This window comes from Triticum urartu, chromosome 2A (genome assembly GCF_056163025.1).
Source record: "Triticum urartu cultivar PI428250 chromosome 2A, HENAU_Tu73, whole genome shotgun sequence".
Lineage (NCBI taxonomy): Eukaryota > Viridiplantae > Streptophyta > Magnoliopsida > Poales > Poaceae > Triticum > Triticum urartu.
Window position 1 is genome coordinate 675,473,516 of NC_141874.1, and position 72,089 is coordinate 675,545,604.

The 72,089-nt window shown below is 46.3% G+C and overlaps 3 protein-coding genes, 1 long non-coding RNA gene and 1 pseudogene across 23 annotated transcripts in view; 2 read left to right on the top strand and 3 right to left on the bottom strand.

Moving 5' to 3' along the window:
* Positions 1-2,435, bottom strand: part of LOC125534015 (transcription factor bHLH94) — a 3,284-nt gene extending 849 nt beyond the window's left edge. Inside the window, exons 1-2 of the mRNA XM_048697322.2 lie at positions 1,555-2,435; positions 626-1,126 (exon numbers count right to left, since the gene is read on the bottom strand). Coding sequence (XP_048553279.1) covers positions 626-1,126; positions 1,555-1,917 — 864 coding nt within the window. The 5' untranslated portion in view covers positions 1,918-2,435. The remainder of the gene's footprint in view (positions 1-625; positions 1,127-1,554) is intronic.
* A 10,565-nt stretch (positions 2,436-13,000) lies between these two features.
* Positions 13,001-14,163, top strand: LOC147986643 (uncharacterized). The gene is made up of 3 exons (XM_087540110.1): positions 13,001-13,057; positions 13,195-13,344; positions 13,615-14,163. Exons 1-3 carry the CDS (start codon positions 13,001-13,003, stop codon positions 14,161-14,163), a joined length of 756 nt encoding a protein of 251 aa, XP_087396236.1.
* A 14,426-nt stretch (positions 14,164-28,589) lies between these two features.
* LOC147986644 (uncharacterized) lies at positions 28,590-31,487 on the top strand. Its single transcript, XM_087540111.1, has 4 exons — positions 28,590-29,743; positions 29,831-30,025; positions 30,161-30,440; positions 31,060-31,487. Exons 1-4 carry the CDS (start codon positions 29,000-29,002, stop codon positions 31,095-31,097), a joined length of 1,257 nt encoding a protein of 418 aa, XP_087396237.1. The 5' UTR covers positions 28,590-28,999; the 3' UTR covers positions 31,098-31,487.
* A 163-nt stretch (positions 31,488-31,650) lies between these two features.
* Positions 31,651-48,564, bottom strand: LOC125534018 (uncharacterized; annotated as a pseudogene). Its single transcript, XR_015617342.1, has 19 exons — positions 48,412-48,564; positions 48,032-48,342; positions 47,809-47,953; positions 47,367-47,456; positions 47,248-47,273; positions 47,118-47,159; positions 46,910-46,981; positions 37,347-37,433; positions 37,254-37,271; positions 36,997-37,053; positions 36,519-36,605; positions 36,385-36,447; positions 36,173-36,235; positions 35,635-35,721; positions 35,501-35,563; positions 34,708-34,787; positions 33,587-33,709; positions 32,747-33,476; positions 31,651-32,223 (listed from the first exon to the last, which is right to left on the bottom strand). The product of XR_015617342.1 is annotated as an uncharacterized LOC125534018 (transcript).
* A 1,815-nt stretch (positions 48,565-50,379) lies between these two features.
* LOC147986645 (uncharacterized) lies at positions 50,380-54,724 on the bottom strand. Of its 19 annotated transcripts, none has more exons than XR_015617359.1 (5): positions 54,228-54,724; positions 53,764-53,919; positions 52,820-52,914; positions 52,137-52,318; positions 50,380-52,011 (listed from the first exon to the last, which is right to left on the bottom strand). It is a non-coding gene; the product is annotated as an uncharacterized LOC147986645 (long non-coding RNA). The 19 variants fall into 19 exon arrangements; XR_015617358.1 differs by having other exon boundaries at positions 53,764-53,956; XR_015617354.1 differs by lacking the exon at positions 54,228-54,724 and having other exon boundaries at positions 50,380-50,840; positions 51,475-51,573; positions 51,678-52,011; positions 52,820-54,221.
* Between the last annotated feature and the right edge of the window lie 17,365 nt (positions 54,725-72,089).

Here is a 72,089-nt window from a genome sequence, read left to right on the forward strand (position 1 = left end):
GATCGATTCCGGAATCTCAATCTGGTCAAAAAGCAAATGACCCATGGCTCGAGCCAGCCAGCTTTCTGATCTTCCCGGCCATGGCCAGCGGCGGATGCACCATCAAGCAGCACTGGGTAGTGGCTACTGGTTCTAGCTATCACAAGCAATGCACGCTACCTCTGCAGCAGAGCTGATGCAATGCAGTAGATGCCTAGCCGGAATGATTTTGTTCACCTCAAGCAACAAGAGATGTGAAATGATTTTTGAGTTGCCGATCACACTCACAAAATGCCCAAGCCTCATTGTTTTAGCGCAACAAACAATTTGTAGATAATTTTCTACAGTGTTTAGCTATTTGGATGCTGTGCTAGAACCAACATGTTTTTGGTCCTTCTGATAGAGAAGCCGCATGCAACAAAGAGACTTAAAAATTACTCTAGATGCTTCGATTGCAAACGGGCCCAGCATCATTCTCACAGGCTTTATAGCTAGAGTTGTTGTCATTTTCCGGCGCTAACTCTTTTACACCATGATATGATAGGAGAAAAATGAACATGTAGATTTTGGCGATGGCTTAGGTTTTCATCGGAAGAGAAGGTAACAAGAGAGTGAATAGTTTGCAGGCAACGGCATGGAAATGTACCTTGACGCTGAGGGAGTAGAGCGCGAGCGAGCCGAGCGTGGTGACGTTGAGGTGCAGCACGGTGAGCCTGAGCGCCTCCATCCCGGCGACCATCCTGAGCAGCTGCCCCGGCCGCCGCGGCGCCATCACCCGGACGCTGGCGTGCGTCTCCACCAGCGTCACCTCGATGTCCGCCGCCCCGGCGCGGTCGTCGGCGTCGTCCCGCGGCGGGAGGCGACACACGTACTGTGGGTACGTGAAGAACCCCGCGAACGGCGGACCCATCCCCTCGCGCATCGCCGCCGCCTGCTTGCCCTCGCCGCTGCCGCTGCTCGTCGTAGTTGTCGCCGCGGCCGTGACCGTGGTGCTCGACGATGGCATCGCGTCACGGATGGGCAGCGGCTTGTGCTCCTGCTGCGGCTGGGCGAGGAGCGTGCGCTTCTGCGCCTCCAGGGACTGCAGCAGCTGCTCGAGCTCCTTGACGAAATCGATGGCGCCGCCGACAATGGATGCCTGGTCGCCCTACACATCCATCGAATTGAAAGCCAGCGACAGTCAAGTACAGGTACATTCATCCATACAGAAGTCTGTTGCATGTGATCGAAGAAGTACAACTTAAAAGAACAGGGTAGTAGGTAGCAGTAACACTCTGCTTCCCCAAGTAAAAAAACAGTGTAGAACATTCACTACAACTATGAGTGAAGTGATGATAGAGAGAGGAGGCGCATTAATGGCGCAATGTGGCCGAGGAATGTGTGTCTCGCGGAGGAGGGATACGCGCCATTATTGGCGTGCATTGGCTCTGGTAGTAGTTAAGAACAGGGGCCGGAATGGAGGAGACAAGAACTCAATCATAATGGCGCTGGATGTACAGATTTTCATCCCAAGAACTCGACACAGGAGTGCAGAACGTATCAGGAATTCAGCGAGACGCGAGAGTGTGTGCTTACCCGGTGGGCGTAGGACTCCGGCATGAGGGAGCGGAGCACGGCGAGGTACTCGTTCATCTGGCGGCGGCGGTTGCGCTCGACGGCAATGTGGGTCATCCGCTGGCTCTCGGCGTCCTCGCGATTCTTGCAGCTCCTCGCCCGCCGCCGCCGCTTCCTCCTCCCCTGCGCCTTCTCCCCTTCTTCCACCGGCACTATGGTCACAGCCGGCGCCTCAGCGGCAGCAGACCCCGCCATCCATGCCGCTCCGGCGACGTCGCAGAAGAGGAGGCTGCTCTCGGCCGGCGCGGCACTCACGGCCGCCGCCGCGTTGAAGGTGTCGTAGACGAGGACGTCGCCGGCCGCGCACAGGGCATCCAGCGTCATGCCGATCCGATCGATCGGACTCGAAGGAGCTAGCTAGTGCCCGACTGCCCGTTGGTGCTACACTGCTACTATACGCGTGTGCGTGCGTTTCTAGCGAGACGTGGAGGGGGGAGGAAAGCTAGGACATGCACGAGACGGTGTAAAATAGTGGTGGCGGGCACCGCGCGGAGTGGGACGCGGCAGGCGCCAACTCCGTGTGTGGACTCCGTGCCCGGGCGATGTGCTCGAAGCGCCGCAGCGAGCGCAGGCAGGCAAAGGCAACAGCGGTGCCGCAGACGCGTGGGCTGCGGCAGAGGCGTACGTAGGCTCTCCGTTCGTGGTCACCACGCCACGCTCCAAGGGATCGGCACCAAAATCCCGCTTTCCCTCGGCATTGCGGCGAGATCTCTGGAGCTGATCGGCTGCTGCTACACGTGACGGACGGGCGAGCGAGCTAGCTAGCTAGCTTCCTCGCCGGGCCCTGCGGCTAGAGAAAAGTGAGCGCGAGACGGGTGTGTGGTCACGCTCCTGCACTGTGAATTTTCTCTCGCTGCTTCGCTCGATATGTGGGAGTGTGTGTGTGGGGTGGTGTCCCTTCTCGGAATGCCAAATGACACCCTGCGGATGCTGGCCAGGCCGGGGCAGGGGGGCCCCGCGTACGGCGGCATCTTGCGCGAGAGGGGCCGATAATTGGGAATCGGCGTCGTGGCGGTACGTGGATTGCCGATGCATGCATGTGCCCGATGGCCGGCCCAAAGTCTATCTTCTTCCACCTCCTGACATTTCACCCCACCACACCACACCACCATGGATCCGCATGAAGGGGAAGGCTCCGACTCATCTCTCTTGACCAAAATGGAAATTAGGGCATCTAAACCTTCTGCTGTTGACCACAAATTTCCTCGGCTCTCAGGGGTTGCTTAGGCTGAACAGTGAAAGTGGCGCTGTCACGTGCATGCATGCATGCGTCCGTTCATGGAATGCATAGTGCATGAACGAGATGGAATTGCCTGGGTAGGCACATGGACTAACAGTGGTCGGGACGGCGTGACAAGGGGAGGCGATCGATGGATGGACCGATGTCATGTGTACAACCGCACTTTCGATCCTGGGTTTGAGAGATGCTCACTTATCGGAATAAACTCCAAGGCAATGGATCCAAGCCGCCCAGATCCAGCAGGCTGCAACTTTTGGTACGCCGGTCGGTCGGCATATTCGTCCAATCTTTGTAGCGTACCTTGCTAGCTATGCCCACAGGTAAAACCCACACGATAGATGCAGCCGGCCATGAATATATTCACTATGCAGTATGCACAAACCTGGTTAAATTTTATATGGCGTATCTATACCTACTAATAAAAGGAATAGCTATTTTATGGCCACGAATATATTCCTAGGTATTCTTAGTCCGTCGTGCTATTTTATGAAAAAAAAAACCCCTAAGGTATCTGACATTAACTCCATAGTACATATCAAATATTTTTTAAATACTCATAGCTTCTAAACCGTAACTCCAAATTTAACATGTTATGTATGGACTTTGATTAAAAATATATAGAATCTGAATATGATGTTATTTTACCTGTTAACCATTAAAAAAAAATACTATCTAGGGTGCAATCTTAATCAATAGCGCATTATCTGTCTTTCTTTCATATCGGTACTGATCCGGATTGGGGATGAACATCTCAACAAAATCAGGATTGGAGATGAAATTAAAGATCACTTGCCCGTTTCTTTGTACGTATTAAATCTACATGCAAGCCGTGTTTAAATAGAAGACATGTGAAATCTTGAATTTGCGCTTTTGTAGGCAAAGACCATCTTTGTTTGGGCCGTAGCTACAAATATTCAGATTATAGACCATTTTTTGTAAATTAAAAGCGTGTGGTATTCTTTTCTCCCGTTGCAACGCACGGACCTTTTTGCTAGTATTAGTAATAAAAATATGAAGGATGAACTAGGTAGGTTGCAATCGCCTACCACATATAATGCCAATAGAAAATCTAATGTAAAAGAGCTTATGATTAACATGCACTAATTGATGATGTGACAGTGCTACATGCATATATTAGTGCAAAAAATTAATTCATGACTTACTCTACATGCATGGTTTGCTTAGAACATTTACAGCCACGCAGCATACCAAATTCAGCCTCTCAAACGTCCCGTGGATGCGACCGGGCGTGTCCATGGACAGTGACCGGTCACACCTTAAATGTTCGTTTTCACATCCGGATACCTCAATGAGCTAATATACATCATGCATGTAGAACATTTACAGCCACACATCATACCAAATTAGGCCTCTCAAACGTCTCGGGGATGTGACCGGGCGTGTCCACGGACAGTGACCGGCCACGCCTCAAATATTGGTTTTCACATTCGGATATCTCAATTAGCTAACCCCAAATTCATATTACACATGCATTGTAAACTTTCGATGCAGCCGAACATCCAGCTACTACATCAATGCATGCCATCAGACTACCAAAATTTGGCATGTTCTATGTACGGCCTAAGCTATGGACAAAAATCAAGCACGGTTGCCATTGCCCGTTCCTGGCGGAGAGGGCTGGCTATCGCCAGAAGGGGGCTTGGGGGCGGTGCGGAGCGGAGTGGCTAGGGTTTGGTCCAGAAAGCGTATGGGGATGAATATATGTGGGGTCAAGGTGGGCCAGCCTGGGTCGGATCCAATGTGGCGGACACGCACGAGCGCAACTAGGCCTCCCCACATCCGCCTCAGACTTGGGCTGGATATGAGTGGTGTCGGTCAGCCCGGATGTTTGGGGCCGGTATCAAACGTCTGTCTGCTTCGGGTTTTTTACTGGTTCGTGACCAGGCCGTGACCCGGGCGTATAGGGGGGTGGGGGGTTGGAGAGCCCGGTTGTAAATGCTCTTGTGTGGCATGAGAAGAAATAATAGACAGTGAATTGTGGCTATTTAGAAAGAAGGGATACATGTGACATTGTTGCATGACTAGAAACAACAAGTAGTGAATTATAGCTTAGAGGTGCTTACATCATCTACAACCAATCCTCGCTCATATCCTCCCTATAATCTATAAGCCTGGGAGGACAATCTGGTTACTGCCCGGACAGGAGAGAGAAAGAAAATTTTAACACAACCAGACCCGCACTTTGTCCCTGTATGTCTGAGTTGTCCACAAATCCTCATATCTAGCCCAAATATGGGAGGATATAAGGGTTCGCGGACGCGCCCTATCAGTTTGACATGTAGGACGCGACCCAGCCTAGACCATTTATTTTCTTTATTCCTTTTCTTTTCTCCATATTCGCCGATCACATGGATGCAACCGAACAATTTAGGGCAAAGTGGGGTACATGCTTGCATCCATACACAAATGAAGGCTTAGAACGGACATGTCCGGACATTGATCAGACGCACCAGCCAACATTTGAGGAGCCAAATCTGAGGAGACCGGTTGTATATGCTCTTACAGGGTAGGGTGTGTGTACATGCATCTATAGAGGTGTGTGCATGTGCGTACATGTAAATATATGTGTTTGTACTGTGTTAAAAAATGTTTACAGGTACAATATCGAAACAGAAAATAGGGCACACGACAATTTGAAATTGTGTGCACAAGTGAAAACTCCAAGAAGAAGACTTCAGCCTTGAATATTCCCTATGGTCGTAGAGACAGTAGCACCGGCCACACAACGCCTAGCACTCTTTTGTTAACTACCACATGCACGCCCTGATTGTCACCTTTTGACGAATGGTCTAGATGTTAATCGATTTCACGTGGCTAGTACCGAGACATAAGAATGTCTTTTTTGGACGCAACCGTACGCGTAGTAAACGGATCCATGCATGACGCGGCTACATGACACGTACGGAAATGCCCAGAGCACTAGGAGAGACCGGATCAGACCATCAGATTTGTATATAACTTCGAAAGAATCTGGCGAGCTTTTAGGGCATATTATATCATAATCATCACACAAACTCAAAGCTAGTGGCCGTACGTGTAGCACAAAATGCATCAACCAATCTTTTGCATGGTCGAGTGGTTGACAGTACGCGGACCCATGCATGAATTATAGCACGCGAAAGCATGGATGCATGCATGGGTTCACTCTCGGCGGCGTTCAAGCCGTGTAGACCTTAGAAAGAAGAAGGCCATCCCAGAAAGCTTCGGCGATACCGAGACGTTCCAAAAGCGACGCCTGCATGGCACACTCTGAGATCCAGATTTCCAGCTACAGTACCATGGCTGTTGGCGACGCGGTTTTCGAGGCGGGTAGGACAGGGCTGCTGCCTGTTGATCACATGTTGGATTCCCTGACAGTTGGACCATCCATGCATGCCTCCATGGTCCAAGCTGAGCAGCCATGGCGGTATACGGGCACGATGTGGCTGCGTGGCAGCATGGAAGCTACACGAGCTGGCCATCGGCCTGTTCGTGTACAGGCGTATTTCGTATGTATGGCCTTCGGCCTGGGACCGGAAGGTACGGCCGGACAACAGTTTGTCCCCTCCGCCGTATGCTGCCCGTCCAAAACCAAACATGTTTCCAACTTGTCGTATACTTGTATGAAATTTTGTACGCTCGCGGCTCGCCAACTCGCTATCACATGAGCAGGATCGGTCGTCCGGCGTTGTCGTCGGCTTCTTCAAGCAGCTATGGTCATCGTACGTACGAAAATAATTGAGATAACTATTTGTAAGTCACTGTTCAAGAGCCGTCTCATCTACCCACCACCTCCTCGTTTAGAGTGAATCATAAGAAACTACCACATTCACGTCAATAGGTCAATTCTGCCACCACTTTACATTATAGTTTTAAAATTCTAGTAAAAATGGTAGAATTTTAGTAGCCATAACGTAAAGTGGTGGCAAAATAGAACCTATGATTCGAATGTGGTAACTTTTTTGTAAGTTACTACCTTGTCTTATTATGAGATTATTGCAACTATGAACAAAATGAGGGCATCTTCACTGGACGAGATCAGCTAACTGCCAAGAAAGGCTTCGCGATGGTGAATCTTTTTATGCATTATTAGCGAAAGATTATTTGAGTTATTATGCTTTCATATAGTAAAAATGCATTTACGTTGATAATCGTGCCTACGAGGCAAAACGTTAAGATGGTGCAACTAAATTAAAAGGCATGTCTAGTTTTAGAGCATTATTCCCTAGATTTAGTTTTGGTTCACGTTCCCGGCCTCTCGACTTTAACTGAGTTTGGCAATTAGATGCATTATTAAAATCAGGTTTACTCAATCCGCTTGTGTTCAGTTTGTGGCTAAGAGCAACTCTAACAGACCCCGCAAAAATTTAACCTGCAAAACACGTTTGCGATTTTACGAAGATCGCGTTTGCGAGTCGAAAACATGCGCGGACCCGTATCAAAGCCTGCATAATTTGAAAAAACACTTTCACGGGAGAAATTGCACTAATAGTTCATCACATACTACATAGTTCATCACATGATCAACAAAACTACAAGCATAGTTTATACTACAAACTACGTTAAACTACTAGCATAGGGGTTGGATTTGACGGCGGCGAGGTCGCGGCAACTGGACAACGCCGTGGAGGAGCCGGACACTCAATCCTCCTCGCCAGAGTTGCACAGGTCGACGTACTTCGCCGCCTGCTCCGCGCGGATGCGGCGCCACTCCTCAGCCTTCTCGTTGGCGGCGCGGTTGCCGGCGACCGCCTGCCGCCACTCGAGGGCCTCGAGCTCCTCGGCGTGGCGCCGGCGCTCCTCCTCCTTGCGCACGCTCCGCTCGGCGATGGCGGCGGCGACAGCGTCGAAGTCCGCGACGTAGTCCTCGGGGCCGACGACTCCGCGGCGGCCCAGCGGAGCGGGCTCCTCGGGCTCCTTCTTCACCGGGACGAAGGCGAACGGCGCCCGCGGCTCCGACTCCTCCTCGTCGTCCGACCACTCCCTCTTCACGGGAAGGAAGCCCGCGCCGGAGGACGAGGAGGATCCGGCGTAGGACTTCGCGGAGGAGAAGGACGCGCGCCGGTCGTACTCCTCCGTCTCGCGGCGGTTGAAGCTCGCCGGCGGTGACATCCCGTGGTTAGTCCATCTCCGGGCGCCGCGCTTCCTCGCGCTGTCCGACCGGACGAGCCGCTCGCGCTCCGGGTCGCGCTCACGGCCGGATCTGCTACCGGAGCCCCGTCCCACATGGCGGCTGGAGGCAGGGCAGGTGGTCGCCGCCGGCGAGAAATTGGGAGAGAGGAAAGGGGAATCAGGTGGCTCGCGGCAGCGGAGGGATAGGGTTTGGACCCGCAAAAGGGTCGCGGAATCGCAGTTATACTGCTCGGGCGTGCGGTTTGCAGGCTGCCGCAAAAAAAGTTGCGGGCCGGATGACTACGCGGGCTCTGTTCTGGCTGGAAAATTAGGCCGAGCCCGCATATTTACCGGAATTTTTGCGGGCCGGGCGTTTTGCGGGGTCTGGTAGAGTTGCTCTAACTTTCTACAAGAAATTCTAAAATAGGTATATCACAACACAGTTTAGGAATCACAAACTGAGACTTCAAGCAAAGTTAGCATAGTTCTAGATTTTTTTAAAAAAAATGCATGACATAACTATTCTAAGGAAATTTTGAATGTTGCTAGAATTCAAAAGTTGTTTGTACATTTATTTACCATTGGGAATTCACCAGATTGACTTCAGGGTCATGGGTGGATCGTAGCATACCTTGGGCCTCGGTGTGATACTTTGCGGTGATTTTCATGGAAATAAAGCTCTGTGATATATGGTTTGCCCAGGTTTCAAAATGTTTCTAGGTCTGCCAATGTTCAGGCTATTCATATTTTATTTTCTCTATTTGAATTCATGGATATTTCCTCCATTTTACTTCAATTTATCTAGGTCCGCCACTACTCTGGGTTAATCCTATTTTCCTATTTTTCTACATTTAACTTTGTGAATATTTCCTTCATTTTACTTCCATTTTGTTGAAATTTTACAAAATCAAAAGCTTTAAATATACCCATGTTTTTCGATATGCCTTTTGCCGACCTGACCGTACTGTAGACAAACTAAACCAGGTCTATGGGGATTTGCGGATTGAGAGGGGCAAACGACCATATCGGACAGTTTTGAGACTTGAGAGACCAAACTACCGAGTATAGAATCGGGTGAACAACATTCCCCCTGATTTTATTTCTTCGATCACTTATCAGATCAAATTTGTAGGCAGTTGCCTTTCAAAAAATATTTGTTCCCTATTGCCTAAGAAACAGAGATGCTACATCTATGGGCTGATTCATATGAACTTAAGTTACAAGATGATGTGTTAAATTTTGGTTACAAGTCAGGGGCAAGAGCCAAGAGGGAGAGTGATCCGGAGAATATTATCCGTGAGTTTAGCATTTTTGCATAAGAAAATCAGGTGCAGCATCATCTTATGCAAAAATCCGTGAGTCCTCAAAATTTAACACATCCGTGAGTTTAGCATTTGTGCCCATGGATCCAAGTCCTCAAACTTGTCTACCTAGCCTGCATGCACGTACTACTTAGTACTCCCTCCGTTCCTAAATATAAGTATTTGAAGAGATTTCACTATGAACCACATATAAAGCAAAATGAATAAATCTATACTCTAAAATGCACCTAGATACATTCATATGTGGTTTATAATGAAATTTCTATTTAAATTTAAGAAAAAGGGTTTTCCCCGCTTTATAGATAAAGCACCATCACCAACACAAACGAGTAAGATACAAACGCAATCCACCACCACACTCAACGCACGCACCCAAGGCGAGATACAAAGGTGCCGAGCACCGAACACATCACCCCAACGACGACTAAGCACCCTAATGACACCATGAAGATGAACAATCAACCGAGGAGCGATGAGCCGGACACGACCAAAGCGGGGACTCCAAGACCACGCCCTCAAGAAGGATACGACCGTAGAAATCCGTCATCGTCTGATCCAGAAGATCAAGTTTTCACCCGGAATGACGCGAAGGAGGTGGGAGCACCACGACGAAGCCTGCAGGGAGGGGAACAACGTCCGCGGACGCCGCCTCCGTAGGCCAGTATCGGGACTGGTCAAGTGGTGAACCCCGGTGCTCCAACCTCTCCGTCGCAACCCCGCTCCGCCAACCACCGGCAGCCATGCCGCCCAAGCGACCGTGGCTGCTCGCCCGCGCCCGAGCCGCGCGGTCAGCCCACGACCAACGCGCCTCCCGCCGCCAGAGCCGCCGCTCTGCCTCCAGACCGCCCTGGTGACCACCAAAGGCCGAGACTTTGAGCAAATCCGCACCCAAACTGCCTCCGAGACCGCCGGCCGACCACCTCCGCCTCGAGCAACGCCGGAACCGAGAACACATGAGGATGGGGAAGGGAGAAGGGGGAGGAATGGCCCACGACCATGACCGGCAGCGGGCAGCTCCGCAACGGAGCTCCCGTCCTTCCAACCAGCTCCCCGCCCCGAAACCACCGGTTTCGCCCCACCCTGCTATAGGTCTGGCCCCGCGCGAGACCACGGCAGCGGCCCGTGGCCGGAGCAGAGGAAGCAGAGCGCGCGCCGCCACGTCCATGGATGACCACCGGAAGGATCTCCCGTGTCGTACGACGCCGGCCAGCCGCAAGGGCCCGACCAGGCAGCGGCGCACGCCTCCACCAGCTGCCCCCCCCCCCGGCCCACAAGCCATGGCAGGAGAGGCCGACCGCGACCCGCGGCTCCGGAGGCGGATCTGGGCGCGCCACCGGATGCAGCCGCCGCCACCACCAACCTCCGGCCCGCACCACCTCCGCGCTGCCCGTCGCATCGCCGCCACGCCTCATCGCCGGCCCACGCCGGAGCGCCGTCGAGCTGCTGCGCCCAGCGCCAAGCGCCGCATCCGGGCTGAGGCATCCGGCCCGCGCCGTACCCCTCGAGTGAGGAGACGGGAGAGCCCCGCCGCCGCCCGCGCCCTCCGGCGACGGCGAGGGAAGAGGAAGTGGGGGAGGGAGCGACCGGCGGCGGCGCTAGGGTTAGGCCCCCCGGACGCCCAGAGAAGCGTCGCGGGAGGAAGGGGACTACTCGTTTATAGTGAAATTTTTACAAAGACTTATATTTAGAAACGGAGTGAGTAGTAGGTACAGATAGGCAATGCAAGAGCATATGCTGTGGTCGTGTCTGCATCCGCTTACGTACACAAGCGCGTACTGGACCTCCGGCATCACCTGTACGTACTTACTGTAGCCAGGTCTATTTGCATCTCATGCATGCGAGGCATGCAGATGCAGTCGCGATCAGCGAGTTCCTAGCCTACTATGCATACTACAGCTGTCCCTATATATAGCACTCTACCTGAGATGAGATGACTTCATCGATCGTTAGTTACCGCGTCTTACCGATACTGCGTCCATGCAGCTGATTTCACGCTTGTTACACCGTCGCCGTGTCCGTCCCTCAGCCGGACCTGTCTTTCTTCCTGCCCACCCTCATGCATGCAAATATGCGATGCATGCACGTCGGCCGGCCGACCTGCGTGACCGACCCGGCCGCAGTTTTAGTTTGGAGGGACTCGCCGCCGCAGCGCAGCGGCACGCACCCAGTCGCGCCCGGCGCATACGTACGTACGTTCGGTACATGAGACCCCGCCCCGTGCGCGCGTGATTGTGCTCTGCTGCCTGACGAAGCAATCGGCAGCAACGCAGCGCAGAGCAGGGCCGCGGCCGGTTCGTGCGTGCCAAAGCGGAGTGAATGCGCGTTTTGGTGCCACGCGCCGCAGCCTGTGGCCTGTGCTGTGCAGCGCTGCCGGACTCGATCGCGAGCGGCGACCTGCGGCGCGCTGAGGCGGTGGTCAATGCCTGCTCATTTGGTTTGGGCTCACACTTCCGTGTCCCGACGCGTGCTCGATCGAGCACCATGTGACTCCCTGTCGGGCTCATTCATTCGCCCGGACGCGCGCTGGTCGTCGGCTGATGACCTGCGCGCACAAGAGGCCGTACTACAGCGCATGCGATACTGGTCGGCTCACATGTTATTTCGGCCACGGGGTTTCGTTTCCTCACGTCTCGGTCGAGTCGATCGAGGGGTGCCCGGCGGCGACGGTGACCTGGATGAGATGTGCTACTGTTTCGCGGTTTTGATGGCAAAGAAGAAACATCACGCTCTACTGCACGTAGGTGCGTCAGGCTGCTGCCCTTGCCCAAAGCCGTCCCCTCTCCCGTCCCGCCTGCACTGTAGCTACCAGTTCGCTGGCCGTTCAATCGAATCAACTCGGTCGTCTGGTTGATCACTTCCAAATACGGATGCCGGTCGCGGTGCGTACGCAGGTCTCGTCTACTTTGCTCCGAGAATCCGGCTACCAGCATATGCTTACGGCTTACCGTATGATGGAGTTTCTGTTTCAGTTACATATATCCATCGTTCCTCAAAAATCAACCTCTGCGTTGCTCGGTTTTCGCACTAGTTTGTTCCAAGATATATATTCTGTAGTATATATGATTCGACCGACCAGTTTGCCTGATGTAGCGACGACGCTAATAAATCACTGCCTACGCTGTATAATTCAGGCTCACGAGACTACTACGGCGCCCACTCCTCCCTAAATAAGGTCAATTTCATAATTTGCTTCGACCTATGTGCGTGTCCAGGAAGCTTCGAGGGAGCTTATATAATTATAAGCGTAAAACAGCTCTTCCGTCCGACTCCACACGGTGTTGCAAGATGCAGCACCCGAGAAGAAACGGATCGAGATGATGCTCGTGCGCACTGCGTCCTTCCCTTCAGCGATGCAATGCAAAGAGGTAATAGCACCCCAGGTACCTTAACTTGCACCCAATGTGATGATTTAGTTTCAAAGTTGCAAAACTAGACTAACTCATACCTCAACTTGCACCCAATGTGATGTTTTAGTCCCAGGCCAATCAGAGCTCGCCATTTGGCTGCCAAGTGGCTGGGCCGGCCAGCGCCTGTAGTTTTGCACAAAACCCACTGCCGTTTCCCTGTTTCAACCCGCAGTTACCCCCACCTGAATTAAATCAGTCGGAGGAATCCACTTCACGTCCGCTCCTGCTGGTCCACTCGTTCCCCATCTGCCCCCTTGCCCCCTCGGCTCCAGCATCAGCTTATCCACGCCGCCAGCAAGCTCGCCGCCGCCGTCTAGGTCGCCCCAATGGTATCTTGGAGTGAAGGATCTAGCTCGTCCGACGGCTACTCTGTGACAAGTGAGGTTAGTCTTGGCTATGTCTCTGGCAGTTAGGGATTGAGCAAAAATGGGGAAGGGTGTATGTTCTTGAGTAGCAAAATTTCAGCCTAGATGGTGCCTGCCTCTTTGCTGACAAGAATATGTTGTAAACAATGTTGTAGGCTCCTGCTCCTGCCACCATTTTCTGCTCTGAGTGGAGAGGCCTTGCTACAGATCTTGCAGCTAGATGTGAACATGAAGATGTCTGTGAGAAGTTTGTGTCTTTTGAATCAGTTAACAGTGGGAGGAGATATCTTATTTGTGCACAAAAGGTTAGTAGATCTCCAGTTAATTTTTCAAACTTGCAATGTGTTAAGTGATCTGTATAAGAGTGTGGAGGAGTGCATCTTCAGTTAACAGCTTGTTGTTTTCTGAACTTGACTGAATTTAAATTAACTTAACTGGATTGAAATGAAGTTAAGTGAACCTAAATGAATTTAAATGAGTTAAGTGAACCTAACTTCATTTAAATAAATTTAACTGAATCAATAGTGCTCCAAGATTGTCATTTATCTAAAGTTGTTTTCTTTGTTATTTGGTAGGGATCACCTAAATGCAACTTTGTGGAGTGGATTGACCCTGAATGGCCTGCCACTCTGAAGATGAGTTTAGCCAGGGTTTGGGGCATGTATGATGATGAGAACAAGTTAAGGATCAGTGAGAATTTACATCTTGCTGAAGAAAATCTTAGGGTTGTGAGAGAGAAAGAAAAGATGGAAAAAGATCTGAGGTTTTTTAAACTAGATTTTGCTAAGATGGTGGCTGACAAGGAGCAGGCAATTACTGAGTTGGGCAATGCAAGACTTGCTGTTTCTGACCTAAAGCAAGAGCTTGAGAAGAAGAAGCTGTCTGATAAATGTAGCACTAGCATTCATCAGGTTGTGAGGGCTAAGGCAGAGAAAGATAGGGATGAGATGAAGCAACAGATGGACAACATGAAGGAAGAGTTGGACAAAGTTGTGTCACAGAGGGATGACCTGAAGAAGGAGAAGAAGAAACTGGAGTACATGATTGGTGATTTATTCAGGCACAAGGAGGAGACAAAGAGCAAGATAAGGAGGGTGAAGGAGATCTTAGATGAATTTGAGTAATTCCTTGTTGGTGTAATGCTGCCTTAAGTTGGAGCTATTAATTAGTTGTACTTCTTTAGTGAACTTTGTTGATTTGTATGCCAGTATCATCTAAGGCACTGAATTTGTATGACTGATTTTAGTTAACTGAATTTGTATGACTGCCCAAGTTATGTTGTTGCAAGGTGTTATTAGATAACTGAAATTTTGACAGTGTTACTGAAGATTCAGTTTCACTGAATTACCAGTTCACTGAATTGAGTTAACTGAATTTGTCTCTCTCTGTTTGCATGTCCAGTTAACTGAATTTGTCTCTCTCTGTTTGCATGTCCAGTTAAGTGAATTTTTAGTTAAATGGATTATGAGTTTACCTGAAGACTACTTAACTGTATCAGTTAACTATACAGTTAACTAATTGTATTTGTTTCAGTTAACATGAAGACTAGTTAGCTGACTTAGTACATTGCAGAATTGGAACTAAACAGAGAATAAGTAGTATAGATTTAGTACATTGCAGTAAGAGTTAACTGACTCATACATAGATAGAACACTGACTCATATATAGATAAAACTCTGACTCATACATAGATAAACCACACTCACTCACAGACATAGATAAAACACTCACTCATACATAGATATACTTGCATTGACATGCAGTGACCTGAAACACTCACTCACAAACATAAGAGCTCATTCATCTGGGTAGAGGATCCTACTCCACCTCATCCTAGTCACCTGAAAAGGATGGAGATTAGCCCTCCTCCTTGCCCAGTAGATGATATCATCATCACTGGGATTTGATCCAGGTGGGAATGCCTCCAGGAACTGCTGTACATCCTTGCGGTTGCGTGCTGCAAGGATCCTCTCTGCCAGCTGCCTTCTTTGCAACCTTCTTGCCTCTCTACGCCTAGCTCCACTGGATACCTCTTCTGCATCCACTACCTCTCCAGGATCCATGTCCTCCTCTTGTCATTCTTTAACTTCTTTATCTGCACTCTGTTTCTAACTGAATATGCAGTCAGTGCATGTCTTAGCTCAACAACATCAGCAAATACCATCCCTACTTTAAACACAGGGGAAATCATGTCAACCTTTGCATTGAAAGCTTTAAACTTGTACCTAAGTTCATCTGCTTGTTGAGTTGATAGGTTGAGATCTTCATCCTCAAGCAAGTATTCAGGCTCCACATCATCCTCATCCTGATCAGCTTCTTCATCAACACCAAAGTCAATGTTGTCATCATACAGATCATCATCACCATCATCTATGTCATAGTCACTGTCACTGAAATCAGAATCTGATACAACTACATCTTCAATAACTGTTTCTCCATGTTCAGTTAGCATGTTGTGCTCATCACCCTCCATAAGCAAACTCTGTGGGTCTGTTCCAATTGGTGCAATCTCTAACAAGGGATCTTCAGTTAGCATGTTCTGCTCAGCACCCTCAATAAGCAAACTCTCTGGGTCTGTTCCATTTGCTGCAATCTCTGACAAAGGATCTTCTACAAAGACTGAAACTAGGCTATGGGAAGGGGATGCACTTGCTGCTGCAAAACTTGTGCACACCAAGTCAGACCTGAAGTTGCTGATGAAATCTGTATGGTCAACCATGACTACAAGGATCTTATGCTCAGCACTGGCTCTGATCATATGCTGCACATCCTCATCACTACTAATTCTGATCAAACCATCTGAGATTGGTTTATCTGGTTTGCTGAAGTAGATGATGTGCTCACTCACAGGATATCGCAACCAAGCCAAGTGTTGTTCAAGGAATGCATAACAGAAAGTGGCACTGTCAACAAAGTCTAGCACCTCAGTAGAAGGGCCCCGGTACTCTAGGTTTCTGATTGGGCCACGGAAAATTCCACCATGCTCAAGTTCCAGTGTAAAAAATGGATTGTCCACCCTTTCTCCATTTGCTGCATCACACACTGTATTCAAAACAAATATTCAGTTAACTGCATAACATACTTGAACAACAACTTAAGGTTCAGTTAACTGAACCTTTTAGTTAACTACAGAAAAAGTTAACTACGGTTACCTATAGTTCACTGAACCTTTCAGTTAACTACAGTTAACTGAACTTTTCAGTTAACCATGATCAAGTTCCATTTTAAAACATTCAGTTCACTATATTGCTTTACAAAATTGTGATAACTACAGTAACTGAAAATATTCAGTTAACTACAGTAACTGGAAATATTCAGTTAACTACAGTAACTGAACATATTCCGTTAGCTACAGTAACTGAACATATTCACTGAACTACAGATAACTGAACATATTCAGTCAACTAAATATAAACTAACCATAAATGAAATACAACATTAGCACAACATTAACACAAACCATTCAATTCACTGAAACTTAGCTGCACATACCATTAGCATTACCAAAACTATACTAAATGGTGTAACAAAATAGCCAACTTTATACTCTGTACAAAACATCTTCAACAGCAAAAATGACTTAAATTTCACAACACGAGCAGATGCTTGAGTAGAGTACAGGCTATAACAGAACCCTACCCTAAATTCATCTAATTTGTCCGCCATAAACCCTAGCTATCGTGTCGAACCAAAACCTAAATTCATCGCCCGAAACCCTAGCTTCACTTCGCCATACATGACAATCTACTCAAAATACACCACTAGACGACCCTGATTCGAGCACAAATGGACGCGATTCGAGCTGCAAACGGCGGGGTGACGAGCTCAGAGGAGCAAAGCAGAGGAGAGGAGAGCGAGGAAAAGAAAGCAGAGAGACGGGGCGTCGGGCTCATAGTAATCAGGAGGGATTGCTCCGAACGGCCGGACGAGATGAGCAGATGCTGGCGTCTCCACGCCGCCGGCGAACGGCGGCGACGACGCCTCGGACGCTGACGTCACCATCGTCGTGCCAGCCCGTGAGCTCTGTCGCCCCGACAGCGACCAAGTGAACTCCTCGAACGGACGTGAACTCGATTCCGACAGATTTAATTCAGGTGGGGGTAACTGCGGGTTGAAACAGGGAAACGGCAGGGGGTTTTGTGCAAAACTACAGGCGCTGACCGGCCCAGCCACTTGGCAGCCAAATGGCGAGCTCTGATTGGCCTGGGACTAAAACATCACATTGGATGCAAGTTGGGGTATGAGTTAGTCTAGTTTTGCAACTTTGGGACTAGATCATCACATTGGGTGCAAGTTAGGGTACCTGGGGTGCTATTACCTCCAATGCAAAGATGAACGCACTCGGCACGCTGCCCGACGGCATGTCAACCTGATGGACCCACCGGGATGCAACTGTCCAAGCATGCATGCAACTGCAGGGTAGTCGATCAGTGAGTTCGATCGATTGGCCAGGACGTATGTCAGCCCGGACACGAGAGATTCCATGCCGATCTCACGCCTTAAGGACATGTTTGCTCGCATCAAGCCAGTCCTCAGGCCAACTCCACCGCGCGACCCTATCCTGTCCGTCCCCGTCCATTTGGGATAAAATGGACAAACGAGACGGCCCAGCGCGCGGGCGCAAATGGACTTTTGTCCGCTTTGTGTCCGTTTTTGACCCATCCCCGGCCCAAAGTTGCGCCGGTTTTGGGGTGAAACGGACAGCGCGCGGACGGACGGGACGCGCGCGCTTGTCCTCCCCTGACCCGCCTGTCGGTGGGAGAAACCAACCCCCCCACGCCCATTTGACGCCATTTCCCCCAAACCCTCCCACGTCCCTCCCGCCGCCCCCTCTCTCCCCCGTCCATGGCCGACACCCCGCCGAGTTTCGGCGGCCTGGCCGTCGACCCCACCGCAAAGGTGAAGAAGAAGGCGCCAAGGAAGCCGCGGTCGAAGTGCACGCCGGAGGAGATCGCCAAGTTGGACGCGGAATCGGCGAAAAGGAGGGAACGGAGAGCGGCCGTCAAGATCAATGCCGCCTCGGCCAAGTTCGCCGCCCAGCGCGAGGAGCTGGAGGCCGCGCGGCGCAAGGCCGCTGCCGACGAGATGAACTGGGGTCGTGAACTGGGGCTTGGCATTTGAAACGTCCCTTTTTTTAAAATAGACGCGGACAAGATGGGGCAAAAGGATGCGTCCGCGCGGTGGGCGCACGGCCACCGCATCCCAGGACAGGCCCGGACACGACCCCAAATCCCTACCCAAAGGGACAAAAACAGGACAAAACGGACGTCCGTTTGGGGTCGCGCGATGGAGTTGGCCTCACATGCTCTCGGTATCTCTATTCGCTCGTTTGTTTTGGGATAAGAGCAAAAGGGTGTATAAAGGGACGGATTCAGGGGGGACGGGGGGGACCTTAATAGCGATTAGTCTGTTGCTAATTTTTCTCGCTAGGCAACTGCCCCTGACGTGCTTCGCCCCCCCCCCCTATGCCAAAGCCCATGTACTGTTGTCACATGTGATTGCAGGCCAAAGGCCCAAATCACTGGAAGAGAGAAAAAGGAAAGTAGCCCATCATGGAAGAGTCACGCTAGGAAGCAATACGCAAGATGTTCAAGCATCCAGGGCACATCAAATATTAATCCGGTTTGGGAAATGGTTTGGAAACTGAAGATACCGAGTAAAGTGAAGATATTTATTTGGCGGGCGCTTCATGGTTTAATCCCTGGTATGGCAGTCTTAGCTCGCAAACATATTAAGGTTTCACCCCTTTGTCCCGTGTGCAAGTCTGGTCTGGAAGACATTAAGCACTTGATTTTCAGCTGCCCTAGAGCGATGTCAGTATGGCGTGCACTTGGCTTACGGTGGATCGCTCCGGTTCTGTCATTCTAGAAGAACTACTGCGAAGACCACGTGGTTCTTCGCCGGTGCTTGGCCAATTGGGACTACATGAAACATTGGCTGTGGCAGCATGGTATATCTGGTGGGAAAGGAGAGAATCATGCAAGGGGCAAATGGTCAAAACTCCAAGGAGCACAGCTTTTGCCGTTCATGCAATAACAGGCAATTCGACAGCTAAGCCAAGGGACAACATTGCTGTGAAGTTTACGTGGGAAAAACCAGGCCAAGGATCATACAAACTGAACACTGGCGCCTCGTTCTTTGAAAACGGCGTCGGAGCAATTGCTGCGATCATCAGGAACTGTCGAGGAGAAGCAGTGGCGGGAGTGGCAGAATCGTTCACATATGCTGATAGCGCGACTACAGCAGAAGCGTTGGCTCTTCACCGAGGTCTACAACTTGTCAATCAAATGGGTTGCTCCAGGGTGACGGTTGAGTCAGATTGTTTGGAGATTATTTCGGCATGTAGAGGCGAGGCTGACATTTTGGCACCATATTCTGCGATCTTAGCAGATTGCTTCCGGTATGCCCATGATATTGCTTCAATTCAGTTTCAGCATTGTCCGAGGGAGGCAAATGGCTTGGCACATTTCTTAGCAAGACATGCTTTTGATTCAAATCTGATGTTTACTTGGGACGATGATCCCCCTAGTTTCCTTTTACCGCATGTTTTGAAGAATGTAATTCTCATTAACTCATAATAAAGTGCCGAGCAGGTTTTCCCTTCAAAAAAAAATTGCTTAGTTCCAACATGCTAAAAAAACGAAACTGCTCCTGCGATGAACCTGCCGCCGGCCATCTGCTAGATCTTCTACCAAATCTCTCAGTCGAGAAGGGAAGAGGACAGTAAAGCCCCGTTGTCGATCCAACAACGTAATCTTGCCGGCCGGCCACACGGATGAGCAACCAAACGGGGAAAAAGGTTAGTCTTTATTTTTTAGAATTAGATTAGGTTGTCTTTCAAACCATAGAAGGTGTCAATTAGCTCACACGATCTGGTCTCAAATTCCTAATATCGCCACCACCGCCCCCTTGTTGCCATCAGCCACCGCCAGGAAACACTATTATTTGTGATCGTTATATCTCCTCTGCATCCAAACTCGAGCAAACGGTGATACTGTGATGGCCGTTGCTGATCTCTGTTGCCGGCTTGCCATAAGCGCGCGACATCTTCCATGGCAGCAATGGATCGTTTCTTGAGGTATAAACGCAGTATTTTTTTTACATTAACATATTATTAATTTGGTATGATACGGCAATCCCTAATGCTTTAGTTAGCAGCATATGTAGTTACATGTGTTTACTTGGTGACAGATAGAAAGAATAAAACACATTGCACTTCTCAAACTATTTCCTTGAAGTTTGAACACTTGCTAATCGTATGATTATATAGGTAATTCTAGAGCTGAATTTACACCGACAGTTGCAAGACATGTGTTACTTTCTCATTAATCAATTATTATATTTTTGCTATTACAAAATATACAATGTGATTTTATATGAGACGATATATGTACTAAAGTGTGTGCTATTTATCTCTTCCCCCCCCCCCCCCCCCCCCCCCCCCCACCACCATGTTCAAATCCTGGCTCCGTCCCTGGGTGTATTAGCCTGGTACGCGTCCTGTACTGGTTAGGATTAGGAGCTGCAATAAAACCAGGTTGGCCCACCATCCTAGTGCCGTGCCGTTAGAACCAAACGGTGGGCGCCCTGACCCCCATCATGTACCCATCGCACTGGGACGATCCTTCGTCTTGAGCCATGCTACACCGCTTCTGAATCTCAAGTAGAACCTAACTGTGGGCGCCATGACCACCCATTCTGGGTATCATACGAAATAGAGATACAATGCTACTGAAAGAGCACAGCACCAGGTGTACACTGAGCATGAGCGTGATGCAGAACAGAATGCAGAGTGACATGTTCCTTTCTGTGGATAAGCTGATCGCATTGATGAAGAGATGTATCATGGGTGCGCTGTGAAACCCTAAGTGGTTGTTTGGATATGAGGTACTACACGTTAGATCTTGAAAAACTGGTTTTTTACTTTTTAGAGGATTTTTAGGAAAATCCGTTTTTGTTTGTTTTTCTGTTAAGAATAAGATTAGTCTATATAATACCTTGTTTGAATGGAAAAAGAATATAGGAAAACACGAGCCATGACTCCCTGTGCCCATCACCTCCCGCATCCTTCTCGCATCCCCGGCTGCTGCGTGATGCACATGCAGGCTCTCCGGCTAGCTGGTTCAGGATGTTGTCCATTGGATTGTATGCACTGATACACGGGTCCAACAGACTGTAGTTGGAGCACAACAATGGTTTCCATGTCGATGTCGGGCACAAGAACAAGCATGGGCCATGCCGCCATGGTGCTGGCCTGCTGGGAGTCTTGCGAGGGTTGGACACGAGCAGCGGCAGTGACACAGGTGCACAGCGAGGCGGAGGCGCGCGGTGTCGGCCGCGGCCAAGCTTGGCATGGTGATGCCGAGCACGGCCATGGTGGAGACGGGCATGGCGAGCCCATTCTTGCCCTAGCTCGTTGTTGTCGGGTATCCAGCTAGCGTCGCCTTGTCATGCCAACGTGCTCAACATTATCATTGCCGCGGGTGTCGTCTTGCATGTTGTGGATAACATTTTCTTCCTGCGTTACATGGCGCCACCACTGTTCATTCATACACAGGGCGCAGACACCATGAAAGCCGCTGGAGTTTTGTATGACAAACTACACGTGGAGGAGCATCCGGCGTGACCGGCGTGCAGGCTGTAGACAGGCTCACGTTGTATGCCTAGACAATCGCGGACATGGTTCGTTGTGTCTATGAGCCGAAGACCTGACCCGGACGGGACTGAGATCCAGTGACTTCACTTGATGAAGTCATGTTGCAACTTTAGACTCTTCATCTCCATCCAAAACAGATTCAATGGTTCATATCACACAAAGGCAAAAGCCCTCAACACTTGGCCAGTCTTGCAGCCCAGCAGCGACAGAAGACTACGCTGGTCCAAATGGAAGGAAGCAATTGATGTGATGTAATTGATGAAATACTGAGCTATAAAATCAACACTGAACGATGGCGAGAAGGATCCCGTGCATGGCTGTCTCTTGGAGACTACGATCCATGCATATTGTTCCCCATAGCATTGCTCACCCCACTCTATTTTATAGCTCAGTATTTCATTAATTACACCACATCAATAACTCACCAGTTATGCCATACGCTGACCACTTTTTGAAGTCCAGCAACCTGAGCGAGTGAAGTGTAAAGAATGAACAGTAATCACTGATATCCATTGATTGTGATGATGTACAAATATATACCCCTGGAAGGGGCGCGTCGCACAGACGCGGCGTTTACGAGAGATGGGATTGACGGACGTGTCCGTTACAATAGGATGTGACCCATCGGGAGAGAAAACCGCATGTCGGTTTGCTAAACAGAGATTTCCATTAATTAAACTAATTAATTAATCCTAACATGAAGTACGTTATTCACACATCTCTGCTCCATCTCCCTCCCAAATAAATTAATAGACTTTATTTTATCTTTGACAATTTAAATCGCTCATATCTTTTAAAAATATAAGCTCACTATAAAATAATTTATATATTTGAACTCCGGGGGCCAAGACCTTTAGAACAAGACCAATTTTGCATACATTTCACACACGTTTAAATTTTGACGTTTCACATTTCATATGCGAAACAAACATATTTCACTATAAAAATGTGATACAATCCTATTTTCATTAGAAACATGTGAAACAACCTATTTCACTGGAACGATTTAACCAAAATATGAAACTGAAATGTCAACTTGTGAAACTGATTATTTCAAAATGTGTAACAGTTTATTTCAAAAGAGTGAAATGTGTTATTCCAATAATGTTTAATTGAAATAGATGCGATTTTTGTGAATCAGGCCGGTGAAATGTGGGTTCTGAAAATGAAAACAATATAAAACTGAAATGTCAACTTGTGAAACTCATTATTTCAAAATGTGTAACAGTTTATTTCAAAAGAGTGAAATGTGAATAATGTTTAATTGAAATAGATGCGATTTTTGTGAATCAGGCCGATGAAATGTGGGTTCTGAAAATGAAAACAATATAAAACTGAATTGTCAACTTGTGAAACTGATTATTTGAAAATATGTAATAGTTTATTCCAAAAGTGTGGAACTGAAATAAATATGTTTTTCCGTGAAAAAAGCCAGCAAAAAGTGAAATGTTGGTTCTGAAAATGAAAATAATATGAAACTGAATTGTCAACTTGTGGAACTGGTTATTTGGAAATGTGTAATAGTTTATTTCAAAAGAGTGAAATATTTTATTTAAAAATATGGAATTGAAATATATGTGATTTTTGTGAAATATGTTTCATGATATTTAAACCCATTTAAAATGTATCCAAAATCAGCCTTGTTTTAAAGGCCTGCGATATGAGTTGAAATCTTTCTTTTTTTCAAATCAGAATGTTGGTTCAAAAGATAGATTTGACCGATTTAAGTTAGCAAAGATGAAATAAATAGATGCATTTGTTTGTGAGAGAAGAGAGAATAGGCAACCCATGCATGCAACCCTACAGTACGGCCCTGCGTCGTTATACACATTCAAAAACTGCATGCAAAGGAGCCCACATCAAGTTGGTATTCTCACGTATTTAAGTGTGAGACTGTTTGGCTGGTTTATAATCAAGATGATATCGTCTGATAGCATACAACACCCATCGAGCTCGGTCCCCCGCGTTGTCTTCCCGGCGGCTCGGGGGAGAAAAAACACCATGTTGATGATATTGTCTGAGGTCCCAACCAGGACGCCTGCTGGGTATGAGGCACCCAGGTATACTGTCAAGCACCATGTTGATGAATGGTTTGAATTCCTGATGCCGAAACCCAAACCAGAAATAGTGCAACAATGTAGATGGGAGAAACCATCGAATGATATGGTCAAGATCAACATGGATGCATCCTTTTGTGAACAAACAGGAGCAGGTGGCTGGGGTATTCTCTATAGAGATGAAACACCGGATGTCCGGTTTGCAGCAGCTGGCGGGAAACATGACTGCTCGGACGCTCTTCATGCTGAAACTTATGGCCTTCTACAGGCCATCTCTCTGGTTGATCGTTTGGGTGTTGGACGTGTTGTTTTTGAAACAGACTGTTTTCTGCTCAAACAAGCTGTGACATCTACTGCCTATGACCCGGCGCCCTTAGGAATCATGTTCAGTGATATTAAGTTCAAGCTTAGCACTCTTTTTATAGAGCCCTCTGTAGTCTATATTCCAAGATCTTGTAACAAGCCAACACATGTGTTGGCTTCTATGGGTGCAGGTTTAGCTCATGATGAACACTGTGAATGGTTCATAAGCTACCCTGAAGATGTAATCAGTGCAGTGACCAGCGATTTGGCCGTGTCGTAATGGACTACAAGTGTTCCATTTCAAAAAAAGAATCGCCGCTTTCGATGGCGTTGTCACTTTGGGCGAGTGTGTCATCACAATTCACAAATTGTTTCACGGTTTGCATGAAAACATTGCTACCTTCAAGGAAGACGACAGTTCTGGACATAAAACAAAACACCCTCGCCCGTTCATGTCCGTTTGGCCACGACCGACACGATCTCTTGGCCACGTTATGTCCCATCCACCCAGGTCCTTGCCGGGTCTCATTGCCGTTGGCCGCCTTACCGTTTACCCCAAAGGCCCCACAACGTATTATCGCGAGTCCATCACCTAATCCATCGTACCGCCCTCAGACATTAAGACCACTCGAATCTCCACACATGTCCTCGCCGTACAGATAAAGTGACCAGGCGTGCTCGTCCGCTACAATGCCACGCTCGTAAATATGTGTGCTAGTTTATTGAACTCCTTGCTATGATTTGAGGTGCCATGTTGAACTAGATCACCCGTCTGTACATGTGATAGTGCTCGTTCACACTGTCTACATGTAGTGTTCGTTTATACTATCCATATTTAGTGCTAGTTCGTATTATCGATGTATAGCATGCTCCGCTATTGCTCATGCTTACGCTTGTAGGACATGAGCACGCAAGAGTTTAGTCAGACCCTTGTTGTGTCCCATAGCCGCATGCCGAGGACTCCTAGCCTCCCATCGATCAGATGTCTCCTGATTCAGATGTTTTCGAGGTGTCGGCTACGGTTCCATCATTTGTGGCTTACGCATTTGTGCCGGCTCAGCCCAATGTTGCAGCTCACGTTGCTTCTCAAAAGGTAGCCGCAAAGGATAAAAAGGAGGGTGGGTGGACTCCATTATATGGAAGTTGTTCCTGATGACATTTGTGCCTAACAAGATGTGTGAAATCATAGCCAGTAGGGTGAGGACTCGCAAGGGCTTCAAGGAGGTGCACTTGAACGCTATTGCAAAGCAGGTGTTCGAGTTTTTTGGACATGAGGTCACCTCGACCCACATCTACAACCACCTCAGGAAGTGGAGATCGAGGTGGATCACAGTGCCCAAGCTCAGACCTAAGCGACGCTTCATGGGATCATGACAGCTGATCGATCCTTTTGGAGGCAGAGCACTACCAAAGACATGATATGTCTCTGACGTATCTATATTTTTATTAAATGCAATTATATTATCACTTTTGTATGCTTTATATGCCATTTATATTATTTTTTGGACTAACCTATTAATTTAGTGTCCAGTGCCGATCCTTGTTTTTTGCATGTTTTTTGTTTCACAGAAAAACCATACCTAGGAAGGTCCAAGCGCGATGAAAATTTAAGGGATTTTTTATGAACCCGGAAGGACCCTAGAAGCTTCGGGGGCAACCAGAGGAGGGCCGAGGGGGCTACAAGTCACTAGGGTGCACCCCAGGGGGTGGGTGCGCCCCTTGACTTGTGGGTCTCCCAACACTCTTTTGACGTGGTTCGGACACTAGAAATTCTTATCAATTGATAAACCTTTAGAAAGAAACTAGAAATTTTACTCCGCCGCCGCAAACCTCTGTTCCGAAGTGATCTCATCTGAAGGCCTTCTTCGACACTCTGCCGTAGGAGGAAACCATTGGGGAGGCCATCTTCATCATTCTGGCTGCCTCATTAGGGAGGCCACCTTCATCATTCTTGCTGCCTCCATGGTGATGCGTGCGTAGTTCATCATTGGGGATAATGGTTTATACCAGTAGTTATGTGTTTGATCTCTCTCTCTCTCGTGTTCTTGATTTGACACGATCTTGATTTAACACGAGGTTTATCAATATAGTTGGATCTTATGATGTTCACCTTTCTCTCCTATTTTCATGGTGAATTGATTCTTGCTCTTTAAGGTTTCTTTATGTTGGATTGAATATTTTGGATTTGAGATCACTTGATGCATGTGTTCGCACATGAACACGTCACCGTGCACCATCATCGTCGGGGTGATACACCGCAACTCACATCAAGGAGACCCGGCCGGAGTTTTCGTATAATTCCAACTACCGTTCAACATTGCAGATGACACCTTTCATGGCTCTGTATCATCATGAACCACACCACTAGGGTATCGAAGTACCATGTACGTGCAAAATCCCAGCTCTGAGAGAGTGGCTCGAGGAAAGAAAACTTATGCATTAAGTATTCCAACAATATCTGCATCAAGCTCGCAATATCACGAAGACCCAGGCTGACAAGAAACACACAGAACGTACATTCAAAATAGGGGATGCAATATACATCAAATTGCAACCGCATTGCATACTTCGGTGGAAAGGCTTGCCAATCAGAAGCTCTCATTTAAGTATTATGGACCCTCACGGTTCTTCGTGCCACTAACCTAGTGTCCTATGAACTGTAACTCTCGTAAGGTTGCAAGTTTCACCGGTGTTCACATCTCCTAGTTGCACCAAGCATTGACACCGGGTACATCAATCACTCCTGAACTACCCACTCCTTCTGCTGACCCTCTGGTACCTATCGAGGTCATCTCCACCCATTTGCGCTAGACATGCACTGGCCATAGGGAACGTTTACTGGTTCGCTAGTCTTACCCTGATGTCCTCGACACTACAAGGAAAGATGCAATCCAACTAAGAGAAATCTTTTTTACTTCAGCGACTTGGGGTCAAGCCGAATCTCAAGGACAAGGGGTTGCTAGTGTCCCAATTACAGCCGCTACACGAAGTGTTGCGACATCAATTGAAGATGAAACGACATCAAGGAAAAGTGTTGACATGGCAGTCGAAGGTGCCACATCGACCAATCAAGAGGAAGGGTGCGCCATCGAACATCCAACTTGAATTCACCAGCTAGCTCGCAGGTTCATGGGCCCAGAATGAGTTCACGCCATAAAGAGCAAGGCGCCAAAGGAGTGAAGCATCCTTGGATCAGAAACGACATGGCTGGAAACCAGCGTCACCAATTGAAGATGCAACAACATCAAGGAAAAGTGTTGCCGTGGCAGCCAAAGGTGCTACATGGACCAATCAAGGGGAAGGGAGCGTCATCGAAGTCCAACTCGGGTTCGCCAGCTAGCTTGTTCACGGGCCCAGCATGAGGTAACACCATAAAGATCGCAAGGGCCGAAGGAGTGAAGTATCCTTGGATCAGAAACGCCACGGCTAGAAACCGGCGCCACCAATTGAAGATGCAACGACATAAGGAAAACTGTTGCCATGGCAGCGAAGGTGTCACATGGACCAATCAAAGGGGAAGAGCGTGTCATCGAACATCCAACTCAGATTCGCTAGTCAGCTCACAAGTTCGTGGGCCCAGAATGGGTTAATGCCATAAAAAGTAAGGCGTGGAACGAGTGAAGCATCCTTGGATTAGAAACGGCACGGCTGGAAACCAGTGCCACCAATTGAAGATGCAATGACATAAGGAGAGCTGCTGCCATGGCAGCCGAAGGTGTCACATGGACCAATCAAAGGGGAAGAGTGTGTCATCGAACGTCCAACTCAAATTCGCCAGCCAGCTCGCAATTTTGTGGGCCCATAATGGGTTAATGCCATAAAAAGCAACGCGTGGAACGAGTGAAGCATCCTTGGATTAGAAATGGCACGGCTGGAAACCAGTGCCACCAATTGAAGATGCAACGACATAAGGAAAGCTGCTGCCATGGCAGCCGAAGGTTTTACATGGACCAATCAAAGGGGAAGAGCGCGTCATCGAACGTCCAACTCAGGTTTGCCAGCCAGCTCGCAAGTTTGTGGGCCCATAATAGGTTAATGCCATAAAAAGCAAGGTGTGGAACGAGTGAAGCATCCTTGGATTAGAAACGACATGACTGGAAACCGGTGCCACCAATTGAAGATGCAACAACATAAGGAAAGCTGCTGCCATGGCAGCCGAAGGTGTCACATGAACCAATCAAAGGGGAAGAGCGCGTCATCGAACGTCCAACTCAGATTCGCCAGCCAGCTCGCAAGTTTGTGGGTCCATAATAGGTTAATTCTATAGAAAGCAAGGCGTGGAACGAGTGAAGCATCCATGGATTAGAAACGACACGGCTAAAAACCAGCACCATCGATTGAAGATGCAACGACATCAATGAAAAATGTTGCCATGGCAACCGAAGGTGCCACATGGACCAATCAAGGGGAAGGGCGCGTCATCAAACGTCCAACTCGGAATCGCCAGTTAGCTAGCAGGTTCGTGGGCTCAAAATGAGTTAACGCTATAAAAAGCAGGGCGCCGAAGGAGTGAAGCATCTTTGGATAAAAAACGGCACGAATGCTTTACTTTCTGTTTCTTTCTTCTTTCCAAGTCGTATTTGAGACCTGGTGTGTGTAATCGAAAGAGAGAGAACTAGTACCTAACACCACTGTTCATGGTCCATTTCCTCCATTGGTAGCTAATATTGTTTTTTTTTGACAGGTAGTAGTGGCTAATCGGTGGGAGGGAAACGGTGGGGTTTTCCGGAGCTTCGATGCATCTGAGGTGGGGACCTCGTCGGTGTTCCCCCCGGCTGCTAGCCCAAGGCGACGTACCGGATCTCATCAGTGCACTCCCCGACGACCTCCTCCTCCTCCTTGTACTCGCCAGCCTACCCTGCATCAGCGCCGCCGCGCGCACCGGGGTCCTCTCCCGCCGGTGCCGCAGCCTCTGGGCCCACCTCGGCCAGATCGTCTTCAGCGATGTCCCGTTCCACTCGCTCGAAGTGGTGCTCGGCCGCTTACCTCGACCCCTGCCCGTGGTTTCGCTCATCGAAATCTGCTTCCCCAACGAGCGGCTGCCATGGCCGATCCCCGAGGAGCACCTGGTCAACGCTGCCAGCGTCAACTCGTTGCTCCGCGCAGCCGCGCGGCTCGAGCCGGAGGAGTTCGAGTTTGAGCTCCCCACGAACTTACTCGACGGTCCGCTCATCGTCGACCTGCCTTGCTTCCACCGCGCCACCCCCATCCTGCTGGACCCTTCACCCCGTCCGCGTCATCCTCCGCGTGCCAACCGGCGTCGAGTTCCCCGCACTCGAGGAGCTGCACCTGTGGGCATGCACCGTCGACATTGACGCCTTGCTCTCCTGCTCCCCGCGCTTGCGCACGCTCTGCCTAAGTAACGTTTATTCCGACAACGACAACCTCGCTGTGAGCGCCATGCTTGCGGTCAGCTCGGCGTCGCTGCAGGAGCTTGTCCTGCACCAAACCGACTGGATGGATGGTGTCAACATCGTTGCCCCCGTGCTTAGGCAATTGACCGTGTCTTTTTCGGCAATGGAGAAGGTCAGCATCTCCGTCTTGGCACCAATGGTGGAGATGGTCTCGTGGAGATGCTGCTACTTCAAGGTGTCTATCGTGTTCGGTGTTTGGCGACTCGAGCAGGTGACTCTGCAGACGGCTCAGACACCAGGACAGCTGCCTTCGCTGCAGATTCATGCCAGCGCCGTACGTCCTTCTCCCACTCAACTTATAGCAAGCTATGACTAAACTAAATCTGTGAATGACACATATCGTACCAAATTGTTTTTCCAGAATTCTATTTTTGTCTGTGAAGAGGAGACATTTATGCACGAGATAGAGAAGCATATGATTGCCGAGTTTTCCGTTTTGGAGCTACATCTTGAAACAAATGGACATGTGTTTGGAGCGCTCGCGTTTCATGTCCTAGGGATGAATAGAATTTGTAGTGCTATGCAGAAGCTTAAGGTCATCCTACAGAGGTCATCGGTAATTTTCTGCTCTGATTACATACTCTAATGATACATTGTGTATTAATCACATATACTGTTTTTCTCACAAAAAAATCACATATAATATTTTTCCCGTAAAAAAAAATCACATATATATTATATTTGGTTTTAGGTGAAAGAAGGATGCTCACCTCATTGTCCATGTGAGTCCATGGGGTGGAGATCCCAAACTATCTCCTTGACTGGAACCGAAGAAGTGGAGATCAGTGGCTGTGGAGGAGACGGTCATGAGATTGATTTCTTGAAACTGATACTCAAATGTGCGCCAATGCTCAAAAAAATGATTGTGAAGCTGTCAGATGGGGCCTCATCAAGTGATGATGGATGCACAAACATATACAACATTTTCAAGGCTTATTCTTCTGTGGAACTCTATGTTTATCTTAGCTCTGGTGAGTATGTTGTACACGCCTAATTAGGATGCTTTGTAGATGCAACAAGGACATAACTACTAATCCTTGTAAAGTTTCATAGTAAAGTCAAGTCGTCAATTTTTTCATGTCATGCAGACTCTCTAGTGTGGTTCAAATGTGGCATTGATAAGCCAACTATCTGATGCATATGCATCCCGGTTATTAGCTAAATATGCTTACCAGTGAATTTGTATGGGCAAACCCTCATATCTGTATCAAATAGAAGCTTAATGGTGTAGTGGGTGATAAACAGTTGGAATGTTTTTATGCAGGCTTACTTACCTAAGTTGCCCTTTTTATGCAATCTTCTGTATGAAAATTGCTGATTATGCCCTTGTATTTTGCATATGTATTCAGTGCGTAGCAAAAAAGATAGTTTCTAGGTTGCATAAAGTTAGTTGTCCCATCTGTATTACACTGTCATAAAGAGTTTCTAGGTTAAATTCTGTTTGAGGAGTTCTTTGTTTTTTTCTCTGCCTTTACTATGTATTGCGGTATGTTTTATCCTCCAACGGCAACAAATTTACTCATACAATGATTGTACATTTCCAGCACATTACGATGCTTACCAGAGTTTTTCAATTTGCATCCTCTGCAGGGTTAATGCTCGGCAGCCAAGACTCACCATCAGCATGATTGTCATGGTTACGCCTGGATCTGTGGTGATCGTCGACATGATTATCCTTTCTAGAACAACCAACTCTGTTACCTGGTCGTAAAATTTTGCTTTGTTGCTTCAACCGACTATCTTAGGTGTTGTTTTTCAGTGTACGGTAGCTTTATATATGGCCGTAAGTGATGCACTCGTAGGTAACTCCTAAATGGTTCCCGGGCCATTCAGGCATTCAGCTATCAAAGTTGATGTACTCAACCTATGCCAGTCATGCACTCCAAGCTAATGAAAAGTTAAGCTTGCCTATGGTTTCAGTTGCTTGTCGCTGTTTCATTTGACGATGCATTGTGTGTTTTCACAATAAGTAGATTGTGCAGCAGTAGACGTTCACTCTGCAGCTCATTATTTTTTTATATATGAACCAAATTAGCTTTCTGATCTATTCACGCTCTGAACTTGAGAGTTGCTTTCGGTTCCCTCTGTTTTCTGAACTACTGAAATCCATCCGATGGATCACAAGCTTTAGTCATACAATCTTGAACAGACTCACACATTTACGAGTACTGTTTGCTGGCATTTCATTTTCATATGTGTATATAATCAAACATGCTGATGTACCAAAACACCAACATCAATGGTGTGTGTGTGTGATCCTGCTTATGTTTATATGGGAGTGCACTCCTTTGCTGATCAAGAATTGACCAAACAAAGAAGGGATCGATTCCAGGAATGAACCATTAATAAGATTTATACCTAGGAGGTGTTTGTTTCGGGGAGAAATCTCGAGTGCTCCTCTGCTCTCTCCCAAAAGAACCCAGTGCCGCCAGGCTCGAGCCGGCTCTTCCCGTCTCCGATGGTCGGCGAGTCACCGGATGTGTGCCTAATCCTCCGCCTATTTGGTGCGGCCCTGTCGCTTGGTAGCCATCGCCGTCGTCGCTGGACCGTTCTCTGCCACCCCAGCTCACCGCCGTCGCAGGACCGTTCGCAGCAAGGTACAGTATCCACTCTCTAATCCAAAAACCTCCTTAATGGTATCCTCCAACACAATTGCAACTAATCGACTTGAAGGAGCACAGTGAGTAAGGCCCGACTCAATCAGGCTATCAAGTTGATGGCGCAAGTACCAGCTTCAGTTTCAGACTCTAGCTCCTGCATTCCAACAAGTACTCCGCCAGTTAATATTGTACGTACTTCTTAGGAAACTAGATGCTACCCCGCGCGTTGCTGCGGGAATTAGTAGATGAATATTTAAAGAAGTATAGACAAAAATTATATATATATATAATATTGACTGACATAAAAATATGTGATATCCACTAAACCATTTGCTACATACGTGATGGATTGCAGAGTAGGAAAAATGAATCCCATGTGTAAGAAATTAAGAACTAATTAGGATTTGCCCAATTAGAAACTTTGAATCAATAAAATTAACCACCAAAACAAATTTGGAAATGCATTAACCACAAAATGACAACCTTTAAGTTTGTTACTATGCTTTACAAAAGAGAATTGTGAATAACAACACTTAATGACACAACATTTTTTATGGTAAAACTAACCGAAGCTTGTTTTGGGTGTGAAGGACGAGGTATCCTAAAGTGTCGAGCAGCTGAGTTGAACACTAAAACTGCAGACAATATCTCGAACTGATAAGTGGGAAATGTCTCACCTTAGTAATGGAGTCTCACAAACAAATATTGAATGTGTGACCTTTGCCACATTAGACACGATCCAAATGGGCAAGATTCAAATGGCAAGAAAAAAAAAGTGCCGGCAACTGAAAAATCAAGATTAGTTTGTACAATTAACAATAATATGTCAAACAATTAATAACAGAGAAAAAGAAAACACATATGTATTTTATGAAAGTAATGTATTTGGCCACCTCAGTGAATTATTTCATGAATCGGTTAATAGGCAAAGAAAAATAGTAGGTAAAACTTCAGCAGAATGAAGATGGGCATATATTAAATTTTGATGCTTCTATATCTATCATAGTCTCTACAAATACATACCAGTCAATGCTTAAAATTTCAGTTGTCATATAGTGACCTACATGGAGGAGCACTTTTACAGGAAAGTGTTGGATGGAGCAGAATGCAAACCTTTATACTAAAGCTGACGATAACATGATAGTTCCAAATTCAGAGGGAAGGAATTGCACCTTAGTGAGTATAATGCAACATAACATGCAACAAAGATAGTAAACTGAAAGGCTTAATTGGGGTGAACAAAGTTCTGTCTGGCACCAAAACAAAACCTAGCCAAATGCAATTAAAAGAGGCATCACTAATACATAGAACATGCCCAGGTTGATAATTTTGGCAGCTCCTTGGCAGGCATCTTGCAAATAGACATCAATACTTTTTTTTGATGGTGAATAGACATCAATACTATTGCTGAAAAGGCATGAGAAAAACAACGACATATATTAGTAATCAAAACACTTGTGTGCGACCAATGGACAAAATCCAAATCTCACCGTATAATATAAAAAGGTATGCATTACCTTATATCTGAGTGAAACTACAACTCCGTGAAGCCCATGCGGGATCATGTGGAGATCATAGCGGAGTGTCGGAAGCCTGGTGCTCGGAGACACAGATGACGCGTGCGGAATGCACGATGGAGACTGGGAAGTAGGAATTGATCATAAATGCAGAATATAAATGATCGTACAACAAAGAAGTATGTCAACCATGGTATAGAAGTACGTAACAATGGTATTCCTCATCTAACGTGAAACTAAGTGCTACAATGCTCACTGATAAGCTGATGTACCAGCCACAGAGCAGGAGCCGCTGTGACAGTCTTCTTTGCTGATTGAGGCGAACTCCGCGATGCTTGTGGTACCCGACGGCGGCCATCGAGCATCGCAGAGGCCTCATCGGTTGTGCCTTAATTAACGATCTGTGATTCTAGGTTGCCGGCAACATAAAACAACCCAGCTCACGTCCCAGCTGCCAAGAGACGGTGGCGAGGTAGACCATCCGGCGTGCCCGGTAGATTAGGAGCATAATAACGACCCGATTAGGCCGATTCGGCTGTGCCCTCAGCGACGATCTGGGCGGCCGGCAACGAAACTGTGGTCTGGCCTGCGTAGAGAGGAGTTGCAGGTGAAGTAGATCGATGGTCGTGCGAGATGACTGGACTTCACGCGGAGATCGCCTGCCCATCGCTGGATCTTCATAGCTAGGGGAAAAGGTTGGCTTAGTTTTTTCCACGATTGTGAGCTATCTGTTGGCAGGGGAAAACTGACGTTTTATGTGGCTATGTGGGAGAGAGGCAGAGGGCCTTTTTTCTAAGGGAGCGCTTGTTCAGCTATTACTTTGGAAACGGAACCATTATGGCGTATGCGCTTTTATGGGAAACGAAGCAGCGTTCGTTTCGCTGAACTGTATTGGCGCCCCGTTTTGAAGAAATCCCAAAGATTTTCATTTTTCCTTGTAATATTTTATGAGGCCTAAGGAGGTGGGCTTGAATGGGACTGCATGAGGTGTGACGTGGCTGGATGTGACTGGATGATGAGGTGTCTATGCTGCATGTTGAGATAAATCAAGTAATGGGGGTGAACTTCTTAAGTATATAGGATGCGTGACTGAGCAGAAAGCGAGTTATACCAAGCATTACCAATTTATTTGTCCGTTGCCTTTTTTTACCGGGATCATCTTCCTCAGCAGTTGTCAGCCTCTTTCTTAGATCGACTGGGTCTGCCCAAGTATTAAAACCCTTTAGAATCACCCAAATAAGTATTAGTATTAACATTCATTTATTCACCTTTTACGCATAATGTCCTCTTAACAGTCAAAACATTTAAAAATGCGGGGGAAGGGCTAGTGTAGATTGGAAATCAAGAGTCTAAACTCAGACTAACATTTTTTAGTGAGATCCTGGAGTTCTTAGCGAAGACCTATAACCGTAAAAATGAACATGTACAGGCAACCCACTGTGCAAGTGAAATCATGCAACTGTTATAGGCATAGAACAGGTAGAAGAAAGAAAGCAGCCAACAAATGCAAGAGGCATAAAAGGATATCCACCACAGTTTCGAAATAGCTTGCCGAAGCAACCAAGTGGTATGAGGACATGAGAAATCAATATGGATAGAACACTATTATCGGTAATGGAATTTCTCTGAAACAATTTCAGGTATCAATATGTGTAGATGGAGCTTCTTACATGCTTAGGAAAACGGCTGAGAGTTCAGTTAATTTACGTGCATTTGTGGCAGATATGATCCAAGGGATTTTAATTTTAACAGGCTATGAGACTGAATCACCTGTGAAGAGTTTAACAGTTAGATATTATGCATATAGCCCCTTGATCAGTTCTCTATGTTCTCTATGATGAATCATTCTCCAGAAAATATTTATCTAGGTTTGAAAACGAATGTAGATGTTCAACAAATTTAAAAATACTTAACCTGAATTTGTAACTGATGGGTTCCAATGAAGATAATTAGGCAAACCTGTGAAAGTTGGAGCACCTGAAAGGAGTTTTGCAGTTAGAACAGATAGTAGGTAGCCAAAGCCAAGGACTCGGAGTTCAACTATTTACCGGCACTTGTCACTGATGAAGTCTCGATGTTTTTAGTAGAACCTGTCGTATCAAGCATGGTCTGTGAGGATGGAGTACTAAAAGATCCTGCAACAGGTAGGGTAATTTACTTATAATGTCCTCTTGACAGTCAAAACATTTTGAAATGCGAGGGAAGGGCTAGTGCAGATTGGAAATCAAGAGCCTAAACTCAGACCAACATTTTTTAGTGAGATCCTGGAGTTTTTAGCGAAGACCTATAACCGTAAAAATTTACATGTACAGGCAACCCACTGTGCAAGTGAAATCATGCAACTGTTATAGGCATAAAACAGGTAGAAGAAAGAAAGCAGCCAACAAATGCAAGAGTCAGAAAAGGATATCCACCACAGTTTCGAAATAGCTTGCCGAAGCAACCAAGGGTATGAGGACAGGAGAAATCAATATGGGTAGAACACTATTATCGGTAATGGAATTTCTCTGACAAACAATTTCAGGTATCAATATGTGTAGACGTAGCTCATGCTTACGAAAACGGTTGAGTGTTCAGTTAATTTACCTGCATTTGTGGCAGATATGATCCAAGGGATTTTAATTTTAGCAGGCTGTGAGACTGAATCACCTGTGAAGAGTTTGACAGTTAGATATTATGCATATAGTATAGCCCCTTGATTAGTTCCTCATGTTCTCTATGATGAACCATTCTCCAGAAAAGATTTATCTAGGTTTGAAAACGAATGCAGCTGTTCAACGAATTTAAAAATACTTAACCTGAATTTGCAACTGATGGGTTCCAATGAAGATAATTAGGCAAACCTGTGAAAGTTGGAGCACCTGAAAGGAGTTTTGCAGTTAAAACAGATAGTAGGTAGCCAAAGCCAAGGACTCAGTGTTCAACTATTTACCTGCACTTGTCACTGATGAAGTCTCAATGTTTTTAGTTGAACCTGTCGTATGAAGCATTGTCTGCGAAGATGGAGTGCTAAAGGCACCTGCATAACAAGCCCACAAAAATGAGCATGTGCATGTAACCAACTAGGTGTATTATATGATTTGTGGTGTGTATGTTTATCAGTTTCTAGATGCCAGTGCAATCCTGCAACTATTGTGGGCATAAAACAAGTAGAAAAAAGAAAGCAGCTGATAAATGCAAGAGGCGGAAAATTCCGCGGTTTTGGGAAATAGTTTGCCATAGAAACCAAGAGGTATGACGAGAACAGATATATATATCAACCTGCTGAGTTATAAAACATGGCAGGCGGAATATTACTATCGGTGCTGGAGTTTCTCTGCCAGGCGACAACTAAGAATTTCAGGTATCAATATGCGCAGATGGACTTTCTATATGGTATGAAAACGGTTGAGAGTGTTCAGTTCATTTACCTGCATTTGTGGAAGATATGATCCAAGGGATTTTAGCAGGCCGTGAGACTGAATCACCTGTGAAATGTTAAAATGATGCTTATAGCCCCTTCATTAGTTTATTTGGTGTTCTCTAACAATGAACCATACTAGGGATCATCAATCTTAAAAGATGTAGATTTGTCTAGGTTTGAAAACGAATGCAGGTGTTCAACGAATTTAAAATACTTAATCCGAATTTGCAACTGATGGGTACTAACAGAGATAATTAGGCAGACCTGTGAAAGTTGGAGCACCTGAAAAGAGTTTTGTAGTTATTAGAACTGGTGGCAGGTAGCCAAAGCCAAGCACTCAGTGTTCAACTAATTTACCTGCATTTGTCACGAATGAAGTTTCACTGATTTTAGTAGGACCTGTCGTACCAAACATGGTCTGTGAGAATGGAGTAATAAAAGCACCTGCAGCCAGTTTGGTAGTTAGAACATAGAAGAGGCATCAGGTACCCAGGCAAAAATACAATAGGTGACGTTAAGTTAAAATGGCAACAGAAAACTTCAACGGGAAGATGTTTCTAGTGTAGATCTTTTACACATAACATGCCATCAATCAATGGCATACTATTGTCAACGGTGCATTTGTGCATTTCTAAAGACGTACATTTTCCTAGATTATTCGAGTTGAGCAGTTAGAAATGACAGCAGGTAGCCAGGCATTGATAATGTGCAAAGAACAACACCCAACTTGATGCCTTTTATGAATTACCATGTACATATAACATGTACAAAATGTAAGCAACCAACAGAAGAATAATATAATAGGGAACACAGGGGAAAGTTGTTTCCACCCTACATTCTTAAACGCGGCTTATTAAGATGAAAAACAGAGGGTCAAACAATGCCTTAGGGCAAACCGGGGGGGGGGGGGGTGTTGGGGAACGTTGCAGAAACCAAAAAAAATTCTACTCGTTTCACCAAGATCCATCTAGTAGTTCATCTAGCAACGAGTCATCGGATGCATCTACATACCTTTGTAGATCGCGTGCGGAAGCGTTCAAAAAACGGTGATGATGTAGTCGAACACGACGTGATCCAAATCACCGATGACCAAGCGCCGAACGGACGGCACCTCCGCGTTCAACACACGTACGGGACGGGAGACGTCTCCTCCTTCTCGATCCAGCAAGGGGGGGAGGAGAGGTTGATGAAGATCCAGCAGCACGACGGCGTGGTGGTGGATGCAGGGCGTCACAGTAGCAGGGCTTCGCCTATGCTACGAGGGAGAGGCGTAACGGGGAGAGAGGGAGGCGCCAAGGCTGAGGTATGAAGTCCTCCCCTCTTCTCAACTATATATAGGGGTGCCAAGGGGGGGTGCCCGGCCCTAGGAGATGGGATCTCCTAGGGGGGCGGCGGCCAAGGGGTGGGGGGCTTGCCCCCCAAGCAAGGGGGCGCCCCCCCTTAGGGTTCCCCCCCAACCCTAGGCGCATGGGCCCTTGGGGGGTTGGCGCCCCAGCCCACTTTGGGCTGGGTTCCCTCCCACTTCAGCCCATGGGGCCCCCCGGGATAGGTGGCCCCACCCGGTGGACCCCCGGGACCCTTCCGGTGGTCCCGGTACAATACCGGTGACCCCGAAACTTGTCCTGATGACCGAAACAGCACTTCCTATATATAATTCTTTACCTCCGGACCATTCCGGAACTCCTCGTGACGTCCGGGATCTCATCCGGGACTCCGAACAATATTCGGGTTACTGCATATACATATCTTCACAACCCTAGCGTCACCGAACCTTAAGTGTGTAGACCCTACGGGTTCGGGAGACAAGCAGACATGACCGAGACGACTCTCCGGTCAATAACCAACAGCGGGATCTGGATACCCATGTTGGCTCCCACATGCTCCACGATGATCTCATCGGATGAACCACGATGTCGAGGATTCAATCAACCCCGTATGCAATTCCCTTTGTCAATCGATATGTTACTTGCCCGAGATTCGATCGTTGGTATCCCAATACCTCGTTCAATCTCGTTACCGGCAAGTCACTTTACTCGTACCGTAATGCATGATCCCGTGACCAGACACTTGGTCACTTTGAGCTCATTATGATGATGCATTACCGAGTGGGCCCAGTGATACCTCTCCGTCATACGGAGTGACAAATCCCAGTCTTGATCCATGTCAACCCAACAGACACTTTCGGAGATACCCGTAGTCTACCTTTATAGTCACCCAGTTACGTTGTGACGTTTGGTATACCCAAAGCACTCCTACGGTATCCGGGAGTTACACGATCTCATGGTCTAAGGAAAAGATACTTGACATTGGAAAAACTCTAGCAAACGAACTATACGATCTTGTGCTATGTTTAGGATTGGGTCTTGTCCATCACATCATTCTCCTAATGATGTGATCTCGTTATCAATGACATCCAATGTCCATAGTCAGGAAACCATGACTATCTGTTGATCAACGAGCTAGTCAACTAGAGGCTTACTAGGGACATGTTGGTGTCTGTTATTCACACATGTATTACGATTTCCGGATAACACAATTATAGCATGAATAAAGACAATTATCATGAATAAGGAAATATAATAATAATGCTTTTATCATTGCCTCTAGGGCATATTTCCAACAGTCTCCCACTTGCACTAGAGTCAATAATCTAATTACATTGTGATGAATCGAACACCCATGGAATTCTGGTGTTGATCATGTTTTGCTCTAGGGAGAGGTTTCGTCAACGGATCTGCTACATTCAGGTCCGTATGTACTTTACAAATATCCATGTCTCCATCTTGAACATTTTCACGAATGGAGTTGAAGCGACGCTTGATGTGCCTTGTCTTCTTGTGAAACCTGGGCTCCTTGGCAAGTGCAATAGCTCCAGTGTTGTCACAGAAAAGTTTGATTGGCCCCGACGCATTGGGTATGACTCCTAGGTTAGTGATGAACTCCTTCACCCATATTGCTTCATGTGCTGCCTCTGAGGCTGCCATGTACTCCGCTTCACATGTAGATCCCGCCACGACGCTTTGCTTGCAACTGCACCAGCTTACTGCCCCACCATTCAAAATATACACATATCCGGTTTGTGACTTAGAGTCATCCAGATCTGTGTCGAAGCTAGCGTCGACGTAACCCTTTACGACGAGCTCTTCGTCACCTCCATAAACAAGAAACATTTCCTTAGTCCTTTTCAGGTACTTCAGGATATTCTTGACCGCTGTCCAGTGTTCCCTGCCGGGATTACTTTGGTACCTTCCTACCAAACTTACGGCAAGGTTTACATCAGGTCTGGTACACAACATGGCATACATAATAGAACCTATGGCTGATGCATAGGGGATGACGCTCATCTCTTCTATATCTTCTGCCGTGGTCGGACATTGAGCTGAGCTCAATTTCATACCTTGTAACACAGGCAAGAACCCCTTCTTAGATTGATCCATATTGAACTTCTTCAATATCTTATCAAGGTATGTGCTTTGTGAAAGACCTATGAGGCATCTCGATCTATCTCTATAGATTTTGATGCCTAATATATAAGCAGCTTCTCCAAGGTCCTTCATTGAAAAACTCTTATTCAAGTAGGCCTTGATGCTGTCCAAGAGTTCTATATCATTTCCCATCAATAGTATGTCATCTACATATAATATGAGAAATGCTACAGAGCTCCCACTCACTTTCTTGTAAATGCAGGCTTCTCCATAAGTCTGCGTAAACCCAAACGCTTTGATCATCTCATCAAAGCGAATGTTCCAACTCCGAGATGCTTGCACCAGCCCATAAATCGAGCGTTGGAGCTTGCACACCTTGTCAGCATTCTTAGGATCGACAAAACCTTCCCGCTGCATCATATACAATTCTTCCTTAAGGAAACCATTAAGGAATGCCATTTTGACGTCCATTTGCCATATCTCATAATCGTAGAATGCGGCAATTGCTAACATGATTCGGACGGACTTTAGCTTCGCTACCGGTGAGAAAGTCTCATCGTAGTCAACCCCTTGAACTTGTCGATAACCCTTAGCGACAAGTCGAGCTTTATAGATGGTCACATTACCATCCGCGTCTGTCTTCTTCTTAAAGATCCATTTATTTTCTATGGCTCGCCGTTCAACGGGCAAGTCAGTCAAAGTCCATACTTCATTTTCATACATGGATCCTATCTCGGATTTCATGGCTTCTAGCCATTTGTCGGAATCCGGGCCCGCCATCGCTTCTTCATAGTTCGAAGGTTCACCGTTGTCTAACAACATGATTTCCAAGACAGGGTTGCCGTACCACTCTGGTGCGGAACGTGTCCTTGTGGACCTTCGAAATTTCAGTAGGAGCTTGATCAGAAGTATCTTGATCATTGTCATTAACTTCCTCTCTAGTCGGTGCAGGCACCTCAGGAACATTTTCTTGAGTTGCGCCATTTTCCGGTTCAAGAGGTAATACTTCATCAAGCTCTACTTTCCTCCCACTTAATTCTTTCGAGAGAAACTCTTTCTCTAGAAAGGACCCATTCTTTGCAACAAAGATCTTGCCTTCGGATCTGAGGTAGAAGGTGTACCCAATAGTTTCTTTTGGGTATCCTATGAAGACGCATTTTTCCGACTTGGGTTCGAGCTTTTCAGGTTGAAGTTTCTTGACATAAGCATCGCATCCCCAAACTTTTAGAAACGACAGCTTAGGTTTCTTCCCAAACCATAATTCATACGGTGTCGTCTTAACGGATTTCGACGGAGCCCTATTTAAAGTGAATGCGGCAGTCTCTAAAGTATAGCCCCAAAAAGATAGCGGTAAATCGGTAAGAGACATCATAGATCGCACCATATCTAAGAGTGCGATTACGACGTTCGGACACACCGTTACGCTGAGGTGTTCCAGGCGGCGTGAGTTGTGAAACTATTCCACATTTTCTTAAGTGTGTGCCAAATTCGTGACTCAAGTATTCTCCTCCACGATCTGATCGTAGAAACTTGATTTTCTTGTCACGTTGATTTTCAACCTCACTCTGAAATTCCTTGAACTTTTCAAAGGTTTCAGACTTGTGTTTCATTAAGTAGATATACCCATATCTACTCAAGTCATCAGTGAGGGTGAGAACATAACGATAGCCACCGCGAGCCTCAACACTCATTGGACCGCACACATCAGTATGTATGATTTCCAATAAGTTGGTTGCTCGCTCCATTGTTCCTGAGAACGGAGTCTTGGTCATCTTACCCATGAGGCATGGTTCGCACGTGTCAAATGATTCATAATCAGGAGACTCTAAAAGTCCATCTGCATGGAGCTTCTTCATGCGTTTTACACCTATGTGACCAAGGCGGCAGTGCCACAAGTATGTGGGACTATCATTATCAACCTTACATCTTTTGGTACTCACATTATGAACATGTGTAGTATCACGTTCGAGATTCATAAAGAATAAACCATTCACCATAGGAGCATGACCATAAAACATATCTCTCATATAAATAGAACAACCATTATTCTCGGATTTAGATGAGTAGCCATCTCGAATTAAACGAGATTCCGATACAATGTTCATGCTCAAAGCAGGCACTAAATAACAATTATTAAGGTTTAGAACTAATCCCGAAGGTAGATATAGAGGCAGCGTGCCGACGGCGATCACATTGACCTTGGAACCATTCCCGACGCGCATCGTCACCTCGTCCTTTGCCAGTTTCCGCTTATTTTGCAGCCCCTGTTTTGAGTTACAAATGTGAGCAACTGCACCGGTATCAAATACTCAGGAACTACTACGGACACTAGTAAGGTACACATCAATTACATGTATATCACATATACCTTTTGTTTTGCCGGCCTTCTTGTCTGCTAAGTATTTAGGGCAGTTCCGCTTCCAGTGACCGCTTCCCTTACAATAAAAGCACTCAGTCTCGGGCTTGGGTCCATACTTTGGCTTCTTCCCGGCAGCTTGCTTGCCGGGCGCGGCAACCTCCTTGCCGTCCTTCTTGAAGTTCTTTTTACCCTTGCCTTTCTTGAACTTAGTGGTTTTATTGACCATCAACACTTGATGTTCCTTCTTGACTTCTACCTCCGCTGATTTCAGCATTGAGAACAACTCAGGAATGGTCTTTTGCATCCCCTGCATGTTGAAGTTCATCACAAAGCTCTTGTAGCTTGGTGGAAGCGACTGGAGGATTCTGTCAATGACCGCATCATCCGGGAGATTAACTCCCAGCTGAGACAAGCGGTTATGCAACCCAGACATAGTGAGTATGTGCTCACTGACAGAACTATTTTCCTCCATCTTACAGCTGAAGAACTTATCGGAGACTTCATATCTCTCGATCCGGGCATGAGCTTGAAAAACCATTTTCAGCTCTTCGAACATCTCATATGCTCCATGTCTCTCAAAACGCTTTTGGAGTCCCGGCTCTAAAATGTAAAGCATGCCGCACTGAACGAGGGAGTAGTCGTCAACACGTGTCTGCCAAGCGTTCATAACGTCTTGGTTCTGTGGGACGGGAGCTTCACCTAGCGGTGCTTGTAGGACATAATCTTTCTTGGCAGCTATGAGGATGATCCTCAGGTTCCGGACCCAGTCCGTATAGTTGTTGCCATCGTCTTTCAGCTTGGTTTTCTCTAGGAACGCATTGAAGTTGAGGACTACGTTGGCCATTTGATCTACAAGACACATTGTAAAATATTTTAGACTAAGTTCATGATAATTAAGTTCATCTAATCAAATTATTAATGAACTCCCACTTAGATTAGACATCCCTCTAGTCATCTAAGTATTACATGATCCGAGTTAACTAGGCCGTGTCCGATCATCACGTGAGACGGACTAGTCAACATCGGTGAACATCTTCATGTTGATCGTATCTTCTATACGACTCATGCTCGACCTTTCGGTCTTCTGTGTTCCGAGGCCATGTCTGTACATGCTAGGCTCGTCAAGTCAACCTAAGTGTTTGCATGTGTAAATTTGTCTTACACCCGTTGTATGTGAACGTCTGAATAAAACACCCGATCATCACGTGGTGTTTTGAAACAGCAAACTGTCGCAACGGTGCACAGTTAGGGGGAACACTTCTTGAAATTATTATGAGGGATCATCTTATTTACTACCGTCGTTCTAAGTAAACAAGATGCTAAACATGATAAACATCACATGCAATCAAATAATAAACGTGACATGATATGGCCAATATCACATAGCTCCTTTGATCTCCATCTTGAGGCTCCATGATCATCTTGTCACCGGCTTGACACCATGATCTCCATCATCATGATCTCCATCATCGTGTCTCCATGAAGTTGCTCGCCAACTATTACTTCTACTACTATGGCTAACGCGTTTAGCAATAAAGTAAAGTAATTTACATGGCGTTTCTCAATGACACGCAGGTCATATAAAAGAATAAAGACAACTCCTATGGCTCCTGCCGGTTGTCATACTCATCGACATGCAAGTCGTGATTCCTATTACAATAGCATGAACATCTCATACATCACATATAGATCATTCATCATTCATCACAACTTTGGCCATATCATATCACAAACCACTTGCTGCAAAAACAAGTTAGATGTCCTCTAATTGTTGTTGCAAGTTTTACGTGGCTGAATTAGGGTTCTAGCAAGAACGTCTTCTTACCTACGTTAAAGCCACAACGTGATTTGTCAACTTCTATTTACCCTTCATAAGGACCCTGTTCATCGAATCCGCTCCAACTAAAGTGGGAGAGACAGACACCCGCCAGCCACCTTATGCAACTAGTGCATGTTAGTCGGTGGAACCGGTCTCACGTAAGCGTACGTGTAAGGTTGGTCCGGGCCGCTTCATCCCACAATACCGCTGAATCAAGAAAAGACTAGTAGCGGCAAGAAAGTTGACAAATCTATGCCCACAACAAATTGTGTTCTACTCGCGTAAGAAGAACTACGCATAGACCTAGCTCATGATGCCACTGTTGGGGAACGTTGCAGAAAAGAAAAAAAATTCTACTCGTTTCACCAAGATCCATCTAGGAGTTCATCTAGCAACGAGTCATCGGATGCATCTACATACCTTTGTAGATCGCGTGCGGAAGCGTTCAAAGAACGGTGATGATGTAGTCGAACACGACGTGATCCAAATCACCGATGACCAAGCGCCGAACGGACGGCACCTCCGCGTTCAACACACGTACGAGACGGGAGACGTCTCCTCCTTCTCGATCCAGCAAGGGGGGGAGGAGAGGTTGATGAAGATCCAGCAGCACGACGGCATGGTGGTGGATGCAGGGCGTCACAGTAGCAGGGCTTCGCCTATGCTACGAGAGAGAGGCGTAACGGGGAGAGAGGGAGGCGCCAAGGCTGAGGTATGAAGTCCTCCCCTCTCCTCAACTATATATGGGTGCCAAGGGGGATGGCCGGCCCTAGGAGATGGGATCTCCTAGGGGGGCGGCGGCCAAGGGGTGGGGGGCTTGCCCCCCAAGCAAGGGGGCGCCCCCCCTTAGGGTTCCCCCCCAACCCTAGGCGCATGGGCCCTTGGGGGGTTGGCGCCCCAGCCCACTTTGGGCTGGGTTCCCTCCCACTTCAGCCCATGGGGCCCCCCGGGATAGGTGGCCCCACCCGGTGGACCCCCGGGACCCTTCCGGTGGTCCCGGTACAATACCGGTGACCCCGAAACTTGTCCCGATGGCCGAAACAGCACTTCCTATATATAATTCTTTACCTCCGGACCATTCCGGAACTCCTCATGACGTCCGGGATCTCATCCGGGACTCCGAACAATATTCGGGTTACTGCATATACATATCTTCACAACCCTAGCGTCACCGAACCTTAAGTGTGTAGACCCTACGGGTTCGGGAGACAAGCAGACATGACCGAGACGACTCTCCGGTCAATAACCAACAGCGGGATCTGGATACCCATGTTGGCTCCCACATGCTCCACGATGATCTCATCGGATGAACCACGATGTCGAGGATTCAATCAACCCCGTATGCAATTCCCTTTGTCAATCGATATGTTACTTGCCCGAGATTCGATCGTTGGTATCCCAATACCTCGTTCAATCTCGTTACCGGCAAGTCACTTTACTCGTACCGTAATGCATGATCCCGTGACCAGACACTTGGTCACTTTGAGCTCATTATGATGATGCATTACCGAGTGGGCCCAGTGATACCTCTCCGTCATACGGAGTGACAAATCCCAGTCTTGATTCATGTCAACCCAACAGACACTTTCGAAGATACCCGTAGTCTACCTTTATAGTCACCCAGTTACGTTGTGACGTTTGGTATACCCAAAGCACTCCTACGGTATCCGGGAGTTACACGATCTCATGGTCTAAGGAAAAGATACTTGACATTGAAAAAACTCTAGCAAACGAACTATACGATCTTGTGCTATGTTTAGGATTGGGTCTTGTCCATCACATCATTCTCCTAATGATGTGATCTCGTTATCAATGACATCCAATGTCCATAGTCAGGAAACCATGACTATCTGTTGATCAACGAGCTAGTCAACTAGAAGCTTACTAGGGACATGTTGGTGTCTGTTATTCACACATGTATTACGATTTCCGGATAACACAACTATAGCATGAATAAAGACAATTATCATGAATAAGGAAATATAATAATAATGCTTTTATCATTGCCTCTAGGGCATATTTCCAAAAGGGGGGGGGGGGGGGGGTAATGTAGCATGAGAAGTACTACATGGTGTATGAGCCACATCGATGGAATAACCCAATCATAAACCTAGCCGAGCAATTTGATAAAATCCGTCCAGTAAGAGCAGCTAAGTGGTCTGTAACAAAGATGGAAGTGCAGCAAACTACTAGTAAATCAAGAGAGATATAAGGAATCAAAGTGGGACGGGGCATCCCAAAAACCCATATGAAAAGTGCGACTGAAGTTCAAATGGAAGGAGAGATGGAAAGCTGGTCACAACTGTGAATTAATTACCTGCCATCGCACTTGACTGAAGTAGGTGCCCTTGATCGAGCTCCACAACTGTACCGGCTTTTAAACACTCCTCTAAATATTATCACGTGAGTTTATCAGCACATAATCGAAGTGAGTTTCAGAAACAAAGGAACAGCAGAAAAATGTATATCATCAGATATGTTCTTTACAAACTGGAAACAGATGGTCAGAGACTAGTTTTAATTACCAATAAGATCCACCACCCGGTTTTGTCCCTCAGAGTTCAAACCTGTCATTACAAACATAGCGAACATTAGCTGCCAGACATATGCAAAGGTTAAGAGAGCAAGGTTGCTTTCATGCCAAGATGTTCATACCGATAACTGGGGTTAAAGAAGGCAGGCTGCAAAAGGCAAGGAATATGTGTGAATATCATGTGAAAAATAGGGGAGACTTCATATCATGATAATTAATGTAGCTGCACATATGTGCATACCTCTTCTTCCTGTTGAGATACCACTTGGCAATAGCAGATGATGCTGGCCGCAGGGCTTGTTTCTTCAAGTGGTGCCTTCGATGACAGGGACTAGCAAATTAAAAGATCATTATGGGATGATCAGATCATTGACATACAGTCAATAGATAGTACAACTTGGACAAATATATACTCCCTCCGTTCCTAAATATAAGTCTTTTTAGAGATTTCAATAAGGACTACATACGGATGTATATAATCCTATCTTAGAGTGTAGATTCACTCATTTCGCACCGTATGTAGTCCACATTGGAATCTTTAAAAAGACTTATATTTAGGAACAGAGGGAGTATATATTAAACCGGTTAATTAAGTTATTAGCATTTGGGAAAAAATAAACCGGATAATTTGGGAAGCTGGCCAGAAAGAAGTAAACAGCAAGGTTGGCTGAATGAATGAATACCCGATGGGAAGCAAGTCGCGGGGCAGTAGCAACCTGCGTCTCAACTCTGGAGAATCAAGCGCCAAGTCATCAGCAATCAGCGATGCCTTCTCCCTTACCAGTTTCCAGTCCAGGGATGCCCTGCAAGACAGGATTCAATGTGATGCTCAAGGACAACATCACGTAGAACAATCTCTTGAAAATATTACATCAGGTAGGTAGGAAAATTGATAGCGGTGCGTACCTGAATTTGGCGAGTGGTGTATCTTGTTGAGGATGGAAGAGAGCTTGACGTTGCTAGCGCACATGGTGGTCAGGATGCGGACGTCGTGGTTGTACACGGCGGTGGTGACGGGGGCGCCCATCGAGCAGGCGGCGGCGTTGTCCACGGCCCAGAAGGCGTGGAGGAAGAGAGAGAGGGTGCGGGCCTCGACGCCCCCTATGGCCGGCGGCAGGAAGCGCCGGATGTAGTCGAGGGCTTGCCTCCACTGGCCGCAGGCCACCAGCTGCTGCAGATGCCGGCCGCTCATGAACAAATCCGTCTCGCGGAGCATCCTGCGTTCGCACGGGGTCCGTTAGATGGGCACGGAGACGAGGGAACGGCGGGCGGGCGGGCGGGCGTACCAGTCGTGGGCGGGCTGGAATCCCTGGAGATAGAGGGAGACGATGAGCCGCCGGTTACGGAGCCGCCTCAGGCAGGGATCGTCGGCGAGCTTGCCCCTGCGGGCCTTCAGGGCGTCGATCCGCTCCATCGTGCCGGATGCAGTGACGGAATTCGGGAACGACGTAATATGTGGCACTGGTATATACTGTACGAAGAGACTACTGGGTGGGTGCCGGATCCCCAGCCTCCCTTCCCACCCCACCCCAGCCTTTTACCACCACCCCAAACGTTCCGCGCTACCCGACCACACGGGGACCACCTAGCCGCACTTTTCCTGGTTTGAACCATCGCAACCTTTTTTTTTCTTGCGAGGAACATCTATAAATATTATACTAGCAAAAATGCCCGTACGTTGCATCGGGAGAAAAAAATTCATCACACCCTATAAGCATAGCCTATTACACGACTAATTGTTTGATTTATGACCCACATCAACTATTCTCAACATCAAGAATTATGCTTTGGGCCAGACCATCTTTGCAAAATGGCTAAGAAATATGTGCATTGTTTTTTTTTTAAAAAAAGCAGGATGACCCCCGGCCTCTGCAACTGGGAGATGCATATGGCCACTTTATTGATTATTCTAGAGGACCTTACAATGTATTACAACAATGTGCTTGAATCCACCATCTTGGCAACACATGCCGCTACTCCTATCCAAAATGATGAAGGGGTGCTAGCTGGGCCACTATCCAAACCACTCACCTAGGCCTAACATCAAAAGCCGGCAGCCGAAACATATTCGGAAGCCCCAGCCGAGCCACATACCGGGTCTGGGACACAATCCGGTCAGACACACTCGTGTGTCGTCGCCGCCATCTTCCACAAGTCCGTCTTCAGGTCATATTAAGGCTTCTACCTTGTCTGGCCACTCAGCCATCGACGTCACCATGACGCCAGACAGCAACCTCCTCCTGCGCGAGTCCATCTCCGCGCATCAGACGCCGAGTCTCAACAGCACCACGCCGCCGAGATCCGCCACCTTCAATGGGAAAGATGAAGCACCGCTCCACCAGAGTCGCCGTCCTCTAGTCCCTCGAGTACGTGTGCACCTCCAAGAATGACGCCCCCATGGGGGAAAACGACACCAGAGAGCCGCCGTCATCCGATCTACTGATTTAGGGTTTCCCCCGAAGATAGCAGAGAGTGGCCTTGAACATCTCCACGACGATGCCTTCAGGAAGGGAACGGCGCAGACAGCGTCACCATCGCCGGCCTTGGCAATAGCCAATAGCAGGTTTTCACCCAGATCTGATCGAAGACCTCCATCTCTCGTGCACGGGTCGCCGCCGTCCTTGCCGGGATCTGGATGATCCCGCTTGGCAGATCTCAGCACGGGGAAGCCCCCCACCGAGACCCGCCAGCCGAGCAGGGGAGGCCGAGGCCGCGCCCACAGGTCAGATCCGCGATGGATCCAAGCCTGCGCCGCCGCCCCGGAGTCAACCCCGCGCACAGCCGCCACCGCGTGCCACGTGCCCCGCCACCGCTCGCCGAGGCCTGCCGCCGCAGGACACCGCCGCCCGCGGAAGAAGGGGAGGCGGGAGAGGGAGTCCCCCCGCCGCCGCCGTCTGCCACGCGGGTTTCACCCGTCGGCGTCACCCGGCGGCGGCGCGAGGAGGGGAGAAGGAGAGGGCAGCAGCGGTGCCTAGGGTTGGAGGCCCCCGAGTCGCCCAGGGCGGGGGCGACGCGAGGGACGCCAGGGAGGGAAGAAACCTGGATATGTGCATTGTTTGGTTTGCGGCTTTGCTATTTTATTCCCACCGCCGCGGTTGCAGGTGCTCTCCACACACGATGGTGTACTTATTGTCCGGTATTAATGTGAGGCATATGTAGTCTGAGAAACATAAAGACCAGGAATATATTGGGTTAACTATTGTGACCAGCTTGCTTAGAAATAAAAAAACTATTGTGGCCAGCTTATTAACCAATAACCGAAAATATGGATAGTTAATTTCCTAAAGTTGGGACATTTTTCTCATGGATCTGTAACAATTTTCTCAAAATCTAGAACAATTTTATCCTAAACCTAAAACTTTCTCCATTTCATATGGTGTTGCCAAAAGAAACATAGTTTAAGCAACGCCATATACTTAAAAGGCTAATCATTTATATACAAACTTCTTGTGTGTTTCCGATGTCTCAATGCTTGTATGGCATCTTGGTGCCAAGAAAAAGAGATGACCACCCTTTCTTCTGTTGCTTGATGTTCGTTTAGTTGTAAATTCCAGCTTCTGACTAAAGGCGCCGAGAATTGCTTGAACTGATTGCTGACCAAAATGTGATAGTGGCTCAATGACAAAAGGGTAGTGACATACGGTGCACATTCTTGTGGATCCCTGTATATCTCCCATGAATATTTCTTTGCTTGACTGATTGTTGATATCCATGGCTATGCCAGAAAAGGAAAATTTAAAATTAAGAACTTTGAAAATCATATACTGTACCGTGATATATATGTGCCAAAGAAGCGCAAATCATTTGCTGATCAGACATGACAACTTTGTACTCCGTAAGTTTTGACAGAGAAGGGCAGTTTATTACTGTTTTATCTGTGACCATGAATACTGTGAGCGACATGCGATGCTAAAATAAGCAGATAATATATATTTTTTCCGTTCTAGTGAGCATAGAGCAGGAGTGAATCTTACTAAAATAGCATGAGCAATTTATGCTATGGCAGAAAGTAGCTAAAAGAAATACTACTGATGGAAGAATAAAAAATCCAGGAAATGGAGAGATTATACTTGCGAGTGCAGGAAAAGTGGCAAATTCAAAGAATGTACTTTCATTTAGCCAACAGATAAAATGTTTCTGTTCTCGTGAGCAAACGGCTAGAATGAACCTCATTAAAATACCATGAGTGATTTACCCACCGGCAAATAGTAGCTACTGACGGAAGAACAAAAAATAAGGAAATGGAGAGATTATACTTGTGAGTGCACGATAGATTATTCCAAAGGAAGTACTTTTTTTAGCCAATCGCTCAAAGCAAAAGATTAGTGCAATGGATAAAAAGTACAGACCTTGACAGAATATCTTGTTCTTGTAAATCATGTGCTCTACAAATTTCTGAAATCTGCCACTGTAATTGTACAAAAGTCTTACCACTGAAATCTGCCGGGCTGTCCACATAAGTTCTTCAATTCGGTCATAATCCAAATCATAGAAGTAAGAAACTCTGCTAGTTGCATATCTTTTAAAGAAATGAATTAATTAATAATTACACCTCTCTGTAGTCCGTAATTTCATCCAATTGGGCTTCTGCACCAGTGTCTACTCATTCATAATATACAGAAAAATTTAGATGGCAGAACATTGTAGATCAGAAGAAAAACTTTCAGGGTAAAATCCATGTCAACAAAAAGAACAGACATAGAGCCATCAAGAGATTTGGAGCCACAAAAGTAGTAAGGAAAAGGAAGAAATATGACGAAGAGAAGGACTTTTTTGCTCGGTAGTACTCACTGATCCCTGCTAAAGAGAAAGACATGAGACTGGATGGAGAAGCTGCTCTATGTTGTGAACACACCCATTAGTTCATGCACATAAAGGGCACTATCCTGGAGCAAAATCAATTGAAAAAATTGACGTCAAAAAGAGAGTAGTATACTTTCTAAACTCAAATTATAGCTACGGCAAAACAATGCTCGACTTTCTCTAGCAAGGGCAAAATTCAGAGATGTACCTATTGAGGAGGTTTTCATGTTGGGCAGACGCGAGGCACTGGATGTCGAGGGGTACAGGGGTGTACAGCACCGGCGGCGGTGGGGGTTTGGCCACTGCTGATGAAAGTATGTCGTCTCTGCTCTCAAGCACCACCAGATCGTGGTAAAACTTCAGTAGTAGAGGACACCCGACCGACAACATCTAAATAAACACAAATCGTTAATTCACTCTAGTTTATTTTCCATAGGAAAACATATGCAATAGCGTTGTAAAATAAAAGGAATTATCAAAATTAATTAGTAGCTTAATATGAGAAATCAAATGGGAAGACAAACGGCATTACTCAATAATCAAGTGGCCAGGATACACACACAAACCACAAAATATATTTCAGTTAGAGAATATTCTGCTCGCGGTTCATGATTTGCTCTCCGAGCAATTGAATCTTCACTATCAGTTCCTTTGTCTACATGAATAACAACAATCACACACTTGAGCATGCAACTGGAACTCTACTTTTTTGCCAACAATCTGGAATTGTGCTTGGAACCGTAGGGAGCGAGCGGACACTTTCCCTTCTATACTATGTTGACCTAACACTTGCACTTCTTTTTTACCACTAAAGAAAAAAAACTCAAACGATTGCACACACAAAAAAATTGGTTAAATGTTTTTGTGCAGGGGAGCTGTGGGAGACCAGACCTTAGTAAGAGCTTATGACCAGAAAATAAGAGTGCTCGATAGCCACGTGATCGCCCGGTCAAGCATGTTATAGATGGACCCAAACCTGTCAAAATCTGAAATTTGCAACAACAAATAATCAGTTGGAAAACAAATTCATGAAGCATGAACAAACAAAGGTAAAATTTATTGCTATCCGAAGGCCTCCAGATCTAATTTTGAATGGAAGGCTGCATAAACATGTCACGGAACAAAATTAGAAAGTTCAAAATATAGTGCAAAGTACTTGGTTCAAGAAAAATTGTTGCACGGGCAGCCAACAACTGAAGAAGAGAAACCGATCAAGAAAAAGCTAAAAGGTCTTACATTAGTGAACGAAGGGAGTATTATTTAGTGTCAGGTTCTATACTGAATTACGACATAATTAGTTCCTGGTCACATTTTCGCAGAAGCTCGATGGCAGAAATTGACCAAAGCCATGGTTATACAAACATGTATTGTTGACTTTGTTGTACACAATAAAATGATCTATACATGTTAATGCTACCAAGGAAAAAATGTATGGCATGGTATCTTGCAGAATTGATTCACTTTGCACAACTTCACTTGAACCATCTATAAAATTGTACTTGTTCATTATCGGTTGGGCATTGACAGAAGCTCTATGTAACTGAAGGCGTCAAGGTGGTAAAACAAAATTAGTTATGTGGTTAATTCCAGTATAAAACCATGCCGAATAAGTGACTCTGGCTATGGTACCTGCACAAGTGGATATGATGAACAGTCTTGTTAACAAACCACAAAAGTTAACACTTGATAGTTTCAACCTGTACAAAAGATGATAACGCAAAAATTCACCTGAAGCAAGACTTTTTCTCATGCAGTTTTTCTAGGCAAGAGTTACCACAGTTCATGGAAAATACTGCAGTTTAATCGATGGCCATTTGCAAACATGATTTCTTCACCTCTTACTCATGATGTGCAGAAACTTCGTTGATCTGGTTATAACACATGCAAACCAAACATATGTGTTGCTTAAATACTTGCTGATCTTCAGTTCAGTTGTGGCTGCTGAATACTTGCAGTCAAGAAATACCAAACCACATGCTGGAGAGCAAGTCCTTCATTGAAAAGAATCACCAAGGGAGCTATCTTGAGCTAAAAGAATTAATAAAGCATGCTATATAACATAAATTTTCCCAAAATTCATAGAAAATACTATCAAAATCGCACATCCTATTTAAGAAGTATTTCGTAAGATTTGGTCCTTTTTCAAATCCATACAAAGAGAACATTTTGCTACCCACAAAATGCATATGAAGAAATGATCGAGAGAGCATCCAGTAAAACGATGACTCACACCTCTTGACGGAATTAACAATCCAGATTGGACCAAAGAAGAGAAGGGATGGATTTTGGGGAGCAAGACCTGCGGATCTAGCTGATGTCTCAGCGCATTCTTCAAAAGTTGAAGGAGCAGTGCCATCTCTGCATAGACCCGCAGCCTCGCACCCGAGTCCCTCCCTAGATCTTCGCGCCCCGAGCAGGAGCTCTGCGCCCATGCACCGATCCAGCGCCGCCGGAGAACCAACCACGGCCACGCCTCCCTCTTCCTTCCTCCTTCCCTCCCGTGCTCTCTCTCCATGTCCAGGAGACACATGGGGACGGCGGAGGCGGCGAGGCAGAGGAGCGGTCAACGGTGGCGTCGTCTGGATCGAGCGCCTTTGTGCTCGATGGCGAGGAAGGCAAGGCGCAGGTCCTCCGGCGTGCGATGGCGCATGGGACGGCGCAGGTGGCTGGGCACGTGGATCCCGGCAGGGAGGGTCCAGATCCAGTCGAGGACGGGCGACCGGCGGTGGCGGTGACGCGCGCTCGTGCGTGGGGAACAGGAAGGGGATCGTGGGGACTGCGGCTTGAATATACTAAACTACATGGTCGTTTCTGCAAAAACGAAACGTTATCTGAGGGAGTCACTCAAAAAAGGATTGCGGGTTGAATTTGAAGAAAAAGAGGGACTTTTCTGCAAAATTTCCAATGACGTACGACCAACCGCTGGTTTATTAGTAGGTAAAGATAAAGAAATATATATTAGGCTAGTCATAGTGGGAGTAGATTAGATAGTAACATAACATATCCCAAAGCAAATTTGCTTATGTGGCATGGAATTAATGAGTAGAGAGATGCTTGTGATAACATAATATGTTACCGTAACATATATACCCTGAGGTAAGATGAGTCTATACCTCAATTAATGAAGACTTGCATGTTACCATTCATATGTTACTACCCATTATGAAGGTAGTAACATAGCCTAGTAACATATGCATGTTACTAGTCTAAGTTATTCCCCATTATAACCAGACTTATACTAAATCTCTGCCTAATATTAAAGAGAGGATTGTTTCTTCAATTTTTTTGGTTTACGGTGGGACCCAGAGTAGTTTTCGTCCATCGGACGAGTCGTTTTTCGTTCGTCCCAATTTGTTTCGGCCAAAAAAACCGCACTAGTGGTTACTGTACCAACAACTCACCCCAGTAAAAAAAAGTCTAAGACAAATAAATTAAGGGCCGTGAGGACTCAAACCCTGGCGCTCGCGCTCGTCAGAATGCAAGCCACTGGACTAACCATAACACCGTGTGTAAGTTGTAGCGCGATAACCTAAATTAGCAAACAGTCGCGTCAGATACTAAGAGCAAAAGAAAAACATTTTTTTGGAAAAACTAGATATATTTTAGAACGCGGATATTTTAGCAAATTTATAAACAAAAAATTTAAACTCGAACATATTTTCACAAAGAACACTTTTTTTAACCTAAACATTTTTTCAAAACTAGGAGGTACTATAGCGAATGTTTTTCTGAATTTGAGAATATTTTCTAAAAAGACAATTTTTTAAAAAAATATGAATTTAAAAACTGAGAAGTATTGTATCTAACACTTTTTAATCTGTACCTACTAATAAAGCAAGGTGTGGTTCTCTGAATTTTCTGCCTATCCATTGCATAGGATTTTTCATCCATCTAGCACAATGGCCACACGCCCAGGTGAAAGAAAAATGCTTAGCTTTTTTTATTCCTTAGTGTTTTTATTTTTATGAATGTCTCAGGTGTCTCGCTTGGCCTCAGTCTGCGTTGTGTCCTAGTGAAGTCGGCCCAAGGCAGGCAAGTTCATGTTGATGCCGCTTGCCGCAAGGGACTTGGAGGATCGGTTGCAGCTGTTTGCTGGGATGAAACAAGAGCTTACCTGGGGAGCTCGGCTCTCGTGATCGCAGGAGTGGACGACCCCGGAATTTTGGAAAGTATAGCATGTCGGGAGGGGCTGACTTTGGCCCAGGATCTTAACATCCACAACCTAGTTGTTGCATCAGATTCCAAAGGTGTAATCGGAGCAATTAACAACAATAGTCGTGGAAGTAATGGCGTCATTATCTCTGAGATTCATAGCAGAGTTCTTTCTTTTAATTGTAAATTTACTTTCGAAGGTCGTGCCATTAATGTAGAGGCACATAGATTAGCCAAGCATGCATTTCCTTTAGGTCCGGGGCGACACATTTGATCGGGCCAACCCCACGACCAGAGATGTATTCCACTTTTTGTGGTGTTTAATGAATAAAGCTTGGTTACCCCCTCAAAAAAATGTATTGGAAGCGCCGATAAAATACCGGTAAAAGGAATTTAATCATAAAAATATACTTTTTAATAACATTATTATGAGGGTTAAGAAAATAAAATGCCCACACATGCATTGTTTTAGTTCAATTTATTAAACTGGGGATATTGAACGAACTTTTTTCTCCATCGCGTCTTCATGTACGACTAGCCTCGCTCGGCTCAGTGACACCCGTCATAATGCATGAGTCCAACTAAGGATTCACAGTCTATCTAATACAAACTACTCAATTTAAATGATAACACAGACATATATTAGATGTAGTGATTTTCCCTATTATATTAGCCGGATGTAAAAAAAGAATCTATGTTCGACGCTCTTGATCTCGTCGGACACGAAGGACGCTCAACGATCCAACTATTGGACCTATCCAACATTGGTTAGTGACAACTGGTACCGCGACCACTGGCGTCGAGGACCACAAAGAGGACAAGCAGAAACATGGGTCTGATGTCATATTCAAATGAAGGATGTGGACCTGAGGGCGAGGTATTAGTCATATTTGTTATGTTATGGGTATAAGGGTGAGGCCTTTAGGCATGTTCAGTGGGCAAGGGCGTGTGGGGGCTATGTTTGCTTGTACATTATTAAACATGGTCAGTTCAAAGCCAAAAATATCGAACATCCACAATTCTAAATAAATAAAATATGAAAACCCATTCCATGATTAATCTAATGACATCAATTTGATATCATGGACATTGATATATTTTTCTATAAATTTGGTCAAACTTAAATATGTTTGTCTTTTCAAAAATTTAATGTACCTTATATTTTGAAACAGGGGGACTATTTTTTTACGAAAGCTCAACAACACTAACAGCGTAGTAAAGCACACCCAACCCTTCTAAGCACAAATACAAACTGATACGGTATCTTCTAAAGAAACTAAAATAGGACTGATGTCCTAGATAATTTGCATAAAAGCCCCTAAGAGAAAGAAAAATAAAATGAAGTCCTTAGGCCTCCAACAGCCAATCCAGCAATCATCTCGATGAAGGAAATATGCCCTAAAGGCAATAATAAAGTTATTATTTATTTCCTTATATCATGATAAATGTTTATTATTCATGCTAGAATTGTATTAACCGGAAACATAATACATGTGTGAATACATAGACAAACAGAGTGTCACTAGTATGCCTCTACTTGACTAGCTCGTTGATCAAAGATGGTTATGTTTCCTAGTCATAGACATGAGTTGTCATTTGATTAACAGGATCACATCATTAGGAGAATGATGTGATTGACATGACCCATTCCGTTAGCTTAGCACACGATCGTTTAGTATGTTGCTATTGCTTTCTTCATGACTTATACATGTTCCTATGACTATGAGATTATGCAACTCCTGTTTACCGGAGGAACACTTTGTGTACTACCAAACGTCACAACGTAACTGGGTGATTATAAAGGTGAGTTGGGTTGGTGTATTTTGAGATTAGGATTTGTCACTCCGATTGTCGGAGAGGTATCTCTGGGCCCTCTCGGTAATGCACATCACTTGAGCCTTGCAAGCATTGCAACTAATGAGTTAGTTGCGGGATGATGTATTATGGAACGAGTAAAGAGACTTGCCGGTAACGAGATTGAACTAGGTATTGAGATACCGACGATCGAATCTCGGGCAAGTAACATACCGATGACAAAGGGAACAACGTATGTTGTTATGCGTTCTGACTGATAAAGATCTTCGTAGAATATGTGGGAGCCAATATGAGCATCCAGGTTCCGCTATTGGTTATTAACCAGAGACATGTCTCGGTCATGTCTACATAGTTCTCGAACCCATAGGGTCCGCATGCTTAACGTTTCGATGACAGTTATATTATGAGTTTATATGTTTTGATGTGCCGAAGGTTGTTCGGAGTCCCGGATGTGATCACGGACATGATGAGGAGTCTCGAAATGGTCGAGACATGAAGATTGATATATTGGAAGCCTATGTTTGGATATCGAAAGTGTCCCGGGTGAAATCGGGTTTTTACCGGAGTACCGGGAGGTTACCGGAACCCCCTGGGGACTTAATGGGCCTTAGTGGGCCTTGGTTGAAGAGAGGAGAGGCGGCCAGGGCAAGGGCCGCGCGCCCCTCCCCCCTAGTCGGAATAGGACAAGGAGAGGGGGGCGGCGCCCCCCTTCCTTCTTCTCCTCCACCTCTTTCCCCTCTCTCTCCTAGTCCAACAAGGAAAAGGGGGCGAGTCCTACTCCCGGTAGGAGTAGGACTCCTCCTGGTGTGCCCCTCTCTAGGCCGGCCGCACCCCCCCCCCCCTTGCTCCTTTATATACGGGGGCAGGGGCACCCCAAAGACACAACAATTGATCGTTTGATCTTTTAGCCGTGTGCGGTGCCCCCTCCACCATAGTCCACCTCGATAATACTGTAGGGGTGCTTAGGCGAAGCTCTTCGTCAGTAGAACATCAACATCGTCACCACGCCGTCGTGCTGACGAAACTCTCCCTCAACACTCGGCTGGATCGGAGTTCGAGGGACGTCATCAGGCTGAATGTGTGCTGAACTCGGACGTGTCGTACGTTCGGTACTTGATCGGTCAGATCGTGAAGATGTACGACTACATCAACCGCCTTGTGCTAACGCTTCCGCTTTCGGTCTATGAGGGTATGTAGACAACACTCTCCCCTCTCGTTGCTATGCATCACCATGATCTTGCGTGTGCGTAGGAATTTTTTTTGAAATTACTACGTTCCCCAACAGTGGCATCCGAGCCTGGTTTTATGCGTAGATGTCATATGCACGAGTAGAACACAAATGAGTTGTGGGCGATATAAGTCATACTGCTTACCAGCATGTCATACTTTGGTTCGGCGGTATTGTTGGATGAAGCGGCCCGGACCGACATTACGCGTACGCTTACGGGAGACTGGTTCTACCGACGTGCTTTGCACACAGGTGGCTGGCGGGTGTCAGTTTCTCCAACTTTAGTTGAACCGAGTGTGGCTACGCCCGGTCCTTGCGAAGGTTAAAACAGCACCAACTTGACAAACTATCGTTGTGGTTTTGATGCGTAGGTAAGAACGGTTCTTGCTAAGCCCGTAGCAACCACGTAAAACTTGCAACAACAAAGTAGAGGACGTCTAACTTGTTTTTGCAGGGCATGTTGTGATGTGATATGGTCAAGACATGATGCTAAATTTTATTGTATGAGATGATCATGTTTTGTAACCAAATTATCGGCAACTGGCAGGAGCCATATGGTTGTCGCTTTATTGTATGCAATGCAATCGCCCTGTAATGCTTTACTTTATCACTAAGCGGTAGCGATAGTCGTAGAAGCATAAGATTGGCGAGATGACAACGATGCTACGATGGAGATCAAGATGCTGAGCCGGTGACAATGGTGATCATGACGGTGCTTCGGAGATGGAGATCACAAGCACAAGATGATGATGGCCATATCATATCACTTATATTGATTGCATGTGATGTTTATCTTTTATGCATCTTATCTTGCTTTGATTGACGGTAGCATTATAAGATGATCTCTCACTAAATTTCAAGATAAAAGTGTTCTCCTGAGTATGCACCGTTGCCAAAGTTCGTCGTGCCCAGACACCACGTGATGATCGGGTGTGATAAGCTCTACGTCCATCTACAACGGGTGCAAGCCAGTTTTGCACACGCAGAATACTTGGGTTAAACTTGACGAGCCTAGCATAAACAGATATGGCCTCGGAACACTGAGACCGAAAGGTCGAGCGTGAATCATATAGTAGATATGATCAACATAGTGATGTTCACCATTTAAACTACTCCATCTCACGTGATGATCGGACATGGTTTAGTTGATTTGGATCACGTGATCACTTAGAGGATTAGAGGGATGTCTATCTAAGTGGGAGTTCTTAAGTAATATGATTAATTGAACTTTAATTTATCATGAACTTAGTCCTGGTAGTATTAGCATATCTATGTTGTAGATCAATAGCTCATGTTTAGCTCCCCTGTTTTATTTTGATATGTTCCTAGAGAAAACTGAGTTGAAAGATGTTAGTAGCAATGATGCGGATTGGATCCGTGATCTGAGGATTATCCTCATTGCTACACAGAAGAATTATGTCCTTGATGCACTGCTAGGTGACAGACCTATTGCAGGAGCAGATGCAGACGTTATGAACGTTTGGCTAGCTCAATATGATGACTACTTGATAGTTTAGTGCACCATGCTTAACAACTTAGAATCAGGGCTTCAAAGACGTTTTGAACGTCATGGACCATATGAGATGTTCCAGGAGTTGAAGTTAATATTTCGAGCAAATACCCGACTTGAGAGATATGAAGTCTTGATATGTCTCCAACGTATCTATAATTTTGATTGCTCCATGCTATATTATCTACTGTTTTGGACTATATTGGACTTTATTTTCCACTTTTATATTACTTTTGGGACTAACCTATTAACCGGAGGCCCAGCCCAAAATTACTATTTTTTGCCTATTTCAATGTTTCGAAGAAACAGAATATCAAACGGAGTCCAAAAGGAATGAAACCTTCGGGAACATGATTTTCTCATCAGATAAGATCCAGGAGACTTGGGCCCTCCGTCAAGAAAGCCACGAGGCGGTCACGAGGGTGGAGGGCGCGCCCCCTGCCCCGTGGGCCCCTCGAAGTTCCACCGACGTACTCCTTCCTCCTATATATACCTACATACCCCCAAACGATCAGAAACAGAGCCAAAAACCTAATTCCACCGCCGCAACCTTCTGTACCCACGAGATCCCTGTAAATTGGGTTGGAAGCGTTGAACCCTTTGTCTCGGGCCGCATGTTTATATATATTGGCAATGCCTTGGAGTACAAGAAGGGATCAAGAGATCGATCTCAAGTTGGTTTGGTTCGGTAGAGGAGGTTAATGAGGAGAGGAAAGAAAGGAGATAGAGATAGATTACAATTTGAATGAAACTACCCTACACATATTCTAACACTCCCCCTCAATCTAAACCTCATGAACTTCGACCAAGGTTGAGATTGTACTTGAACTCATCTAACCTCCTCATAGTGAGAGGCTTTGTGAATCCATCAGCAAGTTGATCTCCAGTAGGAATGAACTGAATTTCGAGGAGCTTTCTAGCTACTCTTTCTCTGACAAAGTGAAAATCAACTTCAATATGCTTTGTGCGTGCATGAAAAACAGGATTGGTTGACAGATATGTTGCACCAATATTATCACACCATAATTTGGCTGCTTTTGGAGTCTTAATTCCAAGTTCATAAAGCAGTGTTTGTATCCACATTACTTCAGATGTGGCATTTGCCAAAGCTTTGTATTCAGCCTCAGTACTTGATCTAGAGACTGTAGCCTGCTTTCTTGCACTCCATGACACAAGATTGGATCCCAGAAATACAGCAAATCCACCAGTTGACCTCCTATCATCAATACATCATGCCCAGTCTGCATCAAAGTAGGCAGTAACAAGCATAGAAGAAGACTTGGTAATTTGAAGTCCAAGTCCCTCTGAAAACTTAAGGTACCTCAAAATTCTCTTAACTGCAGTCCAATGAGTAGTGCTAGGAGCATGTAAATACTGACATACCTTGTTGACAACATAAGAAATGTCAGGGCGTGTAAGTGTCAAATATTGCAATGCACCCACAACACTCCTGTAATTTGTTGCATCCTCTGACCCAAGTGGCTCTCCACTTTCAACAGAAAGTTTTTTCAGAAGTTGAGATAGGTGTACTCACAGGTTTACATTTTTCCAAGCCTACTCTCCTGAGTATGTCAGCTGTGTACTTTTCCTGTGTCAGAAGTATACCATCTCTTATCTGTTTGACCTCAATACCAAGAAAATAATGAAGATCTCCCAAGTCCTTGAGGGAAAATTCCAACTTAAGATCCCTAAGCAAACAAGTGGTGGCACTTGAACTCGAGCTAGCAACAATAATATCATCAACATAAACTAGCACAAAAATAGTGACATTTCCTTTATTGTAAAAGAACAAGGATGTGTCTGCCTTGGATGGTACAAATCCAAGTTGTTGTAGTTGCATGCTCAATCGTGAATACCAAGCTCTTGGCGCATGTTTTAAACCATATAGAGCATTGTTGGGGAACGTTGCAGAAAACAAAAATTTTCCTACGGTTTCACCAAGATCCATCTATGAGTTCATCTAGCAACGAGTGATCGGATGTATCTACATACCTTTGTAGATTGCGAGTGGAAGCGTTCAAAGAACGGGGATGAGGTAGTCGAACACGACGTGATCCAAATCACCGGAGATCCTAGCACCGAACGGACGGCACCTCCGCGTTCAACACACGTACGGTCAGCGTAACGTCTCCTTCTTCTTGATCCAGCAAGAGGGAAGGAGAGGTTGAGGAAGATGGCTCCAGCAGCAGCACGACGGCGTGGTGGTGATGGAGCTGCAGTACTCCGTCAGGGCTTCGCCAAGCGCTATGGAGGAGGAGGTGTTGGAGAGGGAGAAGGAGGCAACCAAAGGCGTGGATGAAAAGCCCTCCTTCCCCCACTATATATAGGAGGGCCAAGGGGGCGCCGGCCCTAGGAGATCCAATCTCCTAGGGGGGGCGGCGGCCAAGGGAGGTTTCCCTCCCCCCCAAGGCACCTAGGAGGTGCCTTCCACCAGTGGGACTCTTCCCTTTTGTGAACCCTAGGCGCATGGGCCTCTTGGGGCTGGTGCCCTTGGCCCATGTAGGCCAAGGCGCACCCCCTACAGCCCATGTGCCCCCCGGGGGCAGGTGGCCCCACCCGATGGACCCCCGGGACCCTTCCGGTGGTCCTGGTACAATACCGATAACCCCGAAACTTGTCCCGATGGCCGAAATAGCACTTCCTATATATAATTCTTTACCTCCGGACCATTCCGGAACTCCTCGTGACGTCCGGGATCTCATCCGGGACTCCTAACAACATTCGGGTTACTGCATATACATATCCCTACAACCCTAGCGTCACCGAACCTTAAGTGTGTAGACCCTACGGGTTCGGGAGACATGCAGACATGACCGAGACGACTCTCCGGTCAATAACCAACAGCGGGATCTGGATACCCATGTTGGCTCCCACATGCTCCACGATGATCTCATCGGATGAACCACGATGTCGAGGATTCAAGCAACCCCGTATGCAATTCCCTTTGTCAATCGATATGTTACTTGCCCGAGATTCGATCGTCGGTATCCCCATACCTCGTTCAATCTCGTTACCGGCAAGTCACTTTACTCGTATCGTAATGCATGATCCCGTGACCAGACACTTGGGTCACTTTGAGCTCATAATGATGATGCATTACCAAGTGGGCCCAGTGATACCTCTCCATCATACGGAGTGACAAATCCCAGTCTTGATCCATGTCAACCCAACAGACACTTTCGGAGATACCCGTAGTATACCTTTATAGTCACCCAGTTACGTTGTGACGTTTGGCACACCCAAAGCACTCCTATGGTATCCGGGAGTTACACGATCTCATGGTCTAAGGAAAAGATACTTTGACATTGGAAAACTCTAGCAAACGAACTATACGATCTTATGCTATGTTTAGGATTGGGTCTTGTCCATCACATCATTCTCCTAATGATGTGATCTCGTTATCAATGACATCCAATGTCCATAGTCAGGAAACCATGACTATCTGTTGATCAACGAGCTAGTCAACTAGAGGCTTACTAGGGACATGTTGGTGTCTATTATTCACACATGTATTACGATTTCCGGATAATACAATTATAGCATGAATAAAGACAATTATCATGAACAAGGAAATATAATAATAATGCTTTTATTATTGCCTCTAGGGCATATTTCCAACAGTCTCCCACTTGCACTAGAGTCAATAATCTAGTTACATTGTGATGAATCGAACACCCATGGAATTCTGGTGTTGATCATGTTTTGCTCTAGGGAGAGGTTTGGTCAACGGATCTGCTACATTTAGGTCCGTGTGCACTTTACAAATATCTATGTCTCCATCTTGAACATTTTCACGAATGGAGTTGAAGCGACGCTTGATGTGCCTTGTCTTCTTGTGAAACCTGGGCTCCTTGGCAAGAGCAATAGCTCCAGTGTTGTCACAGAAGAGCTTGATCGGCCCCGACGCATTGGGTATGACTCCTAGGTCGGTGATGAACTCCTTCATCCAAATTGCTTCATGCGCTGCCTCCGAGGCCGCCATGTACTCCGCTTCACATGTAGATCCCGCCACGACGCTCTGCTTGCAACTGCACCAGCTTACTGCCCCACCATTCAAAATATACACGTATCCGGTTTGTGACTTAGTGTCATCCAGATCTGTGTCGAAGCTAGCGTCGACGTAACCTTTTACGACGAGCTCTTCGTCACCTCCATAAACGAGAAACATTTCCTTAGTCCTTTTCAGGTACTTCAGGATATTCTTGACCGTTGTCCAGTGTTCCTTGCCGGGATTACTTTGGTACCTTCCTACCAAACTTACGGCAAGGTTGACATCAGGTCTGGTACACAGCATGGCATACATAATAGAACCTATGGCTGAGGCATAGGGGATGACATTCATCTCTTCTATATCTTCTGCCATGGTCGGACATTGAGCTGAGCTCAATTTCATACCTTGTAACACAGGCAAGAACCCCTTCTTAGATTGATCCATATTGAACTTCTTCAATATCTTATCAAGGTATGTGCTTTGTGAAAGACCTATGAGGCGTCTTGATCTATCTCTATAGATCTTGATGCCTAATATATAAGCAGCTTCACCAAGGTCCTTCATTGAAAAACTCTTATTCAAGTAGGCCTTGATGCTGTCCAAGAGTTCTATATCATTTCCCATCAAAAGTATGTCATCTACCTATAATATGAGAAATGCTACAGAGCTCCCACTCACTTTCTTGTAAACGCAGGCTTCTCCATAAGTCTGTGTAAACCCAAACGCTTTGATCATCTCATCAAAGCGAATGTTCCAACTCCGAGATGCTTGCACCAGCCCATAAATCGAGCGTTGGAGCTTGCACACCTTGTTAGTATTCTTAGGATCGACAAAACCTTCCGGCTGCATCATATACAATTCTTCCTTAAGGAAACCATTAAGGAATGCCGTTTTGACGTCCATTTGCCATATTTCATAATCATAGAATGCGGCAATCGCTAACATGATTCGGACGGACTTCAGCTTCGCTACCGGTGAGAAAGTCTCATCGTAGTAAACCCCTTGAACTTGTCGATAACCCTTAGAGACAAGCCGAGCTTTATAGATGGTCACATTACCATCCGCGTCTATCTTCTTCTTAGAGATCCATTTATTTTCTATGGCTCGCCGCTCAACGGGCAAGTCAGTCAAAGTCCATACTTCGTTTTCATACATGGATCTTATCTCGGATTTCATGGCTTCTAGCCATTTGTCGGAATCCGGGCCCGCCATCGCTTCTTCATAGTTCAAAGGTTCACCGTTGTCTAACAACATGATTTCCAAGACAGGGTTGCCGTACCACTCTGGTGCGGAACGTGTCCTTGTGGACCTTCGAATTTCAGTAGGAGCTTGATCAGAAGTATCTTGATCATCATCAATAACTTCCTCTCTAGTTGGTGCAGGCACCTCAGGAACATTTTCTTGAGTTGCGCCATTTTCCGGTTCAAGAGGTAACACTTCATCAAGTTCTACTTTCCTCCCACTTACTTCTTTCGAGAGAAACTCTTTCTCTAGAAAGAATCCATTCTTGGCAACAAAGATCTTGCCTTCGGATCTGAGGTAGAAGGTATACCCAATAGTTTCTTTAGGGTATCCTATGAAGACGCATTTTTCCGACTTGGGTTCGAGCTTTTCAGGTTGAAGTTTCTTGACATAAGCATCGCATCCCCAAACTTTCAGAAATGACAGCTTAGGTTTCTTCCCAAACCATAATTCAAACGGTGTCATCTCAACGGATTTCGACGGAGCCCTATTTAAAGTGAATGCGGCAGTCTCTAAAGCATAGCCCCAAAAAGATAGCGGTAAATCGGTAAGAGACATCATAGATCGTACCATATCTAATAGAGTGCGATTACGACGTTCGGACACACCATTACGCTGAGGTGTTCTAGGCGGCGTGAGTTGTGAAACTATTCCACATTTTCTTAAGTGTGTGCCAAATTCGTGACTCAAGTATTCTCCTCCACGATCTGATCGTAGAAACTTGATTTTCCTGTCACGTTGATTCTCAACCTCACTCTGAAATTCCTTGAACTTTTCAAAGGTTTCAGACTTGTGTTTCATTAAGTAGATATACCCATATCTACTCAAATCATCAGTGAGGGTGAGAACATAACGATAGCCACCGCGAGCCTCAACACTCATTGGACCGCACACATCAGTATGTATGATTTCCAATAAGTTGGTTGCTCGCTCCATTGTTCCTGAGAACGGAGTCTTGGTCATCTTACCCATGAGGCATGGTTCGCACGTGTCAAATGATTCGTAATCAAGAGACTCTAAAAGTCCATCTGCATGGAGCTTCTTCATGCGTTTGACACCTATGTGACCAAGGCGGCAGTGCCACAAGTATGTGGGACTATCATTATCAACTTTACATCTTTTGGTACTCACACTATGAATATGTGTAGCATTACGCTCGAGATTCAGTAAGAATAAACCATTCACCATCGGAGCATGACCATAAAATATATATCTCATATAAATAGAACAACCATTATTCTCGGATTTAAATGAGTAGCCATCTTGAATTAAACGAGATCCCGATACAATGTTCATGCTCAAAGATGGCACTAAATAACAATTATTAAGGTTTAAAACTAATCCCGAAGGTAAATGTAGAGGTAGCGTGCCGACGGCGATCACATTGACCTTGGAACCATTCCCGACGCGCATCGTCACCTCGTCCTTTGCCAGTCTCCGCTTATTCCACAGCCCCTGCTTTGAGTTACAAATGTGAGCAACTGCACCGGTATCAAATACCCAGGAGCTACTACGGGTACTAGTAAGGTACACATCAATTACATGTATATCATATATACCTTTTGTTTTGCCGGCCTTCTTGTCCGCTAAGTATTTGGGGCAGTTCCTCTTCCAGTGACCACTTCCCTTGCAATAAAAGCACTCAGTCTCGGGCTTGGGTCCATTCTTTGCCTTCTTCCCAGCAGCTTGCTTGCCGGGTGCGGAAACTCCTTTGCCGTCCTTCTTGAAGTTCTTTTTACCCTTGCCCTTCTTGAACTTAGTGGTTTTATTCACCATCAACACTTGATGTTCCTGCTTGACTTCTACCTCTGCTGATTTCAGCATTGAAAATACTTCAGGAATGGTCTTTTCCATCCCCTGCATATTGAAGTTCATCACAAAGCTCTTGTAGCTCAGTGGAAGCGACTGGAGGATTCTGTCAATGACCGCATCATCCGGGAGATTAACTCCCAGCTGAGTCAAGCGGTTATGTAACCCAGACATAGTGAGTATGTGCTCACTGACAGAACTATTTTCCTCCATCTTACAGCTGAAGAATTTGTCGGAGACTTCATATCTCTCGACCCGGGCATGAGCTTGGAAAACCATTTTCAGCTCTTCGAACATCTCATATGATCCATGTCTCTCAAAACGCTTTTGGAGCCCCGGCTCTAGGCTGTAAAGCATGCCGCACTAAACGAGGGAGTAGTCATCGGCACGTGTCTGCCAAGCGTTCATAACGTCTTGTTCTGCAGGGAGAACAGGTGCGTCACCCAGCGGTGCTTGTAGGACATAATCTTTCTTGGCAGCTATGAGGATGATCCTCAAGTTCCGGACCCAGTCCGTGTAGTTGCTGCCATCGTCTTTCAGCTTGGTTTTCTCTAGGAACGCGTTGAAGTTGAGGACTACGTTGGCCATTTGATCTACAAGACATATTGTAAAGATTTTAGACTAAGTTCATGATAATTAAGTTCATCTAATCAAATTATTCAATGAACTCCCACTTAGATAGACATCCCTCTTCTAGTCATCTAAGTATAACATGATCCGAGTCAACTAGGCCGTGTCCGATCATCACGTGAGACGGACTAGTCAACATCGGTGAACATCTTCATGTTGATCGTATCTTCTATGCGACTCATGCTCGACCTTTCGGTCTTCCGTGTTCCGAGGCCATGTCTATACACATGCTAGGCTCGTCAAGTCAACCTAAGTGTTTGCATGTGTAAATCTGTCTTACACCCGTTGTATGTGAACGTTTGAATCAAACACCTGATCATCACGTGGTGCATTGAAACAACGAACTGTCGCAACGGTGCACAGTTAGGGGGAACACTTTCTTGAAATTATTATGAGGGATCATCTTATTTACTACCGTCGTTCTAAGTAAACAAGATGCAAAACATGATAAACATCACATGCAATCAAATAATAATAGTGACATGATATGGCCAATATCACATAGCTCCTTTGATCTCCATCTTGGGGCTCCATGATCATCTTGTCACCGGCTTGACACCATGATCTCCATCATCATGATCCCCATCATCGTGTCTCCATGAAGTTGCTCGCCAACTATTACTTCTACTACTATGGCTAACGCATTTAGCAATAAAGTAAAGTAATTTACATGGCGTTTCTCAATGACACGCAGGTCATACAAAAAATAAAGACAACTCCTATGGCTCCTGCCGGTTGTCATACTCATCGACATGCAAGTCGTGATTCCTATTACAATAGCATGAACAACTCATACATCACATATATATCATTCATCATTCATCACAACTTTGGCCATATCATATCACAAAGCACTTGCTGCAAAAACAAGTTAGACGTCCTCTAATTGTTGTTGCAAGTTTTACGTGGCTGAAGTAGGGTTCTAGCAAGAACGTTTTCTTACCTACGTGAAAGCCACAACGTGATTTGTCAACTTCTATTTACCCTTCATAAGGACCCTTTTCATCGAATCCGCTCCAACTAAAGTAGGAGAGACAGACACCCGCCAGCCACCTTATGCAACTTGTGCATGTTAGTCGGTGGAACCGGTCTCACGTAAGCGTACATGTAAGGTTGGTCCGGGCCGCTTCATCCCACGATACCGTTGAAGCAAGATAAGACTAGTAGCGGCAAGAAAGTTGACAACATCTACGCCCACAACAAATTGTGTTCTACTCGCGCAAGAAGAACTACGCATAGACCTAGATCATGATGCCACTGTTGGGGAACGTTGCAGAAAACAAAAAATTTCCTACAGTTTCACCAAGATCCATCTATGAGTTCATCTAGCAACGAGTGATCGGATGTATCTACATACCTTTGTAGATTGCGAGCGGAAGCGTTCAAAGAACGGGGATGAGGTAGTCGAACACGACGTGATCCAAATCACCGGAGATCCTAGCACCGAACGGGCGGCACCTCCGCGTTCAACACACGTACGGTCAGCGTAACGTCTCCTTCTTCTTGATCCAGCAAGAGGGAAGGAGAGGTTGAGGAAGATGGCTCCAGCAGCAGCACGACAGCGTGGTGGTGATGGAGCTGCAGTACTCCGTCAGGGCTTCGCCAAGCGCTATGGAGGAGGAGGAGGTGTTGGAGAGGGAGAAGGAGGCAACCAAAGGCGTGGATGAAAAGCCCTCCTTCCCCCACTATATATAGGAGGGCCAGGGGGGCGCCGGCCCTAGGAGATCCAATCTCCTAGGGGGGGCGGCGGCCAAGGGAGGTTTCCCTCCCCCCAAGGCACCTAGGAGGTGCCTTCCACCAGTGGGACTCTTCCCTTTTGTGAACCCTAGGCACATGGGCCTCTTGGGGCTGGTTCCCTTGGCCCATGTAGGCCAAGGCGCACCCCCTACAGCCCATGTGCCCCCCGGGGGCAGGTGGCCCCACCCGATGGACCCCCGGGACCCTTCCGGTGGTCCTGGTACAATACCGATAACCCCGAAACTTGTCCCGATGGCCGAAATAGCACTTCCTATATATAATTCTTTACCTCCGGACCATTCCGGAACTCCTAGTGACGTCCGGGATCTCATCTGGGACTCCGAACAACATTCGGGTTACTGCATATACATATCCCTACAACCCTAGCGTCACCGAACCTTAAGTGTGTAGACCCTACGGGTTCGGGAGACATGCAGACATGACCGAGACGACTCTCCGGTCAATAACCATCAGCGGGATCTGGATACCCATGTTGGCTCCCACATGCTCCACGATGATCTCATCGGATGAACCACGATGTCGAGGATTCAAGCAACCCCGTATGCAATTCCCTTTGTCAATCGATATGTTACTTGCCCGAGATTCGATCGTCGGTATCCCCATACCTCGTTCAATCTCGTTACCGGCAAGTCACTTTACTCGTATCGTAATGCATGATCCCGTGACCAGACACTTGGGTCACTTTGAGCTCATAATGATGATGCATTACCGAGTGGGCCCAGTGATACCTCTCCATCATACGGAGTGACAAATCCCAGTCTTGATCCATGTCAACCCAACAGACACTTTCGGAGATACCCGTAGTATACCTTTATAGTCACCCAGTTACGTTGTGACGTTTGGCACACCCAAAGCACTCCTACGGTATCCGGGAGTTACACAATCTCATGGTCTAAGGAAAAGATACTTTGACATTGGAAAACTCTAGCAAACGAACTATACGATCTTATGCTATGTTTAGGATTGGGTCTTGTCCATCACATCATTCTCCTAATGATGTGATCTCGTTATCAATGACATCCAATGTCCATAGTCAGGAAACCATGACTATCTGTTGATCAACGAGCTAGTCAACTAGAGGCTTACTAGGGACATGTTGGTGTCTATTATTCACACATGTATTACGATTTCCGGATAATACAATTATAGCATGAATAAAGACAATTATCATGAACAAGGAAATATAATAATAATGCTTTTATTATTGCCTCTAGGGCATATTTCCAACAAGCTTTATCCAATTTACAAACATAGTTTGGTGTACCTTTGTTTTCATAACCTGGTGGCTGCCGCATAAACACCTCTTCCTCAAGAACACCATGAAGAAACGCGTTCTGAACATCTAGCTGTCTTAAGCTCCAACCTCTGGAAACAGCAATAGACAAGACAAGTCGAATGGTGGCTGATTTGACAACTGGACTAAAAGTATCCTCATAGTCAATCCCAAACCTTTGCTTAAAACCTTTAGCAACTAATCTAGCCTTGTACCTGTCTATACTTCCATCTGACTTCCTTTTTATCTTGTACACCCATTTACAATCAATAACATTCATTCCACTTTTTGATGGTACTAGATGCCATGTTTTATTTTTCATAATTGCATCATACTCACTATCCATAGCCTCTTTCCAATCTTTGTGAGCAAGGGCATCAACAAGATTAACTGGTTCACCAGTAGTAGTGAGAAAAGCACGTTTTTATCATACCTAATGGTGCCATCTTTGTATTCCTTTTCCTTAGTAATACCTGATTGTGACCGTGTGTGGCGTCGAGGAACAACTTGTGCAGCAGAGGAGGCCACCACAGAATATCCAGCATCCTGCACACGCCAAGCAGCCGCGGGATCGCGTGCCAGATCTTCTGTAGGCAGGATCGTCCTCGGGATTGTTCCACCAGCAGCAGCGGGCTGCGTGTCGCCTGAAGATTCCACACGGGTGGACGTGCGCATCGAGGCCCGTGGGCTGGACCCAGCCGCGGTCGCCCGGTTGGGCGGCTGGTCAGCCACTCCCGCGGACCGTGGGCTCGT

What these genes read in the sequence shown, in the direction of transcription:
- LOC147986644 (XM_087540111.1), top strand. Translation starts at nt 29,000, where the DNA reads ATGTCCCGTTCCACTCGCTCGAAGTGGTGCTCGGCCGCTTACCTCGAC. An exon ending in TGCAGATTCATGCCAGCGCC is followed by an intron (nt 29,744 to 29,830) that starts GTACGTCCTTCT and finishes TTGTTTTTCCAG; the next exon opens with AATTCTATTTTTGTCTGTGA. An exon ending in CTATGTTTATCTTAGCTCTG is followed by an intron (nt 30,441 to 31,059) that starts GTGAGTATGTTG and finishes CATCCTCTGCAG; the next exon opens with GGTTAATGCTCGGCAGCCAA.
- LOC147986643 (XM_087540110.1), top strand. Translation starts at nt 13,001, where the DNA reads ATGGTATCTTGGAGTGAAGGATCTAGCTCGTCCGACGGCTACTCTGTG. An exon ending in GCTACTCTGTGACAAGTGAG is followed by an intron (nt 13,058 to 13,194) that starts GTTAGTCTTGGC and finishes ACAATGTTGTAG; the next exon opens with GCTCCTGCTCCTGCCACCAT. An exon ending in ATCTTATTTGTGCACAAAAG is followed by an intron (nt 13,345 to 13,614) that starts GTTAGTAGATCT and finishes GTTATTTGGTAG; the next exon opens with GGATCACCTAAATGCAACTT.